Raw genomic sequence first — 72089 nt, 5'->3', positions numbered from 1 at the left:
CGAGAAAGCGAGGCTGACCGACTGACCGCCTGAGCAAGTCCAACTGGCCAACCGACCGAGCAAGTCCAACTGACCAAGTAAATGAGATTGACTGACAGCATGTGAGGGCGATTGACTGACCAAGCATGCAAGGCCATATGATCGAGGAAGCGAGATGGATTGACCAAATGAGCAAGCGAGGCTGAGTGACTGAACGATTGAGAAGTCAAACTGACCAACTGATCGAGCAAGGCCAACTGACCGAGCAGGCGAGGCTGACTATCTGAATGATCGAGAAAGACCGACTGACAGATGAAGCGAGGTGAATTGACTGACCGAGTGCACCAGGACAACTGACGAAGCAGCCAACGAGGACAGCTAACCAACTGACTGAGAGAGTTCGACTGACCAATGGACTGAGCGAGGCTGACTGACCAAGCGATCAAGAAAGGCAAACTAACAGATCAAGGCCAACTGACCAATGGACTCAGCGAGTGAGGCTGACCCAGTGGCCGACAGAGTGAGGCGAAAACGACTGACGGATCGAGCGAGTTAGGATGACTGACCCACTGAGCGATCATGGCCAACTGACTGACCGAGTGAACAAAGTAGACTAACTGACTGAGCAACCGATGCCGATTGAACAACTAACAAATTCTGACTGACCGACTGTCCCAGGCCGACCCACTGACAGACTGACTGAGTGAAGTCAACTGACCAAGCGAGCGAGTGAACGATAGAGCCTGTAAGACCGAGTAACCGACTGAGGCCGAATCACTGGCTGAGCGAGTGAGGCTGATAGCCGACTGAGCAAGCGAGTCCGCGTTACCGACCAAGCAAGGGAGGCTGACTGTCCAAGCGATTGAGTGATGCAGGCAGACCGAGTGAGAAAGGCAGATTGACCGAGTGAGTGAGGCTGGCTGACTGACCGAGGGTGAGGCCGACTGATGAACTGAGTGAGTAACTCAGAAGGACACAGCGAGTGAGGCCGATTCTCCACTACATTTATGTGAGAACAACTGAAAGGAAATGCAACGTTCATGATTATCCAGCACAATATCCAAATAATTACTAACATTAAACCCCAAGCAATAACATCAAGCCCAATAATTGTTAGGATTTACTCATGTGTCCTATAAACGATTCACACTGTAACACAAAACTGAAAGTTTATTCAACTGTGTGTGCTGAGCAATTTCACTAAGTTCAACATATCCTGCTAATTATCACTTCATTTTGCCGCTTGGAATTTTATATCTCGATTGGAACAAATTTTTTCACCTGCATATTAGCAATAAGGACATGAGAACATAAGAACATAAGAACATAAGAAATAGGAGCAGGAGTAGGCCATCTAGCCGCTCGAGCCTGCCACGCCATTCAAGAAGATCATGGCTGATCTGAAGTGGATCAGTTCCACTTACCCGCCTCATCCCTATAAACCCTAATTCCCTTACCGATCAGGAATCCATCTATCCGTGATTTAAATATATTCAGCGATGTCGCCTCCACCACTTCAGTGGGCAGAGAATTCCAGAGAATCACCACCCTCTGAGAGAAGAAGTTCCTCCTCAACTCTGTCCTAAACTGACCCCCCTTTATTTTGAGGCTATGCCCTCCAGTTCTAGTTTCCTTTCTAAGTGGAAAGAATCTCTTAATCTCTACCCTATCCAGCCCCTTCAGTATCTTATGGGTCTCTATAAGATCCCCCCTCAGCCTTCTAAATTCCAACGAATACAAACCCAATCTGCTCAGTCTCTCCTCACAGTCAACACCCTCATCTCTGGTATCAACCTGGTGAACCTTCTCCGCACTCCCTCCAAGGCCAATATATCCTTCCGCAAATAAGGGGACCAATACTGCACACAGTATTTCAGCTGCGGCCTCACCAATGCCCTGTACAGATGCATCAAGACATCTCTGCTTTAATATTCTATCCCCCTTGCGATATAGGCCAACATCCCATTTGCTTTCTTGATCGCCTGTTGCACCTGCAGACTGGGTTTTTGCGTCTCATGCACAAGGACACCAGGTCCCTCTGCACAGTAGCATGTTGTAATTTCTTTCCATTTAGATAATAATCCAATTTGCTAATATTTCTTCCAAAGTGAATAACCGCGCATTTGTTAATGTGATACTCCATCTGCCAGATCCTCGCCCACTCACTCAGCCTGTCCAAATCTCTCTGCAGACCTTCTGCGCCCTCCACACGATTCACTTTTCCACTTATCTTTGTGTCTTCTGCAAACTTTGTTACCCTACACTCAGTCCCTTCCTCCAGAGCGTCTATAGAAATGCTAAATAGTTGAGGCCCCAGTACCGATCCCTGTGGCACGCCACTAGTTACCATCTGCCAACCAGAAAAGCAACTCATTTATTCCGACTCTCTGCTTCCTGTCGGATCGCCAATCCCCAATGCACGCTAACACCCTACCCCCAACTCCGTGTGACCCAATCTTCTTCAGCACCCTTTTGTGAGGCACCTTATCAAACGCCTTTTGGAAATCCAAAAACACCGCATCCCCCGGTTCCCCTCCGTCAACCGCACTAGTCACATCTTCATAAAAATCCAACAAGTTCGTCAAGCACGACTTTCCCCTCATGAATCCATGCTGCGTCTGCTTAATCGAGCCATTCTTATCCAGATGGCCTGCTATTTCTTCTTTAATGATGGATTCCAGCATTTTCCCAACTACAGACGTTAAGCTAACCGGCCTGTAGTTACCCGCCTTTTGTCTATTTCCTTTTTTAAAGAGCGGCGTAACAATTTTTCCAATCTGCCGGCACGACCCAAGAATCCAACGAATTTTGATAAATAACCACTAACGCATCCGCTATTACGTCTGACATTTCTTTCAGTGCCCTGGGATGCATTCCATCCGGGCCCGGGCACTTGTCCACCTTCAGTCCCGTTAGTCTACCAAGCACTGCCTCCCTGGGAACATTAATTGTATCAAGTACCTCTCCTCCTACCAACCCTCTATCGTTAATATTCGGTAAACTATTTGTGTCTTCCACCGGGAAGACTGACACAAAAAACTTATTTAAAGTTTCAGCCATTTCCTCATTTCCCACTATTAAATCCCCGCTCTCGTCCTCCAAGGGTCCAACATTCACTCTTGCCACTCAATTCTTTTTTAGATATTTGTAAAAGCTTTTACTATCATTTTTTATATTTAGAGCTAGCCGAGCTTCATAACCTATCTTTCCTTGCTTTATCGCTTTCTTAGTCGTTCTTTGTTGTTTCTTAAAGTTTTCCCAATCTTCCGATTCTCCACTATTTTTGGCCACTCTGTACCCATCGGTCTTTAATTTAATACTCTCCTTAATTTCCTTCGTTATCCACGGCTAGTTATCCCTTTTCTTACAACCCTTTTTTATCACCGGAATATATTGTTCCTGAGTACTGAAAAGGATCTCCTTAAAAATCCTCCACTGTTCCTCAGCTGTCCTACCTACCAGTCTGCTCTCCCAGTCCACCTTAGCCAATTCAGCCCTCATCCTATCGTACTTCCCTCTGTTCAAACAGGTTGGATATAGTAACAGATACAGATTGTATTCGATTATCATTTTAAATTGAATGTGTTAACACTGCATTCGTTTTATTATGGCTGCAGTGAATTGTAAACAAGCTTGTAAACAATCCAGCTTGTTTATAATTCACTTCCGCCATAATAAAACTAATGCAGTGTTAACACATTCAATTTAAAATCATAATCTAATACAATCTGTATCTCTTACTATATCCAACCTAACAATTAATTGCTGATTGATGTTAGAGTTTGCTGTGACAGAGATGCATCAATAAACTGAATCTTACCTCCAATCCGGAAGAGCGTATCATCCTTCATCAACTTCAGTCTCCTGACCTCTGAAGGAATACACCACTGGATCTTTAATCATGGACTCTGGACTCACAGGAAAACTATAACCATCGTATTGCTGTTATTGCGGTCTTGCTCTGTACCACTTTCTATCATTTATCCATCCTTTGTTGCATGAATGCAAGAAATGGCAGGAGCTGTCATAAACTCTTGCCACGTTCCCTGAGTATGAAAAATTAACAAGCCCTCTTATGTTTTCTGCTCTCAAACTTACTGCAGTTTTCTTTTCCATGGAGAATTAAATCACTGCAAACTGACGGGTTGTGGAAAGCACTGGACCACATATTAAGGGAGAATTCAGAATTCAGAAATGGGCGTGTGTTGGGAGGGGAAATTAGTGCTGGTTAAATTAAACCCTCTCTGTGCCCCTCGCACTTGTCATACAGTGCACCCGTACAGTGCGAGCCGAAAGCCCGCTTGAGGGCCTATTGGTGGGGTACGTGAGGTGACCCGTACATTCAGGAAATCTTCGACAATACAAGACTCACGAAGCCAATGTTTCTGAACGAAAGGCATAACTTTATTTCACGAACAGCTGCCTGGAGGTCATCAGAGCGTCGAGTCAGCTCTCAGGTTGAGCAGCCGGAACACTCCGAATAGATCTTACATTTACAATTCAAAGCAGATCAGATATAGGTTTTCTTAACAATCATTCCCTCCTTTCCTTAGCTTAAAATCAATCATCTTTAAGGTACACATATCAATAATAATTCCTGTCATGCACCGCAGCCAATTGCAATTTACCATCCAGCATAATGATATCGCATTTTTCCATTAAATCCGGACGCTCACTCCCATTTTGACTAAAGTACCCTCTGCGTCACCAGGTTACCCTAGACCCTCACTGGATGGGTCCAAGTGAATGTTCCCACTGGATCATTGCCAAACTGGATAGACACGCCGGGGCATGCTTCCATCCTGGATTTGGACAATGAGTATACCAATTCATGAAACTGCAATATCTGTTTCTGCACAAGAAGATTTCTGATATGAATTTTGCTAACTTTAAAATCCTCGTGTGTTGGCTCTGAAATATTCGTGTTTACCATCACATCTTGCGATATATAAGACCCTCGTCAGACCCCACTTGGAGTACTGTGCCCAGTTCTGGTCGCCTCACTATAGGAAGGATGTGGAAAAGATTGAAAGGGTGCAGAGTAGATTCACAAGGATGTTGCCTGGATTGAGTGGCATGCCATATGAGGATGGGCTGAGGGAGCTCGGTCTTTTCTCCTTGGAGAGACGAAGGATGAGAGGAGACCTAATAGAGGTGTAGAAGATGTTGAGAGGCAAAGATTGGGTGGACTCTCAGAGGCTTTTTCCCAGGGTGGAAATGTCTGCAACGAGAGGACACAGGTTTAGGGTGCTGGGGGGTAGGTACAGGGGAGATGTTCGGGGTACGTTTTTCACACAGAGGGGGGTGGGCGAGTGGAATCGGCTGCCATCAGTGGTGGTGGAGGCGAACTCAATAGGAGCTTAGTAGGATGGAGGGTTATAGGTACGTCTAGAAGGTAGAGATGTGTTCGGCACAACTTGTGGGCCGAAGGGCCTGTTTGTGCTGTAGTTTTTCTATGTTTCTATGTTTCTAACTTGCCTTTGGCAAAAGTGAACAATGGTTCATGCAACATTTAAAATACATTCAAAACATCAGCACATACTTTTAAAATCATGATTACTTAATTATTTCTCTCGCTGTATTCACATGTATGTAAACTATTCATTTGTTCGCTTGTAATCTTGTTTTAAGCATCATTTAACTATTTGCTGGTTGTTCTGCCAGTGCCTTAATGTCTATTGTTGATAAATGTTATTAACTTATTAGGGGCTCCCAACAACTGGGCCATAACATGTTAAATAGTTGATCTATAACAAACTCCAGTAACATTACCATACAGTACCCTGCTGCTCCTCAGGGAAATCTCACACTGCTTCTACTCTCTTGACTGTGGAATTAATCTCCTGTTCACTGGTCCGAGATGAAGACACGCTGCCCCGTTCGAGATCTCCCAGCCACACGACACAGACTTCAGTCTCACTTTCTATATCCACCTCTCTAATGTTCCTGTCTCTTGTGTGTACCAATATATGTAGGCCCTGTTCCCATAACTGATCACCCCGTTTTGCCTTTACTTCATGACTACTGTTATAAACCTCGCTGATGTTCAATCTGAGCACAACCCAAATCACAGAAGGGAATCCCAGATTGTTGGTCCTCAGTTATTCATTGTTGCGATTTGGAACAAACATGAGCAAGGAGATCAAACACAGTGAGAAAAAGTTGTCAGACCTATTGTACGTTATTCAAGTAATGAAACAATTGTTAAATTGTAAAATAAACAACAAGAATGACAGCTGCATAGAGCTGTATTAACAGTACACAACATTTACGATTAACAATGAAAAACAACATTTACAATTAACAATGAAGAACAACATTAGTAATGAAGAGCGGTAATGTTTACCCAGAGAATATACATGGATTACCCTCCACCCCATCCTCCACAGTCTAAATCTATTTACCTTTTTGGAATTCCCACAATGCAAATTCCCCCAAAAACCATCTGATAGGTTTTAACAAATACAATATACTTTCTGATCAATGACTGTTGCGTTGTTTTGGGGCCAGTGGTCTAATTTAGAGTATAACCAATGGGGTGTGGCACAGACAAATGTGTTTCTACTTTATTTGTTGAACAGCAGCTTGATTCTCTGAGAGGTCCGTTTTGGAACAGACTGTGACTATGATCCAGATCCCTGAACTGCCAATCTTCACTCTGCTATCTAAGCTTATGTCTCACCCTGCTGGTTGCTGCTGGTTGCTGCTCGTTGCTGCTGGTTGCTGCTGAAGCTGGTTACTGCTGCTTGTTGCTGGAACTGGTTACTGCTGTTTGTTGCTGGAGCTGGTTGTTGTTGGAGCTGCTACCCGCTGTTTGCTGCTCGAGGTGTTTGCTGTGGGAGCTGTTTGCTGCTGGAGCTGGTTGTTGCTGTTTGCTGCTATGGCTGGTTGCTGCAACTTGCTGTTGGAGCTAGTTGCTTCACGTTGCTGCTGGAGTTGGTTACTTCTGTTTGCTGCTGGAGCTGGTTGCTGCTGGAGCTGTTTGCTGCTGGAACTGAATGCTGTTGAAACTGTTGATGTTGGAACTGCTTGCTGCTGTTTGCTTTTGAATTTTTTGCTGCTGGAGGTGCTTGCTGTTCCATCTGCTTGCTGCTGTTTGCTGCTGGATTGCTTGCTGCTGCTTGGGGTTGAATTTGTTTCCTGCTGTTTGCTACTGGAGCTGGTTGCTGCTGTTTTCTGCTGGAGCTGGTTGCTGTTGTTTGCCAGTGGAGCTAATTGCTGCTGTAAACTGCTGGGGTTGTCTGCGGTTGGAGCTGGTTGCTGCTGTTTTCTGCTGGATCTGCTTGCCTCTGTTTGCTGCTGGGGCCGGTTGCTGCCAGAGCTGTTTATGTTGGAGCTGGTTGCTGTTGAAACTGTTTGCTGCTGGGGCTGGTTGCTGTTGATGCGGTTTATGTGGAGCTGCTTGCTGCTGTTTGCTGCTGGATCTCCTTGATGCTGTTTGCTGCTGGAGCTAATTGCTACTGTTTGCTGCTCGAGCTTGTCGTTTCTGTTTTGCTGTTTGAGTTCGTTGCTGCTGTTTGCTTTTGGAGCTCAATAAGTAGTCTCACACCACCAGGTTAAAATTCAACAGGTTTAATTGATAGCTTTCGGAGCACTGCTCCTTCATCAGGTGAGTCGAGAGTTGGGTTCACAAAACGGGCATATATGGATACAGACTCAATTACAAGATAATGAACAAAGAACAGAGAACAATACAGCACAGGAACAGGCCATTCGGCCCTCCAAGCCCGCGCCGCTCCCCGGTCCAGGATTGAATCCTGAATCCAGGATCCCCGCCCAATTTTCCAGCCTATCTACATCCTAATATCCTATCCACCGAGCTGTCCCTCACAGCTACGATGCTTTGTTCATCACAAGCTATTAACTCACCCCCACCCCCCCATTCCAGACCATGTGATCTCCAGGGAGAGGCGAAAACCCAGAGTGAAAACCCCAGGGCCAATATGGGGAAAACAAAATCTGGGAAATTCCTCTCCGACCCCCTGTGGCGATCGAAACGAGTCCAGGAGATCACACTGGCCCTGATCAGAAAATGCTTCCCAACCCTATTTATTTCCACTTCTGCTTTACGAACACCATCTGAATTCCCTGCCCCCTACCCCCTAATGCGAGTCTTAACAGGTAATCAAGTCTTTGCAGTTGCAGATAATGCAAGTGGAGAGAGGTTGTTGCAGCTAAATAATACTTCTGAGACGAGTCGTGAGTCGAAGTGCAGTAGTTTATTTTCACAGACTTCTCATTGAATACGAGTTAAGATCAAATATTTATACATATATTTTCGCCCATGGTAACGTCCGCACTTTCTCACGATTATTGCTTCCTGAGCGATTCCATACTTTGCGTAGTCCGCGTAATCATAGCCATCTCAAGGCTGTCTGTTTTGTCGCCTCTATGTGACTCCTGTTGGTTGTTTAGATTATAAGTTTGCACAAACAAGTTAACTGACGTACAGTGGCCTATATAACACTTTATATCTGTGAGGATGAATAGTATATAATGAAAACATATGAATCTATGATTATACGATCACAGAAGGCATACTTGGCAGCTCCACCGTGTTAAACAAAGATACAGAATATAAAATAACATAAAGTGGAGCCTAGTTTAGCTTATGCCAGCTGGGTTAGCCACATTCCTGAACACAATTAGCTGGGAAAATCATGCGCTTGCACACAGCAGCTGTTTCTCTTATCTGGGTGGATGCACGAAAACATGTTCTGCAGACACAAAAACAAGCTGTACAATGCTTCTCACAAATCCCAAAGTATCACAAAGTTCATTAACCCATTCCCGTCTTCATTCCCCCTTTTGGTCGGGCCAGGTCCAAACATGACCCCATGACCAACTTAGAACCAAATGTTATCAACATATGGGCCTCGTTCTTTGTCAGGGGGTCTGCCCCCTCTGCCTGTACACTTGTGCCCGGCATAATCTGCGCCCTTACTGTTTTACAACAGGCGTTCAATAATGCCATACAAACACAGCAAGCAATTACAATTACAATTAATACAATCAATCCATGCATCAGGTATGAACCCCACGACCCGAACCATTCCCCCAGCCAGCCTGGAGGGTTTTAATTGTGATATTGATTCTCCACATCCTGCATTGTTTTCACCACATATTTAATATGATCTTCCAAGCGAGTTATATTCTCCGAAGCATCGGGAATATATGTACAGCATTCGGAGCCAACTATGTCACATGTTCCTGGGAGGCTAGCACATAATCGAGCAGCCCTAAGCAGGTGTATCTCGGGGTGACCCCGTAAGTCAGTGTAATGGTAAATATAGGGCACCACACATGCCAAATAACACGATCCCAATTCCAGGGAAGCCGCGAATAGGCATTGTTTCCACAGACAAAATAGGTACCATTATATTCAGTCATCCTGCTTACATAAGCGGAGGAGAGGCTCACTGGGACAGTGGCTGTGGGGTACTGGATTGTGACCTATTGTACCATGGCCCAGGCTTCATTAGTGACATTAATCTGCTGTAGACAGTAGCTATGGCCAACAGGTATGGTTCCATTTCTTATCAGGCAGACAGATCCCCATTGTTGAGGGTGGTGAATCTGATCTGTCATAGCTGGGTTGGTAATATTTCTTAAAGGTCGATAAAGTGCACCCTCCGCCCCCCTAGTCCGAAAACAACATCACTGTTGCTGATATTAAACGTACCCTGCATGGTGGTAGCCGATGGGGATTTAAATGTTTGTTTCCTTGTCCCTTCCTGGGTTCCATTCTGATTTAAAATCCATTCTATCATTTCCGGAGCTGATAAAGGGATAGGGAATAAAGGACTTCCTCCCTTTCCTCCGTGCGTGGGCATGCGTAAACAGACCCAGCACTTGCTCAGGTTCGATTGTGATGCATACAGATAAGACATATACACAAAGGTGTACATACAATAGACAGAGTCATCGTTACAAAGATGTCCACTGTGCTTCATCCCTAAATCCTCATAATTCCATCCATACTTTCTCTCAGTGGCTGACAGGGGCCGGGTCGTGAGAAGCAGCATGAGAAGCATCCTATCACTTATTAATCATCTGCGCAACCGTTATACAATGGTTCAAAGGCTATACCGCCCGCGCGCAACTTCCCGCGAACCCGGTCAGTTTGTTTGGAGGTCAGTCGTTGTCTGTTTATATCTGCAATTGAAGTATATCACATATTTTTCCAATTAGTCCCAGCATATTCTTTCAACTGAGTCTAATGTTTCCATATAACTTTCCCTCTTATACAGGCACAGGTGTCACCACTAATTATAACTTCATATGCCATTCCGTTTTGGTGCAAACCCTGGTTTGTCAGGTCGTGTTTTCACTAGGACGTCCCGCTGTTGGGATGTCAGGGAGCATTTCTCTCTCTGCGTCTCTTATTTCCTGACAGCCTTTTACCAATTTGCGCATCCCTTTTAGTTGGCTGCTTAGTTCCAAAATATATCTCTTGATTTTATATTTTAGTGGACCAACATCGGTCCCATCTGTTATGATGCTTTCTGGTAATTGCACCGCCCGTCCTGTCATTAGTTCATAAGGGGTTAATTCGGTTGTCCGGTTTGTGGTAGCCCTTAATCGCATTAGTATAGTGGGCAATACCTCTGCCCACATTTTTGCCGATGTCTGTATGGCTTTAGCTAGTGCATTATACATTTAATTACATATCCCCCTTCCATAGAAAGCTCAGTGTGAATCAAATAACACTTTGCACTGGCTGCAGCTGGACATCCATTAATTTGTGTATATTTCTATCAAAAGACATCGCTTTCCCCATTAAAATCACATGCTATACACCTCCGATCTTTATATGATGTACTCTTCCATTACATCTTATTTGATCATTTGTTAGCGTGCAAGCGCCGCATTACAGTACTTCACAAAATGCCACTACCCTACCTACAAAGAAGTGCATTCAAATGCACCAACATTTAGCTTGGAAATAAATAGCTTTTTCTCCTACAGAATTATGTTGTTATCAGTACACAATATATATTATATAAAATTGGTTAAGGCTTTTCAGGATTTGATTTTATTCTCGGCTCTATATGGCAGTGCTTATACTGTATAATATTCGAGCGGCAGGTGTATCATGCCGCTTTACACATCATAACTGTGATATCCAAACCCTTTTAATTTAAGTTGTTTCTATTTTTAAACTGAGTTCCAGATCAAACCCCTGCACTCTGGGAAAATAACAGACGCCAAATCAAAATCAAAGTAGGTACAATACATACAACAATAACAATAGTTGATTGATTAGAAACGTTTTGGTTTGATTTTTTAACTGGCTAGGTTTTAAGCTTTGCAGTGTTTTTATATTTGAAAAACCTTGAACAATAGATGGCACATGAAATTCCAACGGCAGTACATAATTTTAACCAGTTACAGAATACTAAACTATCAGACGTTCGTAAATCACTATATTCTGTGGGCCTTAATACTGCATTCTAACTGGGCAATTTGCCTTGGTGTTACTAGTGTAGTCAGGTTTTCCATTGGATGGGCTAGTCAGAACGATCATCAATGTTAGACGATGTAATTTGTGCATGTTAACGAAACAACATAATACAAGCCTTGAATTTCCAAATGTTATTTCGAACGAGTAAAAGGACTGTTGGCCAGTTGATGGCAACACAACTTTCAACAATCCATGTTGTTACAAAGTTTAGCAATGTTTGGCAACAAATGCAGATTAAAAATACTGAACGACAACATCCTTATCTGCATTGACAACTGAGGTTCTAATTAATTAATCTCCGGCTGGAACTTGGAGTAATCAGAACTACGATTCATTTCACTAACTTGATATACCTTAAACTGACTCATAGACAGTATATTTGCCTCATTCTTTTGTTCATACTTTTCTACTTCTCCACAAAATTACTTATTTTTTTCCCTAACTTCTCAACTAACTCTCTTATAATTTCGACTTCAAGACAAAGGAAAGAGCACATGGTCCCTTCCAAGGTTAAAATCCTTTCTGAACATGAAAACATTAAAGAAAGTAAAACATTTAAAAATGATACAGAACGTTGATTAAGACGGTCGATTTTATTCTTCTGTCCTCCAAACTGTAATTAAGCTCAAAACAGAAGTAAATTCAAGAAATCTTATCACTTTAATCTCTAACAGTTTTAACACTTCCCCAGCCCCCCGAGGCTAAACCAAGGTGCAAAGCATTGCATCCACTGCCTGTAACAAACACTCCAGGCTTCAACAGCTCCTGGTCTCAATTGCACTTTCGTAACATTTCAACTGGGGAAAAGTAATCTATTCAACTTGCACGCAGAGAAGCAATTTACTTTGATCTGCTATACCCTATTCCACCACATGAGGCTCTCGATCGCGCAATTACATCCTCTCTCTCTCTCTCTCTGTGCCGTACAGAGCCATGTACACAGCCTGCTTGTTTCTTTTAAACCTTTACTCTCCTCTTTGGCCTATCACACTTGAGACTAACCAATTTAACCTGATTTGAGTCCCTTCTGTCTTTGCAGCGGCACTGGGTCTATTCCACCAATGCTCCTCCTCCTGTTCACCCATATCAGTATTTTGGAACCACATTGGCAAACCAGATACCTCCTGGTTTTTTTTTTCCTTTGTTCGGCTTGCCGTTCTAGTCATTTTTCACGGTCTCGTCTTTCCTTTGCAGTCTCTCTTGTTCTTTTCTATCTCTTTTGTCATTCTCATACTTCTCACATTCCCACTTCAACATTTCCCAAGTCTTAGTGTTTCCCTCATTATCACATACACTGATCCCTCTTTATCGTGCACTATTCCACTCTTAACTGTTTTGTTGTGGTATTTCTGCACCCGTGAGTGGGAGCATTTCCTAATACCCTCTCAATCTCTGCTTTAAACTGGGTGAGGAGTGTCTGTCGGGCATCTATCTCCAATGTTAGGACGAATACCTGTGTCTACATGTCTCCCACTATAATCCTGTGCTGGAGGAGCGGCGGGTCCACCTGCTACCTGCCTCCACTTATCCGTTGGACAGGCTGCCCTGACCAGCTAGTGTACGTCTCAGGTGTAATTGGTGTCTGACTCAGGTTGTATCTAATTCTTCCCAGAATTTAGTGTTTGCGCTTCTAGGTTGTAATTTACCCAGGGAAACCATTATTTGCTGTCTCTCACCTGGGGTGAAGGGTTTATAATTTGCCTTTGGCTTTGCATCTGTTCCCCTTCGGGTTACTGGCGCTAAGCTGCGTTCTGGCGCTTCCCACTCCTCTGGAGGAGCGGTTGGTTCCTGTTTTGTGGACTCATTAGGAGGTAGGAACAGTTTCCTCTCTCCATTGCTTTTCTTCTAACACATGGTTTTGTTTCTCCAGTTCCCTTACTCTGGATTCTAACTCTCTAATATTTTCTTTATTTTCAGTCCACCTTTTAGTAGAGTCGACTACTTGCTCAACTAGTCCAGCTAACTGATGCATTAACAATACTTCTATCTTCTTTGTCTTGTTTCTCTTGAGCAGACAGGGGTCTTCTGTCCATTAATTCATTTTACATAGTTCATTTTATTCGTTACAGATAAGGGTATGTCAGTGATAGATATGGAGGCTCCCGTGTTCACCAGCAGTTCACATTGTGCAGACACGTAGAATCTTACCCAAACTCGCGGGGGCTGCCCCTTATTGCCCCTCTGTGCCTCCCCCCATTACAAAACTGGCAGGTAGGGGCCTTCATTCCACCCCGCGTCTGACCCATACAGACTCTGAAAAAGTGACACGGTATCCCACAATTGTAGCACGCACCCTTTGGGTTTAGCTCCTCCATTGTTTGCACTAACATTTTCCTGTTTCATTCGTGGGTATGGTTTCTCATCTGGTCCGTCTCTAATTCCAGATGCCCATTCTACTAAGTCATCATAGTTCTGGGTATTGAGAACTCCCATTTAAAGGATTTTTTGCTGAGCTGGCGACAGCCCATCTTTAAAATAGTGGAGGGGCTGGCCACGATGCGGTATAGTTTCAAGTGTACTTTATTTAAAGCTGTATAATTAAAACATTAAAGCAAACAACAACAAACATCCACACAACCACTTTGTTAAACACACACAGACACACAGGAAGATTGCAACATTTTAATTTTTGCTTTGTCATCAGCCCATTTCTTACCCGAGACTGAGACCTGTTCAGTTAATCCGGCCAATTGGTGAACTGAGAGAACTCCAATTTTCTTAGTTCTGTTTTTCTTTTCCTTTTCCTACCATTTTCGTTGTTGGTCTAGTGGATGTTCTAAATCCCACCCCCCTTTTATGATCTGTTTAATGAGTTTGTCCCTCTTAGTCATATATTCGTTTATCAGTGATCCCGAGGGTCCCCACTGTCCATGTCCCACCATAACATCGATAAGTTTGTACTCACCACCTGGAGTCTTCAATTCTCCCTTCTCGCTCTGCCCTCACATATCTCCCTTATCAGAGTCCAGTTATACCTGGGGTGATCAGATCCCTCCGTACCACCGCTTATATTATATTTGTTAAGCCGGCTTTTACATGAAGGCTTTTCCTTCCACTCCGGCGATCACTCAGACACTCTCTTTCTCACTCACGTCTGAACATCACACTGCAGGCAACCTTTTTCCAGACTCTAACACCCATTTAAATTCCTGACCATCGCGTGGGGGATTTCCCCTCTTAACAACCGGTCTCAGGCTGCGTGTTCGAGTCAATTGCCTCCTTGTCCATATGTGCTCAGTTCAGACGTCTTTCACTCTCTCATCACAGATGATCAACGACTGTAGTTTGACCCACTCTATTACGTTTGGTAATCTATTCCATTGTCCCGGTCGTGGCCATTCGACTGGACCCATAAATAGATCCCGGGTTTCGGCACCAATTTGTTGTAGGTAAATAACACCTCTGAGACTAGTCGTGAGTCAAAGTACAGTAGTTTATTTTCACAAGCTTGTGGGAGAAGTCCGATTCCTAACACGGTCTCCAGACTTCTAATTGAATACGAGTTAAGATCAAATATTTATACGTATATTTTCGCCCCTGGTCACGTCCGCAGTTTCTCATGATTATTGCTGCCACAGCGATTCCATCTATCGCGTAGTCTGCATAATTGTGGCCATCTCAAGGCTGTCTGTTTTGTTGCCTCTATGTGGACTCCTGTGGGTTGTTTAGATTATAGGTTTGCACAAACAAGTTAACTGACATACAGGGGCCTGCATAACACTTGATATTGGTGAGGATGAATAGTATATAATGAATATATATGAATCTATGATTATACGATCACAGAAGGCATACATGTGTTAAACAAATGTACATACTATAAAATAACATAAAATGGACTCTAGCTTAGTTTATACCAGCTGGGTTAGCTACATTCCTGAACACAATTAGCTGGGAAAATCATGCGCTTGTCGACAGCAGCAGCTTCTCTTATCTGGGTGGATACACGAAAACACGTTCTACAGACACAAAAACAAGCTGTACAATGCTTCTCACAAATCCCAAAGTATCACAAATTTCATTAACCCATTCCAGTCTTCAGAGATTTCAGCACAGGTGAAAGGCGTGTGAATTGTCTCAAGCCAGGACAGTTAGTATGATTTTGCAAGCCCTGGCGAATCGTGGGGGTTACAGATAGTGTGACAGGAACCCAAGATCCCGGTTGAGGCCGTCATCATGTGTGCAGAAGTTGGCTATCACTTTCCATTCGACGATTCTGCGTTGTCGTGTGTCTTGAAGGCTGCCTTGGAGAACGCTTTACCCGAAGATCGGAAGCTGAGTGCCCTTGATTGCTGAAATGTTCCCCGACAGGAAGGGAACAGTCATGCCTGGTGATTGTCCAGCGGTGTCCATTCATCCATTGTCATAGTGTCTGCATAGTCTCGCCGATGCCCCATGCCTCGGGACATCCTTTTCTGCAGCGTATCAGATAGATAGCGTTGGCAGAGTCACGCGAGTCTGTACTGTGTACCTGGTGGATGGTGTTCTCACGTGAGATGATGGTCTCCGTGTTGATGATCCGGCACGTCTTGCAGAGGTTGCTGTGTCAGGGATGTGTGGTGTCATGGTCGCTGTTCTCCTGAAGGCTGGGTAGTTTGCGGCAAACAATGGTCTGCTTGAGGTTGTGCGGTTGTTTGACGGCAAGTAGTGGGGGTGTGTAGATGGTCTTGGCGAGAAGTTCGTCTTCATAGATTATATGTTGAAGGCTCCGATGAAGATGACGTAGCTTCTCCGCTCTGGTGAACTACTGGATGACGAAGGGTACTCTGTCTGCCGTGTCCCATGTTTGCCTTCTGAGGAGGTTGGTGCGGTTTTCACTGTGGCACGTTGGAACTGTCGTTCGATGAGTCGAGCGCCATATCCTGTTCTCACGAGGGTGTATTTCAGAGTCTGTAGTCGTCTGTTGCGTTCATCTTCATCTGAGCAGATCCTATGTGTACGAAGGGCTTCTCCGTCGGGGATGGGTTCTTTACCGTCTTTAGACGGGAAGCTGGAGCCAGTTGCTGTTTGTTATTGGTGCTAGTTTCTGCAGGAGTTGATGCTGTTGGAGCTGCTTGCCACTGTTTCCAACTGGAACTGTTTGCTGCTGTTTGTTGTTGGAGGTGTTTGCTACTCGAGCTGGTTGTTGTTGTTTGCTGCTGGAGCTGGTTGCTGCCGGTTGCTTTTGGAGCTGGTTGTTTTTGTTTGATGTTGGGGTTGGTTGCTTTTGGAACTGGTTTCTGCTCGAGTTGGTTGCTGCTGTTTGTTTCTCGAGTTGATTGCTGATACAGCTCTTTGCTGCAGGAGATTGGTGCTAGTGGAGCTGTTTGCTGCAAGAGCTGTTTGCTGCTGGAGCTGTTTGCTGCTGGAGCTGGTTGCTGCAGTTTGCTGCTGGACTGCTTGCTACTGTTTGTTGCTGGATCTGGTTGCTGCTGTTCGCAACTGGACTGGTTGCTGTTTGCTTTTGGAACTGGTTGCTTCAGGAGCTGTTTACTGATGGAGCTGGTTGCTGCTGTTTTCTGATGGAGCTCGCTGCAACTGACTCTTGTGCTGCTGTTTTGGTTGCGGTATTTGACTTATGTTTGGAACTCGGAAGAGAAGAGTTGCATGTTGAAAAGAGTGTGACCTGGTAAAAAGAGGCCTGAGGCATTTGGGCTCGAATGTATGTGCCAGAGGACTTCTGCACGGGAAGAGAGAAATGCGGAGCACGTGGGGCATCGTCGGTAGGCTCATGCGCCTCAGAGCCTATGAGCTACACGCATTTCATCATGATTATAGAGGAATGTGTAGGACCCTCTGCCTTTGTTGCGGCCTCTAAAATTTCTGCCACAGAAGTTTACTTCCTGAAGACCTAATGGATGGTGCAAGTCGTTATTGAAAAGGGGCTCACGGTGGGCGGGAACAATTTGAAGATGGTCCCTTTAGAGACCACCGCCCACAGATTACTGTGATAAATGCGCTGCCCTTTGTTCCCAATGGGCTCCAAATCACCCACCTCCATCTTCTAGAGGGAGAAGCAAAGGATGGAGCTTGGGTTCGTTGCCCCAGCTTCTCCAGTTGAAAAATGGTGACTGCATTTACGAACTGCAAGTCAGGCTGGGAGGTGAAGCTGCTGGGAGGCTTTGAACAATCAACAAAGAACAATACATTATAGGATCAGGCCCTTCGGCCCTCCAAGTCTGCACCGATCTGTGTTCCTAACTCGACCATCCGTTTGTATCCCTCTATTCCCAGTCTGTTCATGTGGCTATGTAGATAAGTCTTAAATGATACTAACAAATCTGCCTCAACCACCCTGCTTGGCAGTGCATTCGAGGCCCCCACCACCCTCTGTGTAAAATACGTGCCCCACATATCTGTATTGAACCTTGCCCCCTTACATTGAACTTGTGACCCCTTGTGTTTGTCATTTCTGACCTGGGAAAAAGGTTCCAACTGTTCACCCTATCTATGCCCTTCATAATTTTATAAACTTCTATTAGGTCGCCCCTCAACCTCCTTTGCTCTTAACTTAGAAAAAATAGATGCACAGAGGATAGGAGCAGGCGGAGGCCATTTGGCCCTTCGAGCCTGCTCCGCCAATTCATTACTATCACGGGTGATTCTCCAACTCAATAGCCAAATCCTGCTTTTTCCCCTTAACCTTTGATCCCATTCGCCCCAAGTGCTTTATCTAGCCGCCTCTTGAATAAATTCAATGTTTTGTCATCAACTACTTCCTGTGGTAATGAATTTCACAGGTTCACCAGTCTTCGGGTGAAGAAATGTCTCCTCACCTCAGTCCTAAATGGTTTACCCTGAATCCTCAGACTGTGAACCCTGGTTCTGGACTCCCCCACCATCGGGGATATCCTCCCAGCATCTACCTGTCCAGTCCTGTTCGAAGTTTAGAAATCTCGATGAGATCCCCCGTCATACGTCTGAACTCGAGCGAAAACAATCCTAACCAAGTCAATCTCTCCTCATACATCAGTCCTGCCATCCCCAGAAGCAGGTTGGTAAACTTCTGTTGTACTACTTCGAGAGCAAAAACATCCTTCCTCAGAAAAGGAGACCAAAACTGCACACAATACTTCAGGTGTGGCCTCGCCAAGGCCCTGTATAATTGCAAGAACATATGCCTACTCCTGTACTCAAAACCTCTCGCAACTAAGGCCAATAAACAATGTGCCTTCTTTACTGCCTGCTGCACCTGCATGCTTACCTTCAGCGACTGGTGCACAAGGACACCCAGGTCCCGCTGCACACTTCCCTTTCCCAATTTGCAGCCATTCAGTTAGTAATCTGCCATGTTTTGTTTTTGCTTCCAAAGTGTAAAACCTCCCATTTATTCAAATTTGCTGCACTTGCCATTGATTTGCCCACTCACCCAATCTGTCCAGATCATTCTGAAGGATCTCTGCATCCTCGGCACAGTTCACCTTCCCACCCAACTTGGTATCATCTGCAAACTTTCAGATGTTACATTTTGTTCCCTCATCCAAATCATTAAAATATATTGCGAATAGATGGGGTCCCAGCACTGGTCCCTATGGCGGCCCACTAATTGTTGCCTGCCGATTTGAAAAGTACCAATTAATTCCTAGTCTTTGTTTCCTGTCTGTCTACCACTTTTCTATCCATCTCAATGTACTTCCCCCAATTCCATGCACTTTAATTTTACATTACAATCTCTAAAGCAGAAATTTGTCAAACACTTTCTGAAAGTCCAAATGTGCTACATGGACTGGCTCCCACTTGTCAACTCTACGATATACATCTTCAAAGAATTCCAACAGATTTGCCAAACATGATTTCCCCTTCATGAATCCATGCTGACTCTGTTTGAACCTGCCACTGCTTTCTGAATGATCTGCTATAAAGTCTTTGATAATGGATTCGAGAAATTCCCCCACTTGCGATGTAAAGCTTACTGGTTTGTAATTCCCTGTTTTCTCTCTCCCTCCCTTTTTGAATATTGGAGTGGCATTAGCTACCCTTTAATCTGCAGGGCCTGTTCCCCTGTCTATAGAATCCTTGTAGATGACCTCCAATGCATCCATTATTTCTACTTCCACTTCCTTTAGTACTCTGGGATGTAGATTATCAGGCCCTGGGATTTATCACCTTCAATCCCATCAATTTTCCCAGCACCATTTTTCTACTAACATTGATCAACTTCAGTTCTGAACTCTCATTAAATCTTGCATTCTTCAACATTTCTGGAACCTGATTTAAGCCCTTTTTGTGAAAACAAAACCAAAGTATGCATTCAGTTGCTCAGTTGCTCTTTGTCCCCTGTTATATATTCCCCAGTTTCTGTCTGTTGGGGACCTCTCTCTTCACGCAGCCATAGAAAAACTTAATGTCAGTCTTTATGCTCCCTGCAAGCTGACTTTCGGACCATATTTTCACTTCTTAATTGGAATCAGAACCAATCTCTCCAGGAGTAAAGAATACCAAGCTCGTCCCACAAGCTGAGCGAGGAACAATTTGTCCACCACCCCGCCACCGCCCCCCCCCCCCCCCCCCCACCCCCTGCCCCAGCGAATTCCTGATGCTCTCCTCACCATCTGACCTTTGTAACTTGCATCTCGGTACCATATTCCTCATTATCCCGGTGTTCTCTCCCTTACCTCTCGTTCTCGATTCACTAAACCTGGGAAAAGGTCTGAGTGCATTCACCCTATCCACGCCTCTCATAACCTTATAGACCTGAATAAGATCGACCCTCAGTCTGTTATGGTCCAAAGAAAAAAGTCGGAACCTGTCCAATCTCTCAGTATAACACACTCCTTTCAGTCTCTCCTTTTTCCTTTGCTCTCAGCTGCTTCCAAAACTTCGGGATTTGGTTTCCTTTTCACATGACATCCCCAATGCTGATATATATCGAAATAACAAATATTTCAGGTGGTTGTAGCACTGCCCAGAGGGTGATGTCAGCACCTTCGCCGGTGGTGGAGTCCTACAGGACAACCTACGCGGGATTAGGCGCTTCCCGAGCCGCTGCTGCTCCCATTACCCCGTCGCATTTACATTGATAATAAAAAACCTCTGAGTGAGGTGCTACACGCACCCCACCATGATTATACAGACATGTGTCACCCCTTCGGCCATTCCTGCGGCCCCTGAAATGTTTGTGCCAGCAATTTACTTCCTGAAGACTGAGCAAGTGGTCCAACTCGCCATTAAAAAGGGGCTCACGGTGGCTGGGAACATCATGGGGATGGACCCTTGAGGGGATTAATGTGGTACAATGCCCCACCCTTTGTTCCAAATGAGTTGCTACTCAACCACTTCCATCTTCTGGGGGAGATCCGTTCCGGGATGGTGTCAGTCCCGTTCTGTCTGGGGAGGCCAGCATTCGCAATATGTACTCCAACAGGCGGCAGTTATTTATACCCCTGGTAAAGGAGGAATGCCCAGCAGGAAACTTTCAAATTACCCCATGATGGAATCAGCTCCCAAATCTTTTGGTCACATGATGGCATGTGGTGCCATACCTGTCCGGAGCTGGGCGTCTCTGAAGGTGGTCTCAGTTAAAAGGGTTCAGAAAACCGCCCAGTGGTGGGTGCAGCATGGAGGGCACCTGACAGCACTCCTGCAGCCGGGGCCTGGTGAGAGCCCCAGGGCTCATTCCTCCTGGTGCAATTAGGTGACGGGTTTTTTTAATTTAATAACCCCGGTGGGGCTTCAACAGCACTGCAATCTTTGAATTCTTGCGGAGAGCCCCCACCTCCCCCGCCCCGCCCCCCGCATCCCCTCTCCGGCCGAGCAATGAGCAACCCTGTTTTGGACCTGACATTTCTCCGATTTTGCTGGGTGTCTCGGTGATCTGGGGAATAGCGGGGCTCTGAGCTGCTGCGACCCTCCAGCTCAGAGTCACTGAAGGTGCCCGCAGAGGAGCCCTCTGACCTTTATCCCGGCAGTAGGATCGATTCTGGTCTACTTGGCGGGTCCTTACCTCCTCTCACACTCACTGTGGCAGAGGACTCAGAACCACAAGGCGCCTGTCCGGAGGAGATTGGCGACTTGATTGTGGATAAAAAGGATGAGTTAGAGGCCATTACTAGTGAGGAACTGGACTCCATCATAACTTACACCAAGTCTCCCGTTATTCCCTCTGGCGAACGCCAGGAATGCTTACTGCACCATCACTGTTTCCGGGACATAGTCGGGTCTGGTGCTGCTGGGCTGATCCGTGTGCGCCCTCACCAAGGAGCGCAAGATTCGGAATAAAATGAGCAGCACTGTATACAAGGCTTCCTCGCCTCACTCCAGAGGGCTGCACCATTCGGCATATCATTCATCGGGTTGGGATCTGGTGCATCATTCTCATTCCCAGAGGTTTGCTCTGTCGAACGCCTTCCTATCTCTTGACCAGGAGAAGACATTCGACAGGATGGATCACGTGTATCTACTCTGGACTTTGTGGGCATTCAGGTTTGGGACACACTTTTTCACCCTAGTCCGCTTTACTGTACGCTACCGAACAGTGTCCCGTTAAGGTTAAAGTGCCCCGATGGAGCCCCTTCTCTTTGGGACAGGAGTATTGCAGAGCTGCCAATTGGTGTGGCCAACTGTATTCAGTTTGCATGGAGCCATTCCTGCACCTCTTGCGGAGGAGGTTGTTGGGTTAGACTCTGCACAGACTAGGTATCGGAGTGGTCCTGTTGGCTTACACTGATGACAGACTCCTCATGATCTTTGACCCGGCGAAGCAATTTCTGTGGTCAGAAAGGTTCCTATGTCCGCAATGGGGTGCATGTGGGAGGAGATGAGTGTGTGGGTAACAGAGCAGCCGGTATGCTGCTTTCTGGACGCAAGCGCATTTGAGACCTCCAAGCTAAGTAGCCGGCTTTTGGGCAAGAATAGTCCAGATCCCCTCTTCCCACTGGGAAAAACAGAGCGAGGTCCTTTTACTGCACAGCGTATCATAAGTTTGGACTCGTGAACTCGCCGAAAAAATGGATCTGAAATGCTCCATTTCGGGACTTAGAATTAATTTTGTAAGACCACACCCTCCGTGAAGCCTCTGCTAAGGTTGTTCTGTACATAGCAGGGTGTTCAAAGAAAGTTAAACTTCAACAACAGCCTAGATTTCAGCAGTGTCTATCAATCCTGACGAATGATGACCTCATCAAAAACCCAGAAACATGATAAAACAGGAACCACTGCCATATTTAGGGAAGGCTAAATGAGTGTGGTCAGACTCTCGATCATTTTCACCTTTCCACCCCTCTCTGACCCTCACCATCCCATGCAGCCTTATGGTATTTTGTCACATTGCAATTCTGGATTGAATGGGGTTAACTGAAGCTGTTTGTTCTGTGGCTGTGAATAATGTCAGTCTACATGGAGCCGGGCGGTGTCACTGGAGGTTTTCCCTCTCCTATTTATAAGGGATTCTTTCCAATGTGTTATTGCATAGAGTCAGCAGGAGCGTCAACTCCAGATCTAATAAGGATTAGCTTCTGCAGGGCAACGGGGAGGAGAGATCAGAACCTGAGAACAATGGACTGGAATGTTCCAACAATGGATCAGAATTTGAGAACAATGGACTGGAATGTTCCAACAATTGATCAGAATCTGAGAACAATGGACTGGAATGCTCCAACAATGGATCAGAATCTGGTAACAGTGGACTGGAATGCTCCAACAATGGATCAGAATCTGGGAACAATGCATCGGAATATTCCACCCCCACCACCGCTACCACTTTTGGATTTCAGTATAAGTGGCACTTTTGCCGAGGGTCTTTCCTTCCTGTCACATGATGGATTTGATATGCTATTATTATCAGCGCAGATTCATTATGTACTCTTGTTTATTCAAGGATTTTACTATCCCATCCTGGCTATGATTGGAGTCCCCGGTAAGTCTCCCGGTGCAGTAATTAGTTCTATACACCCTATTTAACTCTATTACTGATCTTTTGATTTCCTCTGCACTGCTACTTTGTAATTATTGCTGTTGTGACTCTATATCTATTAATGAACCATACACAGCATGGAAAACTTTTCCAGTGCGTTTAATAGTTGAGATTATTTGAATTTCTCCCGTTGTTGTATCTGGTATATCTCTGTATTAGAGATTGTATTTGTCAGCCATGTTTCATTGTATTACTGTATTTGTTATTTCAGTATTAGGGATATGGACATTGAGTTTCGTTCCACCCCTAATCTGTGTTCATTATTCACTAACACCATTCCTGTACGTGAGGTTAGTCCAGACTCACAGCAACCTCTATTAGTGCTTTGACTCTGAGCTGATTACTGACCGAATATCCATTCCATCATTAACCCTATCTGCATTCTTCTCTGGAGCACAAACCTCTGGCTTCAACCAGCTATTGTTGCGAAATCCCGACACAAATATTCCAATTCTTTGCTGATAAGCCTCTCAGATAAAAATCTGCTGAAAAAGAAATCATCCGAAGCTGTGATGCCCACTCCACAACACTCACCATATCCGATTTACCCATCATATTTGTGCTCGCTGACCTCTGTCACCAGCTGATCAGAAAAATCCTTAATTTTCTCACTTACCTGATCAAATCCCTCCATGATTTTCTTTCTGATTGTCCCACTCTATATCCGTTTTCCAAAATGTCTCTGCTTGTTCACATTTATACAGAGCCTGAAAACACCCACCCCACACAATTTCCCCATCTCCTGTCCTGCAGCATATCTCTCCCTGACAGCAATGTTCACTCTTACAGTCCTCTGATACCCGTGCTATGGAAATCTAGATACATACACGATACAAGCACAGAGCTGGTCAGTTGCAGTGTGTCCTGTACATGTCCTCATGCTGGGCAGATATCCAACTTGGGACTGGAATATGAGGCAGGCTCTGAAAGTGTCATCAAAAAGTTGTTTCAATCAATCTAACATTACCTGAATTTTGATATTCCCTTCCCTTTGATACAACGTCTCATCCAATGTTTCAATGACCCTTGTCACGACAATGTTTGCTTTAAGAACCTGTCCGATTCTTTAAAGTGAATATAATTCGCTCTGTACCTTTTGCCTGTGTTTTGTGCTCTGTACAATGATTGCTGACAGTGTGACAGAGTTCTGAAAACAGGGAATGCTGCAGATTCTGCTCCTCGTGTCTTCAATGTGGAGCTCCGTGTTGCACAGCGGGTTTCAGCAGCTCTGGCACATGTCTGCGAAACTTGGACTGTGTCTATCCACTCAAAGCATGTGTTAATTTCAGCCATCTCAACGTGTGTTTACCAACACCAGGAGCTCATTCAGTGTTATTTAAAACGTTCCAGGACCACACTTGCAGCTTAGGGGCTATTGACTGACCCCTGTGATTGGAATGTTAGGGGAGGTTTTGTGAATGGGTTTCTGGAGGCTGTGTTGTAAGCTGCTGCATACATTCAGGTGGGACAGGGGATTATGTGTCCCAAATCTGGGTGATGTATAGAGACTGTAGTTACAGTGTGTCTGGCTCTGTGACCTGACCACCAAATGGAGGAGAGGCTGCAGAGAGGGGATGCTCTATAATGAGTTAGATGGCCTCTATCATACCCACCCCAGGATTCCCAAAACTATGGAATTATCGCTAGCATTTCTTTAACTCGATCATGAGGTTTGGGCATCACTGGCTCGGCAAGCATTTGTCGTCCATCCCTACTTACTCTGCTGGAGTACCCTACAGAGCATGTAAGTGACAACCACATCTATTACGTTGGGATTCGAACCTCAGTCCCACGAACATTGCCCTTGGTAACTGGGTAACTAATCCAGTGACAAGCTCACTGCACTGCATGTCCATTATAATTTTCTGTATTTTATTTATATATTGTATCCGTAATTAGTAATCCAGATAAAGAGGATATTTCTCAGAAGTAACAGCTTTGAATCTTACCACAACAGCTGGTGTGACTTGCATTCCATCAGAAACATGATTTGCAATTAAAGTCTAATAGTAAGAATCAAAGGAACTAGATGCAGCTGTAGACCATTCAGTTCCTGGAGCCTCCTCCCCCATTCAAAACGACCTTGGCTGATCGCGTCTCCGTCTCAAATCCACTTCCCTGTCCAATAGCCATAACCGTTCAAACCTTGTTTAAAATATTCTGCCCGTTTTCCTAAAACGGTGCCCCCTCAGCCAAGGGGAACAGCTGCTTCCGATTTCCCTATCCATACATCTCAAATTTTAATAAACGTTAATTCTATCCTCCCCCCGCCTCTTATGCTCTAGATAAAACAATCCAAGCCTATCCAGTCTCTCCTGAAATCTCAAATGCTTCATCCCTGAGAGCATCTTCGTAATTCTCATCTGCAACCCCTCTATTGCAATCACATCCGTCATATAGTGAGGAGAACCGAACTGCACACCATACTCCAGCCGTGGCCTAACTAACGCTCTGTATTACTCCAATACAACCTTCTTGCGCTTATACTCTATACAACGACTGATAAAAGCAAATGTTCCATGTACTTATTTAATCAGCCTATTCACATGCTCTGCAGTCTTAAGGTGTCTGTGCATGAGCACCCCAATATCCGTCTGTTCATCTGAATATCCTGTCCTGTCATTCATTAAATAATCCGTTGTGCCCTTACTTCTTCCAAAGCGCATCATCTCACAGTTTTCAGGGTTAAAGACCATCTTCCACTGCTCTACCCATTTGACCAACCCATCTATATCTTCCTAATTTGTAACATAGGAACAGATGACTTGGAGCAGCAATGGGCAAATTCACCTCATCTCGCCTGCTCCACCATTCAATTAGATCATGGTTGATCTCTCCCTTCACTCAAATCCACCTCACCATGTGTTATCCATATCCCTTTATCATTTTAGACAAAAAATATATATATCTCCTTCTTGAAACGATTTAATGATTCATTCTCCACAGTACGATGGGGTTGCAAGTTGCACAATTCACCCCCTTCTGCGAGGAGCAGCTCCTCCTCATGTCAGTTTTAATTCTGCCTCCTCTCATACTAGACCTACATTCACTAGATTTCGCCACAAGGGGGGAACATTTGGTCTACAATTACTTTATGAATCCATTTAGCATTTAGCATTTTATGTATCGCGATGAGAGCCACTCACACCCATCGAAACACCAGTACATATAAGCCCAAGCGGTCAAACATCTCCTCATATGTTAAACGTGTTATCCTCGGAAGCAATCCTGTAAACTTGCTCTGAACTGCCTCCAATGTCACCACCTCCTCCCTCAACTAATGACACCGAAACTTGACACGATACTCCAGAGGTGGCCCCAGCAACACACTGACAATTGCAACAGCATTTGTCTACTTTAACACTCCAGTCGGTTGCAAAAAATGTCAGCATTCCATTTGTCTTTTTTATGACATGCTGTACCTGCACACATACTTTCTGGGATTCATGAAAAAAGACAGCTAGACGCATTTTGAATCTGCTTTCCATTGAGATAATAATTTGCCTTGTATCATTCTTGACAAAATGGACAACCTCACATCGATCCACAATAAACTCCATCAGCCAAAATATTAATCCACTCTCCGAGCTTACCTCTAACCATCTGTAAAATGTTTTTATTCTCTTCACTGCCTGCTTTCCGACCTATTTTAGTATCATATTGATTTTTTGCTATGTTACATACTGTCACTTCTTGCAGGTCAATGATATACATTGTAAACAATTGAGGTTTTGAGGACTGACGAATGTGGCACTCCACGAAGTACATTTCGCCTGCCAGAGAAGGACATATTTATCCCGATTCTCTGCTTTATATCAATCAGCCAATCCGCAGTCCAATCCACTACTCTAACCCCGAACTCACCTTCTGGATCAGTCTTTTGTGAGACAGCGTGTCAAACGCCTTCTGGGAGTCCAGATACACCACGTCCAAAGTTTCTTCACTAACCACCTTGCTCATTATGTCCTCAAAGAACTCAAACAAGTTTGTCAAGCATGACTTAACCTTCACAAAACCATGCGGACAATGGTGGATTGAGCATTGTCCTTCCAATGCTGAGTCAACTCCTCCTAAGTAATTGATTCCAGCAACTTCCCCACCACAGAAGAGGAGCTATCCAGCCCTTCGTTTCCTACATTTTGCCTCTCGCCCTTTTTGAATTGGGGCATCACATTAACTTGTTTCCAATCCACCGGTATCTTACTAGAATCAAAGGAAGTTTGAAACATCAAAACCGGTTTATCCACGATCTTGCTGCCACTTCCATTTATACCATAGACTGCAGGCCATCAGGACCTCGACAGTTAGCTGTGTTTAAACCCATTACTTTATTCAATACCTTGTCCCCAGTGATGGTTATTTTACCAAGTTGCTCTGCAATATTTCAGTTTTTGGGATTTTTAATGATTCTCCATCCTGAAGACAAAATATTGGTTTAATGCTTCTGCCATCTCTGTGTTCCCCATTATTACCTCACCAGTATCGTCATCTGAAGGGATAGTATTTTATTTCGCTATTCTTTTCCTCGTTGCATACTGAGAGAAGCTTTTGCTAACAGTGTTTATGTTTTCCGCACATCATCTTTCGTCGTTCATTATAGCTCTTTTGCTATTTTTTTTTGTAGCTCTTTGCTGAATCATAAGGTTCCCTCAATCCTCCATCTTGCCACTAGCTTTTGGAGTTTTGTATTCACGAGTTTTTGCATTTTTGTCCTCTATGACTTTCTTGTTTAGCCATGAATTGTCTTTCATCCTTTTATAATTCCTCTTCTTCTCATGAATATCCATTAATTGGGAGATATTCAATATCGCCCTGAACATCCCACATTGTTCGTCAACTCCCCATGCACCAACTCCCCATGCACTAACTCCCCATGCACCCACTGTTTTGTGCCCAGCCTGCTTGGGCCAACTCTTTCCTCAGGCCTGTATAATCACCAAAACTCTCCTATGGCTTACTACTCCTTACTACTCTCGCTCAATCTGAATCAGAAATCCTATCACGTGGTGATCACTCCTGGCAAGAGGATCTTTAACGACAAGACTATTTATCAACCCTTCTACAATACATAATAGTAAACTAAGATAACCTGCTCCTTCATATGTTCTATCGCATATTGCTCTCAGAAACAATCCCTCATACCATCTATGAAATCTCCCGCGAGACTACATTGGCCAATTTCATTAATCAGTTAATATGCGTTTAAAATCGCCCATGATTACCTTTGTGCTGTGTTCCCAAGACCTCATTATTTCTTGATTTAAACTATGCTCCACTTTGGAGGTATTGCTCGGGTGCCTGCAAGTCAGTCCTACTAGTTTTTTTCTTATTTGATTTTATTTCCACCCACATTGATTCAATGTGTTGGATTTTAGACATGATGTGGAGATGCGGGCGTTGGACTGGGGTGAACACAGTACGAGTTTTAACAACACCAGGTTAAAGTCCAACAGGTTTATTTGGTAGCAAACACCATTAGCTTTCGGAGCGCTGCTCCTTCGTCAGATGGAGTGGAAATGTGCTCTCAAACAGGACACAGAGACACGAAAATCAAGTTACAGAATACTGATTAGAATGCGAATCCCTACAGCCAGCCAGAGATTCGCATTCTAATCAGTATTCTGTAACTTGATTTTCATGTCTCTGTGCCCTGTTTGAGAGCACATTTCCACTCCATCTGACGAAAGAGCAGCGCTCCGAAAGCGAATGGTGTTTGCTACCAAATAAACCTGTTGGACTTTAACCTGGTGTTGTTAAAACTCTTATTGCATTTTAGTGCCAGTGTCATTTTCTAATACAGTCTTGATGCCATCTTTAAACATTGAAGCATGTATACCTCCTGCTCCATCGATGTATGCAACTGTGGGAGAAGTCGTGATTGTGTCTATATTGTTTCTGTCAACGTGTGTTTGTCTATGTTGTCGCTATCGATGTGCGTGAGAGATTGTGTGTGTGTCTATATTGTCTCTGTCAATATTAATGTGAGAGAGAATGTGTATTTCTGTATTGTTACTATCGATGTGTGTGAGAAAGATTGTGTGCTTCTATATTGTCCTATCAATGTGCGTGAGAAAAATTCTGCGTGTCTATTTTGTTTCTATCGACGTGTGCGTGTGTGAGCGAGAGTGATCGTGTGTGCCCATGTTTTCTGTGTCGGTGTACGGGAGTGTAAGTGACAGTTCTGTATCAGTGTTTCTGAGTGTGCATAGTTCTGGGGGAGTTCCAGAATTCTTGAGTGCTTATGTTATTGAGTGTGTTTGTGTTTGAATATGTTTGCTTCTATAAGCCAATCCAGCAGAGGCAGGAGAGTAACTGCACTGAGGGGCATTCTGGGAGAAATTCGCGTCGTCACCTCGAATGCATAGTGGGTAGAGAAAGAACTGCTGCCGAGGATTTCTTAGGCCCGAGATGTTGTATGAGCTTTTTCCCTATGTCCCTCCCTCCTCCTCCAACCACAAAAATGGCTCTGTTCAGAGGACAAAAAAGGTAAAAGATAGGAGTGGTCTTGCACTTCTGCAGTAGTAGAGGACACAAGCGAAAGAGTTCATTGGTAAGTAGAAAGATGGGGTAAGTGTTTAATCATTTTATCGCTTGCTGCCTCAGTGGTAATTTCTGTAGTTTGTTGTTTGTAAATGATATATTGGGTAGTAACGAGGAGCAGGAAAGAAGGGCACGAGAGAATAAAATATAATCTGAAGCAAAAGTATTTCAAATGTTGAATTTAAAGGGGTAAGACTTAACAGGAGAGCTCCAACCCATAGTCTGCTGGTCCCTCTCCGTATGTGAGGCCGGCAACATTTGCAGTTACTGGGGCCAGCACATGTGCAGGAAGCTGCACCTCCTGGAAGCCTCAGTGTCGAATGGCGGCTGGGGATAATCTGTAGCATCCGCGAAGCGGAGAGTATCATGCTTAGCAAGTATAGAGAGGTGGTTACACCGCAGGGTAAGAGTCAACAGGCACAAGTCAATGGGGGCCAGCAGGCACAGCAAGAGAACTAGGCAGCAGTGCAGGAATCTGCTGTGGCTATTCCCCTGTAAAACAGATATACCGTTTTGGATACTGTTGAGGGGAATGTCCTTTCATGGGAAAACAGCAACACGCAAATCCATTGCACCACAGTTCACTCTGCTGCAGAGGGGAGGAGTACAAAGTGTGGTAATGCAATCGTTATATGGAATCCAATGGTAAGGGGAGCAGTTAGGCGTTTCTGTGGCCGCAAACGAGACTCCAGGATGGAATTTCACCTGCTCGGTTCAATGATGTCTCGGTTTGGCTGCAGGAAAATTTGAAGGGAGAGAGCGAACAGCCAGTGGCCGTAGTGCACGTTGGTCCAAACGACATAGGTGAAAAAAGAAAGGATGACGTCCTAAATCAGGATATAGGGATCCAGGAAACAAACTTAATAGTAAGACGTCAAAGTTAGTGATCTCAGGATTACTACCAGTGACAAGTGCTAGTCAGAGTAGATACAACAGGTTACATGGGATGAAGACAGGGTTGAAAATATGATCTGAGGGGAGGGTTTCAGATTCCTAGGACATTGGGACTGGTTCTGGGGAAGGTTAGACCTCTTCAAACAGGACGGGTAACGCATGAGCAGGATCGGGACTGATATCGTTGGGCATGGTGGAGGGGTGGGGAGGAGGGGGGGGGAGGGGGTACTTGCCAGTGCGGCGGGGGAGGGTTTAAATAAATATGACAGGATGATGGGAAACTTTGCAAGGATTCAGAGCCACGTCAATTAATAACCAGAGGAAAGGTAATGAGGATAATAAGGAAAGTGATAGGCAGAGAAATAAAGAGCCAGAATGAGATAAACACTATAAAAACAGTTGGAACGGGAAGCAAGTGTCAAAACTGCTCATCTTTGTGCCTCCATGCTCGGAACGTTCAAGGAATGGATAAATTACTTGCACAAATAGATGTAAATGGGTACGATATAGTTGCCAATACGAAAACCTGGCTCCAAGTTGACCAAGGATGGGAACTAAACATTGAGGCCTATTCAGTGTTTAAGAAGGCCGGACAGAAAGGAAAAGGTGGTGGAGTTGCATTGTTGATCAAATATTATATTGATACGATATTGAGGAAAAACATTAGCATAGCGGATGTGGAATCTGTATGGGTCCAGTTCAGAAAAAAAAAAACAAAGTGCAAAGAACATTAGTGGGGACGGTATACAGACCACCAAACTCTCGTGGGAATGTTGAGAAAATCATTAGACAGGAAATGAGAGATGCATCTGTTAAAGGGACATCTGTGATTATGATCGACTTGAATGTGCATATAGATTGGGAGAGTTAAATTAGTCACGGTACAATTTAGGAGGAATTTCTGGACTGCATACGGGATGGTTAACTGGAACAATACTTTGAGGAACCAACAAGGGAGCAGGCCATCTTGGACTGGGCGTTGCGCAATGAGAAAGGACTAGCTGGTAATCTAGTTGTGAGAGAACCCTTGGGGACGACTGACCATAATATGGTAAAATTATTTGTCATGGTGGACAGTGATGAAGTTGATTCTGAGACCAGGAAACCAGAGTCCTGAGTCTCAATGAATGTAATTGATGGCATGAAGCATGAAATGACCATAATTGGCGGGAAACGTCACTGAAAGGAACGACAGTGGACAGCCATTGGCATGCCCCTAAAGAACGAATAAATTAACTCCAGCTGTTGTTTATTCCTCTTTGGTGCGTGAGTGGGAAGACATCTGTGGCCAAAGCCATGTCTGACAACGGAAATTAGAGATAGCATCGGATTCAAAGTAGAAGCATATAAATTGGCAAGAAACGCAAGATGCACGAGGACTGGGAGCAGTTAAAATTTCAGCAAAGATGGTCCAAGAGTTTTGATTAAGAGGAAAAAATAGAGTATGAATGTGTGCTAACTGGGAACATTAAAAGTGACTGCAACATTTTCTATAGATATGCAAGAAGAAAATGATTGACAAAAACGCATGCAGGCCTCTTATAATCAGAAAAGGGAGAATTCAAAATGGGGAATACATTAAAGACAGGAATTAAATTCGTACTTTGCTTTAGTCTTCACAAAGGAAGATGTAAAAAATGTGCTAGGAGATCTGAGAGAAAAAAAAAGTTTTAGTGAGGAGCTGAAGGAAATCATCAGTAGTAGAGAAACGTGTTTTGGGGAAATTGGTGGGATTAAAGGTGGATAAACATCCACGTCCTGATAATCTTCATCCAAGAGATCTTAAGGAAGTGGAAATAGTTGATTGATTCATGGTTATTTTCCACAATTCTTTAGGGGCTATGCTGTTACTACAGATTGGAGGGGAGATAATGTAAGCCCGCTATTCAAAAGAGGAAGTAGGGCGAAAACGGAATTATAGACCAGTGAGTTTAACATTGGTACTGGTGAATTAGCAGAGTCCATAAACAATGATTTCATAACTCAGTATTTGGAAGGCAGTCGTATAATCAGACAAAGTCAGAATGGAAATTGATGCTCGACGAATTGTTCGGAATTCTTTGCAGATGTAACTAGTGGAGTTGACCTTGAAGAACCATGGGATGAGTATTATTTAAACTTTCAGAAGGCTTTCGACAAGGTCTCACAACATAGACTACTATATAAAGGTAAAGCACATGGGATTGCAGGTAATGGCTTGAGATGGTTAGAGAGCTGGTTAGCAGGTAGGAAGGAAAAAGTTGGAAAAATTAGTCTTTTTCTGATCAGCAGCCAGTGACTAGTGGGGCTACACAGGGATTGGTGCCCGGACTCCAGTTGTTCACATTATATGTAATTGACTCGGAAGAAGGAACTGCATGTAGTACCTCCAAATTGGCGGATGATACAAATTTGTGTGCGAGGTTGAGCTGTGAGAAGGATGCAGAGATGGTTCAGCGTGATTTTGACATGCTGAGTGTGTGGCTCTATGTATGACAGATGCAAACTATAATGCAGATAAATGTGAGATCATACAATTTTGTACCAATAATAGGAGGACAGATTATTTCTTGAAACTTCTTATAAATTTAAAGAAGCTGATACCTTGCGAGACTTTGGTGCCCTCGTGCACCAGTCGCTGAGATTAAGCACGCAAGTACAGCAGGAAGTAAGGAAGGCAAATGGTGCATTGGTCTTAATAGCAACAGGTTTTGATTATAGGAATAAAGATGTTTTACAGGAATTATACAGGGTGTTGATGAGGCCGCGCCTGGAGTATTTTGTGCAGTTTTGGTATCATTTTCCGAGGAAGGATGCCCTTGCTATAGAGGGGGCATAGCTCATTCGTGGGATTGCAGGTCTGCCATATGAGGAGATGCTAAGTCTGTTATGATTATAATCATTGGAGTTTAAAAGAGTGAGAGGGGGTTTCATAGAAACTTATAAAACTCTCACAGGGTTAGACAAGGTAGATTCAGAAAGAATAATCACAATGGTGGGGGTTTCCAGAACGAGGAGTCATAGATTGAGGATAAGGGGTAAACATCTCAGAGCAGAGATGAGGAAAGATTTGTTCAACCAGAGGGTGGTCAAAGTCTGGAATTCACTACCAGAATGTAACTGAGGCAAAACGTTTTCTGGGAACTAATAAATTAAATCTAGCTCCAGAGGCTAAAGGATTCAAGGCATATGGGGTTGGTGGGGGGGGGGGGGGGGGGGGGTGGGAGGGGGGGGGGGGGGCTGGGAGCGCTCAAGATACTGAATTCGATGACCAACCATGATCAAAATAAATGTTTGTGTCGGCTCACTGCGCCAAATGTCTTCCTCCTGCTTCTGGTTTCTATGTTTCTAAATGTTATGTTTGTGTATGCAAGTGTCTGTCTTTTCGTGTATTAGTGTCTGAGGATATTTTTTATGCATGTGTGTATTTAAACGTTTGTGCTTTTTTATGGGTCTGTGTGTGTCCTTCTGTGCGTTAATATCAGTGTGTGTAACTGAATGTGTTTCAATCTGGGAGAGTGCGCTATTTATGTGCTTTTGCCAGTTCGTGTTTATTTGTGCGTGTGAGTGTGTGTTCCTGTGTCTCTGGGAGAGTTTATGTGTGTGTATATGTCTTGTACCTCCAGAAGAGTTTGCGCCTGTGTCTGTGTTTGTGCTCCTGTGCCTCCAGGAGAATTTCCTGTTCAGGTTCGTGTTCCTTTGTCTCCAGAACATTTTGTGGGTTTGTGTTCCTGTGTCTCGAGGACAATTTTCACGTATGGGTTTATGTTCATTTGTCCAATGGTGAGTTTGCGTGTATTTTTGTGTTCCTGTGTTTCTGGGAGAGAGAGTGTGTGTGTGTGTGTGTGTGTGTGTGTGTGTGTGTATGTGTATTGTGTGTATGTGGATGTGTATCAGTGTGTCTTTGTAAACATCACCTCACTGAAATTCGTGACTTCTTCCCCAACCTGCTGTATGATTTTATTCTTTGTTTCTCTTCCTTTCAGTGAAAGTAATCACAATTGTGACGCTGAAGAGCAGGAAATGTGGTCTGTCCAAATGTATCATTCAATACCTCGTGGCCATGTCAGTGGGGGATCTACTGGTCATTATTCTCGACCTGATATTGAGACACATTCCCATTGTTTTTGGGGAACAGTTTTTATTCCTGAGGTTCATATCTGTGTGCAATATCCATGCTGTCCTGCTTTTTGCAGCCACTGATTGTTCTGTGTGGTTCACTGTCACTTTCACCTTTGATCGATTTGTGGCCATTTGCTGTCCCAAATTGAAAAGTAATTATTGCAGTGAGAGAACGGCAGCTGTGGTTCTGGGAACAGTGACCGTGCTGAGCTGCTTAAATAACATTTTCTGGTATTTTATGTTAACCGGTAAATATTGGCTGGTGAACATACCCTGGTTTTGTGAAATGACAATCAATGCTGAGATATCTCTGGCCTGGGTGGCAATCGTGTTTGTCCACAACATTCTAAACCCATGTGTCCCGTTTGTCCTGATTCTTCTGCTCAATGTTTTCACCATGAGACATATTTTAGTGAGCAGCAGAGCCCGCAGGAGACTCCGAGCTCAAAGCAGTGGGGAGAATCCCAAAGACCCTGAGATGGAGAGTCGAAGGAAATCCATCATTTTATTGTTTGTTATCTCAGCCAATTTCATCCTGTTATGGTCAATGTTCATGGTTTATTCTACATCTAACCGACTTTCGTGGTTAGGGTATCATACTTTAAATTTGCCTAATTTATTTATGGAACTTGGCTTCATGATGCAGCTCCTGAGTTGCTGCACTAACACGGCAGTTTACGCTGTGACACAGACTCAGTTCAGACGGCAGATGAAAAATGTGCTGCAATTTCCCTTTACTACAATTCTTCAATTTATTAAACGCTGATAGGAAAACCCACCCAAACGGCCTCTCTCCCTTCCTTATGGACATTCAAACAGTAAAACACCCGCCACCATCATACTGATTGGACAGATGAAAAACCGCTGTCAACTCTGCTCTGCAACTGGTCGCTCCACCTATCCATCATTGTGGTCTTGTCTCTCACTGGACAGAAATGCGCCACACGCCATTTCTCCTCTTCTGTTGGTCAGCCAAATTGTCCGTCGTTACAATCCCTTACGGGCTTCAAAGTGTCTCTGTCCTCTCATTGGCTAGTTATCCTGTTCATCATCTTCATCCCTGACACACATTGGATGCTAATCCTCCAATCAGGAATAGCAAATCAGGGTGGGGCAGGTCCTAGGATGTGAGGTCACAGGGGTTGCACATACAGGTGCAGCAGAGCAGCACCAGCCACAAGGTGAGCGAGGCCAACTGACTGACCGACTGAGCAAGTCCAACTTACCAAAAGACTGAGAGCGGCTGACTGAGCTAGTGAAGCCCACTGACTGACTGAGTGAGCGAGGCCAACTGACGAACTGACTGACAGAGGTCAACTGACCAATGGACCGAGCAAGGCTGACTGACAAATGGACCAAGGGAATGAGGTTGACTGACCAGTTGACTGTGCGACAGAGTGACCGACTGAGTGAGGCCAATTGACCGACGGATTGAGCAACTGAGGCTGACTGAGCGACTGGGCGATTGAGGCGACTAACCAACTGAGCAAGCAAAGCAAACTGACCAACTGAGTAAGCGAAACTGACCAACCGACCGAGGGAGAAAAGCAGACCGACCAACTGAGCAACTAGCAAAGGCAGACGGACTGACTGCATGAGGCCAACTGACCAACAGACAGACTGAGCGAGGCTGATAGTTCAACCAACCGAGTGAATGTGGCTGACTCTAATAGTGACTGAGCAAGGCCGACTGACTGAACATTGAGTGAGCCCAAGTCTTCAAATGACTGACCGAGCGCGTCTGACTGAATGGCAGACCGAGCGACTGAGGTCAACAGGCCGACTGAGTGAGCGAGGTCTATTGACTGTGCGAGCGAGTGAGGCGGACTGACTAATCGAGTGAATGAGGCAGACTGACAGATTGGGAGACTGAGGTCAACTGACTAATAAAACGAGGCTGAGTGACAGAGCAAGTGATCTAGGCTAATAGAACAAACATCGAGCAATTGAGGTAGATTTTATGACTGACCGAGCGAGGCCTGCATACTGGGAAAGAGAGGTCAAAAATCCAACCGAGTGAATGAGCCCGAATCTCTGAATAACTGAGTGAGCGAGGCTGACAAAATGACAGACCAATTGACTGGGACAACAGACCGATTGAGCAAACGAGGCTGTCCGATCGAGCAAGGCAGACTAACCGAGAAAGGCCGACTGACCAAGCAAGTGAGGCTGACTGAGTGACTGATTGAGCTCGGCTGACTCACCAACCGAGTGAGGCCGACTGACAAATGGACCAAAAGAGTGAGGCTGATTGGCCGAGGGGTCGGGTAAGGCAGACTAACCGAGCAAGGCTGACTGACCAATGGACCGACTGAGTGCAGCAGACAGACCGGCGGATAGAGCGAGTGAGGCTGACTGACCAACCGAGCGAGCAAAGTAGCCTGACCGACTGACCGAGGCCGACAGGCTGACAGACCGATTGAGCGAGTCTGATAGTACAACCAACAGAGAGAATGCAGTTGACTCGATGACTGACCGAGCAAGGCCGAGTGACCGAGCAAGTAAGGCCGAACGAACAAGCGAGTGAGTGAGCCCGAGCCTCCAACTGTCCTTCCGAGTGAGGTCAACTGACCGAGCGCGTCTGACTGAATGACAGACTGAGCGATTGAGGAAAACAGACCTATTGAGTGACCAAGCCGACTGACCGTGCGAGCAAGCAAGGCTGACTGACTGATCGAGTGAGCGAGGCCGATTGATTGATCGAGCGAGCAAGGCTGACAAACCAACTAACTGACCGACTCACCGACCAACAGCGTGAAGCTAACTCACTGAATGACCAAGCAAGCCAGGCCAACTGACTGACTGACTGAGCGATACTGACGGACCAAGCAAGCAATGGGGTATCAGTGAGTGAGCAAAGCCAACTGACTTTGTAAGCGAGCCCGACTGACCGACGAAACGAGGTTGACTGGCCGTGTGAGTAAGGCCGAATGACCACCGGAGCGAGCGAGGCTCACTGACAGAACCAGTAAGTCAGAATGACTGCGCGAAGCTGATTGACCAAGTGAGTGAGGCCAACTACGCGAGGTCGACTCACCGACTCAGTGGATAAGTCAAACTGAATGACGAGGGACTCCAACTGACTGAGCGAGCATGCGAGGCTGACTGAATGACTGAGCGAGTAATGCAGACTGAATGAGGAGTCAGGCTGACTGACCAACTGACCGAATGAAGCCAACTGACCAAGAGAGTGAGTGAGGCTGAATGAATTACTAACCGAGTGAGGCTGAAAGCTGGACTGAGTGAGCGAGACTGACAGATGGGCCGAGTGAGCAAGGCCAACTGACGGACCGAGCAAGCGAGGCCCACTGTCCGACGGATAGAGTAAGGCAGAGAGGCCGACTGAGAAATGCAGACTGACTAAGCGAGCAAGACTGATTGGCTGAGCGAGCAAGGCTGACTGACCGAGCCAGCGAGGCTGACTGACTAATTGAGCGAGCAGTGCCGACTTACCAACTGTGTGAGTCAGTCAGAATTTCCGTGCGAGTGAGGTCGATTCCTCTCCGCAGTTGTCACAGAATCACAGAATATCAAAGTGCAGAAGTGGCCCTTCGGCCAATCGAATCTGCACCGATGCATGAAATGTTCTGACCTACCCACCTGATCCCACCTGCCAGCCTTGAATGTTATGGCGTTCTAATTTCTCATCCAGGTACTTTTGAAAGGATGTGAGGCATCCCGCCTCCACCGCCTCCCAGGCAGTGCATTCCAGACCGTCACCACACTCTGAGTAAAACGGTTTTTCCTCAAATCCCCCCTACACCTCCCAGAATTGAAAGTAAAATGCAATGTGTATTATTATCTTGCACGATATCAAAATAAATACGAACATTGACCCCAGGCAATAACATTATGCCCAATAAAGCAATTAGATGCTCTGACATACTCTTGCCTCTTATTAACCATACACACAGCAATAATAAACTGAAAGTTTATACAACCGTGTGTGCTTAGAAAGTTCTTCATATCCTGTTAGCTATCACTTCATTTTGCTTAGAATTTCGTATCTCGATAGGAATACAGATCTCTTAACCACGGTAGCACAGTGGTTAGTACTGCTGCTTCACAGCACCAGGGACCTGGATTCGATTCCCAGCTTGGGTGACTGTTTGTGTAGAGTTTGCACGTTTTTTTCCCATGTCTGCGTGCATTTCCTCCGGGTGCTCCAGTTTCCTCCCACATTCTGAAAAACGTGCTGGTTCGGTGCATTGATCCCAGTAGGCACCGGACTCTGGCGACGAGGGGAATTTCACAGCAAATTCATTACCGTATTAATGTAAGCCTTACTTGTGACTAATAAATCAAATTTCCTTTACTTTATTGGCTATCAAGCTGATTTTAAATTCACTACAACTAAAGAAAAAGATAACGCAGTGTTACCAGATCCAATGTAAAATGATAGATAATCTAATACAACCTGCATCTGTTACAATATCCAATGTTACAAATAAATGTGAATTGATTTTAGAATTTGCTGTCACAGAGATACATCAATTAACTGAATCTTATGTCCAGTCCGGAAGACAGCATCATCTTCAGCCACCTGCATTCTGAAGGACTATACCAATGGATTTTTGATTATGGACTCGGGGCTCAGAGGAAAGCTATAACCATTGTATGCTTTGTTCTTTTGGTCTTGCTCTGAACCACTTTCTTTCACTTATCCATCTTCTGACAAATTTGATAGAATTTTCTGAGGAGGTAACTAAGTGTGTTGATGAAGGTAGGGCAGTTGATGTCATATACATGGATTTTAGTAAGGCGTTTGATAAGGTCCCCCATGGTCGGCTTATGATGAAAGTGAGGAGGTGTGGGATAGAGGGAAAGTTGGCCGATTGGATATGTAACTGGCTGTCTGATCGAAGACAGAGGGTGGTGGTCGATGGAAAATTTTCGGATTGGAGGCAGGTTGCTAGCGGAGTGCCGCAGGGATCAGTGCTTGGTCCTCTGCTCTTTGTGATTTTTATTAATGACTTCGAGGGGGGGGCTGAAGGGTGGATCAGTAAATTTGCTGATGACACCAAGATTGGTGGAGTAGTGGATGAGGTGGAGGGCTGTTGTAGGCTGCAAAGAGACATAGATAGGATGCAAAGCTGGGCTGAAAAATGGCAAATGGAGTTTAACCCAGATAAATGTGAGGTGATTCATTTTGGTAGGTCTAATTTAAATGTGGATTACAGGGTCAAAGGTAGGGTTCTGAAGACTGTGGAGGAACAGAGAGATCTTGGGGTCGATATCTACAGATTTCTAAAGGTTGCCACTCAAGTGGATAGAGCTGTGAAGAAGGCCTATAGTGTGTTAGCTTTTATTAACAGGGGGGTGGAGTTTAAGAGCCGTGGGGATATGCTGCAACTGTACAGGACCTTGGTGAGACCACATTTGGAATATTGTGTGCAGTTCTGGTCACCTCACTATAAGAAGGATGTGGAAGCGCTGGAAAGAGTGCAGAGGAGATTTACCAGAATGCTGCCTGGTTTGGAGGGTAGGTCTTATGAGGAAAGGTTGAGAGAGCTAGGGCTGTTCTCTCTGGAGCGGAGGAGGCTGAGGGGAGACTTAATAGAGGTTTATAAAATGATGAAGGGGATAGATAGAGTGAACGTTCAAAGACTATTTCCTCGGGTGGATGGAGCTATTACAAGGGGGCATAACTATAAGGTTCGTGGTGGGAGATACAGGAAGGATATCAGAGGTAGGTTCTTTACGCAGAGTGGTTGGGGTGTGGAATGGACTGCCTGCAGTGATAGTGGAGTCAGACACTTTAGGAACATTTAAGCGGTTATTGGATAGGCACATGGAGCACACCAGGATGATAGGGAGTGGGATAGCTTGATCTTGGTTTCAGATGAAGCTCGGGACAACATCGTGGGCCGAAGGGCCTGGTCTGTGCTGTACTATTCTATGTTCTATGTTCTGTTGCACAAATGCAAGAAATGGCGGCAGTTGTCATAACTCTTGCCTTGTTTATGTGTGTGGAAAATAAACAAACCCTCTTATGTTTCCTGATCTCTTGTTTACTGCAGGGGTTTTCCAAAGAGATTGAGATCACAGCAAACTGATCAGTTGTGGGGAAAAACAAGAACACATATGAAGGGAGAATTCAGAAATCAAAAACCCGTTTATTTAACGGGCGGGTGTTGGGAGGGGAAATCCGTGTTCTTTAAATTAAACCCCCTCCATATCCCTCAGACCTGTCATACAATGCACCCATTTTCAATTGTAATGTGCAAACTGATTAGCATTTGAATTGGTTCTCACACCCAAAACATACTATTGCATACTTTTGGAGATTGCAGCTGTTAAATACAAGGCTATCCAAACCCCAAAACGAAACTTGAATCAGCTGCCACAACAAGTTTTCAATCTGTATAAAATGATGAATGATCTAAAATCGCAATAAATAAATTTCAGAACATTTGTAATGATGTTAAATATCAAAGGTCACAGCTTATTAAAAAAAGGAAAATATATAAGAAGGAAAAGAATGAACATCTTTAGACAGTTAACATAACTTTATAAATCTTTCCAGCCGCGTTTTTGATTCAGTAAACTCCTATCAGGAGGGGTCAACTAAACCCATCCTGATAGCCTGTTGGTGGGGTACCCGAGGTGGCCAGTACTCTCAGGATATCTCAGACAATATAAGACTCACAAAGCCAGTGTTTTTGAACCAAAGGCGCAAATTTATTGAACCAGCAGCTGCTTGCAGATCGTCAGAGGGTTGAGTCAACTCTCAGATGGAGCAGTCGGATCACTCCGAATCGCTCTGACCTTTACAAGCCAAAACAGATCATTTAACGTTATTCTTATCAATCATTCTGACCGTATGCTAGCTTAAAATAAATCATCTTTCGTATATACATATCAAGAATAATCCCTGACATGACCTCAGCCAATTCAATTTTGCCACCTAGCATAATGACGTCTCATTCGTCCATTAAATCTGGATGCTAACTCCCATCTTGGCTAAAGTCACTTCCCCATTGGTAGATTATCCTAGACGCTCATTGAAGGGGATGTAAGAGGAATTTTTGAGTTTTCCCCTCGGGTGCTCTGTACTTGTTACATAGGAACATAAGAACATAAGAAATAGGAGCAGGAGTAGGCCATCTAGCCCCTCGAGCCTGCCCCGCCATTCAATAAGATCATGGCTGATCTGAAGTGGATCAGTTCCACTTACCCGCCTGATCCCTACAACCCCTAATTCCCTTACCGATCAGGAATCCATCTATCCGTGATTTAAACATATTCAACGCGGTAGCCTCCACCACTTCAGTGGGCAGAGAATTCCAGAGATTCACCACCCTCTGAGAGAAGACGTTCCTCCTCAACTCTGTCCTAAACTGACGCCCCTTTATTTTGAGGCTGTGCCCTCTCGTTCTAGTTTCCTTTCTAAGTGGAAAGAATCTCTCCACCTCTACCCTATCCAGCCCCTTCATTATCTTATAGGTCTCTATAAGATCCCCCCTCAGCCTTAAAAATTCCAATGAGTACATACCCAATCTGCTCAGTCTCTCTTCATAATCAACACCCCTCATCTCTGGTATCAACCTGGTGAACCTTCTCTGCACTCCCTCCAAGGCCAATATATCCTTCCGCAAATAATTGGACCAATACTACACACAGTATTCCATCTGCGGTCTCACCAATGCCCTGTACAGATGCAGCAAGACATCTCTGCTTTTATATTCTATCCCCCTTGCGATAGAGGCCAACATCCCATTTGCCTTCTTGATCACCTGCTGCACCTGCAGACTGGGTTTTTGCGTCTCATGCACAAGGACCCCCAGGTCCCTCTGCACAGCAGCATGTTGTAATTTCTTTCCATTTAGATAATAATCCAGTTTGCTATTATTTCTTCCAAAGTGAATAACCTCGCATTTGTCAACGTTATACTCCATCTGCCAGATCCTCGCCCACTCACTCAGCCTGTCCAAATCGCTCTGCAGACCTTCTCCGCCCTCCACACGATTCATTTTTCCACTTATCTTTGTGTCGTCTGCAAACTTTGTTACCCTACACTCAGTCCCCTCCTCCACATCGTCTATATAAAGTTTTGAACCATATTCAACCAATGCATAGACTGTGAAAGACAGTATAATATTAAAGAGCAACATGAATTTATTTGCGAATGCATGCATGAGGCGGGAGACACAGTCAATGAGGGTTGACTGTCCTGTCTGAACTAATATTAAAAGGTAAAATTATTATGTTATTCTGGCCATTTCAATACCCCACCCTGTCTCGTCAATCAAAACTGGAGGGCCCAATCACAATATTCAACGTTAGTACCTCTGCCAAAAACGTTCCACCTGTCAACAGGAATAGGAGATTCCTTCCCCTTTATCTCGGAAACCTAACCCACGTCATCAGCAGTAACTAACATCTTAGGATTTTTAGTTGGTGAAAGGAGTTACTCTTTCGCTGGAACCGGGGCCTCCTTTATCAGCTTGAGAGACTTATCTAGCCTCGCTACCCATGAGCGAATTTACTACCTTAAATAGTAGGCCTATTAACCTTGGCTTTTGCATAGCCAAAACCAGATAACAGAAGCTGCCTTTCTGTGCTCCATTATATCAAAGGATTTCGGCCTGTCTATCACTGCATTTACCATCATGCTGCAATCAGAACGAAGCCTGCCAAGGCGCACAATACATATATATTGAAAATACCATTTAAGCTTATAATACTTGGTTAATTTGTGGTTGTACAGTTTATAATACCTTTGCAGTTTACAATACCTTTTGCATATTTTGTCCCAGGCACATTGTGAATATGTGTATCAGACACGTTCTACTTACCTTAACCCAGTCTACTTACGTTAGTAAAACTAAAATGAAGGGTCACACACTAAGAATTCTATACCACCACTCCCCCTCCCTCCCCCCCGCATCAGTCCCTGTTGTTGGCCCTTGGCTATAGCCCAAGATAAGGCCACTCAAATAAAAGTGTCCCAATCCTTGTTCCTGTGTCCTGAAGTATGACTGGTCCCTTCTTATCTTGCTTGCTCAACTTAACTGTCATCACTGGTACCATCCCTTCTGTGGACTTCGACAACCTTGCACAAGCACACTTAATTACATTGACAAGCACCATCAATTCCAAGAACACCATGAAAAATATTGCAGTCGCTTGTAGGATTGATGTGTCCAAGTAGCCCGGCCAGCGTGAGAGCCAAGCACCTAAGGTTAATGGTACAAGGTATTTGAGTATTTCCACCTCTTTCCTGAAATGATTAACCGGATTAGATATGTTTTCTGAACTATCTGGTACGTACGTGCAACATTCTGATCCAATCACTGCACAAGTCCTGCCCCTTGCCGCCAAGACATGATCTAATGCCAATCTGTGTTGAAGTAACACCGTTTGCATGGTTACCATCTCGTCATTAACCTTAGCAATGGCAGTTGCTGCATCACTGGCGACTTGTTCCAAAATGGAGTGGAGAACCAGAATTTCACAGATCGCTTGAGCTACTCCATATTGGGAAAACAATATGCCAAAGTACCGTTGTGTTGCTGGAAAACCTCGTCGATGTCTTGGCAGGGGAAGGAATTTAGGAATGTGATATATGCATGGGAATGCATATCCAAGGTAACACAACTCCTTCCATCCGACAGGGAGCCAAGGAAATGCCCTCTCTCCACAAATCCATTACTTTCCACTGAGAGTTGGATAAGTATTGCCTCCTCTGCAGCAATAAGAAATATTGCAAGACTGATCATTACGAGGTGGATTCAGGCATAGCCAGATGGTTCGATATATCATGTGGTCACATTCACTTATGCCTACGTTTTCCCCTTGGCCTTCCATGTTTCAAACACAATATATCCCTTTTGGTTTTGGTGTTGGCTGTTTTAAAACTAAACTAGGAGCTGGTTTCCCTATGACTTAATTTCGCTGCGCAAGGCTCACTGCTATGAAATTCTTCACTTACCCATGTACTGATGAATCCTGATATTGGATGTCCAGGATGCATGGAATTCCGGGCTGTTTGATCCACCTTTACTAATTCAGACCATGTTAAGGGCATTGGCTGCAATGGTATTCCCCCTCCTGCATGTATGGGGATGTGCGAACATACACAACACTTCGCCTGACTGGTCAATCTAGCATATGTTTGTCCCATATATTCGTAAGTATTAACAAGTACCACCCGAGGGGAATGCTGAAGGTGCTCAGTTGCTGGTCCCACCTGAGTCCAAATCTGTACGTTCAATACTAACAAGACATAATCACAAGCATTCATTACAACAATCTCTACAACTTCTGTCTTACAATCAAACACAATTGTTGATCAATTTCAGGTAATAATACAGCTTGTTTACAAAACTTGCACAATCACTGCGCCACAATTGCATGCGCTCACGACTTGACTTGCTTCCGCATTGGGGGATGTCCGGTCGAACTTAATTGGAACTGTGCCTTGATTGTAGCTGTGGCAGGTCAGAGACCTTCTGTGCACATAATCTGTAATAGAATTCAGATGGCCTCGCGAGCTTAAATTTAACAATCAGAATAAATTTGATCTAATCAGATTTTCGCCACTTATACTATTATATTAAACCATTCAGTCGCTGGGTCAGGTTTGGAATTTTGGGGTTTACCAACGGCGTTCACTGAGTCCAGTGTTTCCAGCGCGGGTCGCACTTCTCACCAATTAGGGCACATGTCTGCCCTGTAACCAACACATCAATAGGCCCTTCCAAGCGATCTCCTAGCCCCTTTTTGCCTGTCATGAGCTTCACCATTACCTTATCTCCTGGTGAAGGCAATTTAGGAGTACTCTGTCCCACCAATTTAGTCCAATCTCGGTGCTGCTGTTGCGCGATCAACTTCCTCATGAGTAAATGTAGAATGTCTATTAGATCATTCCATATTCAATTCATCCTCTCGACCATCCCTCAACTCTAAGGGTGCTATGGCATGTGAAACCTCTGTTTTATTCCCAACATACGGCAGAGCTCTATCAACGCACCCCCCCCCCCCCCACCCACCACCACCACCCCCCCCCCCCCACACCCACCCCCGGCCCCTACACATACCGTGAAATGAGTTCCATGATTAGAATCCAGCTGAAGAGGCATTCTCCACCTGGGTATTCTCTCACTTGCTAATATCACAGCTACTGTTGTAGCTCTGGTATCTTTACATGAAAATGCTTCAACCCATCGAGTAAACTAGTCTACAATTTCTAAACAGTACGCTTTCCCTGTACCCGTGGGAATGGCCCTGGCACATTCATTCGTAAATTCTCCCAGGGTCCTTTGGGTCTGAGTTGACTTCCCATTTTAATCTTGCAGGGACGTCCTGGTACCACTAGGGTGCACTTCAGACCCTCTGACAATGTTCCCATTTCTTCAAGAAATCAAGCATTCTGTCCCTGCTCATGTGTACTATTCCGTGATAAGTCTTCAGCAGCTAATGCTGTATTATTTCAGGAACTATTATTGTCCCTTCTCTCCTCCATAATCCATTATCACCTTTCCATTCTCTATCTTTTTTTCCATTCTCCTTTTCCTCTTCATCTGCTTGTTCCTGCACGTGTTTAACATCAATATCTGGACTGTCCTCAACTGCTATTGCTGCTAACCCTACAGGCTTTGTCCACTCCCAATCCGGTTTCACCTGGTCAGCAAAATGATTTCCTTGCTGGACTTTAGCAGGTCGAATAGGATGGAAGAAAATAATATTAAGGGTAAGACGCGTGGCAGTGTGGAAGATCAGAAGGATCTTGGGGTCCGGGTTCATAGGACACTCAAAGCCGCGTCGCAGGTAGAGGCTGTGGTTAAGAAGGCATATGGAATACTGGCCTTCATCAGCAGAGGAATTGAGTTTAGAAATCGGGAGATAATGCTGCAGCTGTACAGGACCCTGGTCAGACCCCACCTGGAGTATTGTGCCCAGATCTGGTTGCCTCATTACAGAAAGGATGTGGAACCATAGAAAGGGTGCAGAGGAGATTTACAAGGATGTTGCCTGGATTAGGTGACATGCCTTATGAGGATAGGTTGAGAAAGCTAGGTCTTTCCTCCTTGGAGAGACGAAGGATGAGAGGTGACCTGATAGAGGTGTATAAGATGTTGAGAGGTATTGATAGAGTGGATTCTCAGAGGCGTTTACCCAGGACTGAAATGGTTGCCACAAGAGGACACAGGTTTCCGGTGCTGGGGAGTAGGTACAGAGGAGATTTAGGCGTAGGTTTTTCACTCAGAGAGTGGTGGGTGCGTGAAATCGGCTGCCGGTAGTGGTGGTGGATTCAGATTCGATAAGGTCTTTTAAGAGACTTTTGGATAAGTTTATGGAAGTTAGTAAGATAGAGGGTTATAGGTAAGCTGAGTCGGTAGGGATATGTTCGGCACAACTTGTGGGCTGAAGGACTTGTTTGTGCTGGAGCTTTTCTATGTTCTCTGTTTTATGTTAGTTGTTCTCCAATCCTCTGGCACCTCATCCATGGCTAAATACGATGCAAAGATTTTGGCAAAGTCCTGAGCAATTTCTTCCCTCCCCTCTCTCAGTATACGTGGTTAGCCCCCATCTGCTCCTGGGGACTTGATTACCTTAATGTTTTTTCAAAATCTTAAACTCAAATGCCTTCTACATTTCTATCTCGCCATGTCCTGAAATGTCAACATCCTCCTTTTTGCACTCACCATCGACCACATCTTCCTGCTCCTCTCATAATGTTAGGGGGACTGCATTTTTCATTCGCTGGTCGTAACATAGCCACAAAATACGCTATTACTATCAATTACTGATACAACACTGACGATTATTCATCTGCTAACCCTGGGACAACTGACAGTACCATACATCAGATTAACATCAAGAAATATCCAAGGTTCGTTTGTCAGGATGAAAGAGCGAGCCTGGCAGACAGTTGACCATGACAAAACGTTTGTGCAGCAAGGAGTCCAACAACACGAGGTTAAAGTCCAACAGGTCTGTTTGGTAGCAAACGCCACTAGCTTTCGGAGCGCTGCTCACAAGCAGCAAACAGGGCATATAAAGACACAAACTCAATTTACAGAACAATGAATAATGTTTGGAATGCGAGTCTTTACAGCTAATCAAGTCTTAAAGGTACAGACAAAGTGAGTGGGGGGAGCATTAAGCACAGGTTAAAGAGATGTGTATTGTCTCCAGACAGGGCAGCCAGTCAGATTTTGCAAGTCCAGGCAAGTTGTGGGGGTTACGGATAGTGTGACATGAACCCAAGATCCCGGTTGAGGCCGTCCTCATGTGTGCGGAACCTGGTTATCAGTCTCTGCTCAGCGACTCTGCGCTGTCATGTGTCGTGAAGGCCGCCTTGGAGAACGCTTACCCGAATATGAGAGGCCGAATGCCGTGACCACTGAAGTGCTCCCCAATAGGAAGACAACAGTCTTGCCTGGTGATTGTCGAGCTATGTTCATTCATCCATTGTCGTAGCGTCTGCATGGTTTCTTCAATGTACCATGCCTCGGGACATCCTTTCCTGCAGTGTATCAGGTAAACAACATTGGCCGAGTTGCAAGAGTATGTACCATGTACCTGGTGGATGTTGTTCTCTCGTGAGATGATGGCATCTGTGTCGATGATCCGGCACATCTTGCAGTGGATGCTGTGGCAGGGTTGTGTGGTGTCGTGGTCACTGTTCTCCTGAAGGCTGGGTAATTTGCTGCGGACATTGGTCTGTTTGAAGTTGTGCGGTTGTTTGAAGGCAAGAAGTGGGGGTGTGGGAATGGCCTTGGCGTGATGTTCGTCCTCATCAATGACATGTTGAATGCTCCGGTGGAGATGTCGTAGCTTCTCCGCTCCGGGGAAGTACTGGACGATGAAGGGTACTCTGAACATCTCCTCCGCTGAGCAGAGACTGATAGCCAGGTTCCGCACACATGAGGACGGCCTCGACCGGGATCTTGGGTTCATGCCACACTATCTGTAACCCCCACAACTTTATATGCCCTGTTTGCTGCTTATGAGCAGATCTCCCACTCACCCGATGAAGGAGCAGCGCTCCGAAAGCTAGTGGCGTTTGCTACCAAATAAACCTGTTGTACTTTAACCTGGTGTTGTTAGACTCCTTACTGTGTTTACTCCAGTCCAATGCCGGCATCTCCACGTCAAAACGTTTTTGGACAGGGGAGATATTTCCAACTGATTTGACATTTGAATTATTTTTGTTTTATCAGTTGGTAAAACTTGTGCGAAGAAAGAGAGAGAAAGCATAGGAAAGGTTTCTTTCTTTAGAAAACTTCGAATGAACGTTATAATTAGAGGAATAAAGCATAAATAAACGGGAACTTATACCAAATGATTGTTACCTCATGTTTGTAAAATAATAGTTGGAGCCAATGTCTCTGCCTCCCGCCTCTGAAGTTCATTCCTGAGCATGCAAATATAGTGGTTATTTTCTACATTGGTCATCTAGAATAACGTCATATGAGGGGTGACTAAGTTGATTAGGATTTAGAAGAGGCGGGACTTCATGGAACCTCAGAAAGTTCTATCATGAATAAACAGGGTAGATTCATAAAGAATGTTCCCGAAAATGGGAGATTCATTAATTGGGGTCATGGTTTGAGGATAAGGGGTAAACCTTTTTGAACTGAGCTGAGGAGAAATGTTTTCAGCCATAGAGTGGAGAATCTGTGCAATTCCCTCCCACAGAAAGTAGTTGAGGTCAAAACGTTGTGTGATTTCGAGAATAAGTTAGGCATCGCTCTTGGGGCTCATTTGATAATGGGATATGGGGGGATGTTGGGATCAGGATTTTGAATTTCGTGATCAGCCATAATCAAAAGGAATGACGGAGCAGGTGCTAAGAGAGGAATTACCGACTCCTTCTATTTACTATGTTCACATGCTGTGGAGAATCGAGTTCATGCCCCGAAACAGTGCTACATGAATTCAAGTAATGAAGTAAATATAGAACAACAAAGCCATCATCAGCAATGCAATCAATGTAACCAATTGAAATTCCCAGAGCCAGAAAAGAGCAAATGAGTATTCCATGTGGCTCTCTGGGCCAACAGAAATTATAGATTCCACTCCATCTTCAAGGTCCAGTATTCTACCATTATCGTCAAGCAAATGATCAATGACTCGCTCAATGAGAAGATGTTCTGCTATGCTGCCAGGAGCAGCACCAGGCCTATGTGAAAATGTTGTGCAAGCCTGGTGGAGCGACAGCATACAACTGTACACGTGCACAACAGGAGGAGGAGCTGCAGCATCGGACAACCAATGGAGAAGAAAACAAATCCCAAATGATTGCTGAACCATATCAGGAATGGACATGAGCTTGAAGCAACAAATCTACCCCCGCCCCTACCAACAGATGCGTCCTGGCATGCTGAGCATTCCTTGTGTATTTCTTTACTTTTTAATTTCATTCAGCTTCATATTCAGTATAGAGTCATAGAGTTATAGAGGTTTACATCATGGAAACAGGCCCTTCCACCCCAACTGGTCTATGCTGCCCAGTTGTCACGATTAAGCTCGTCCCAATTGCCAGCATTTGGCCCATATGCCTTCGCATCAATCCTGCCCATGCACTTGTCTAAATGACTTTTAAAATATAAAATTGTACCTGCCTCTACTACTGCATTAGGCAGCTCGTTTCAGAAACTGACCATCCTCTGTGTGAAAGAATTGACCCTCTAGATTCTTTTCTATCTCTCCACTCTCACCTGAAACCTATGCCCTCTAGTTTTAGACTATCCTATCTTTGGGAGAAGATGTTGACTATCTTTCTTATCTATGCCGTCCATTATTTTATATATCTGTATTAGATCAGCCCTCAGCCTCCTGCTCCACGGAAAAAAATCCCAGTCTATCCAGCTTCCCCATTAATCTCAAAACCTCAAGCCCCGGTAGCATCGTAGAAAATCTTTTCTGCACTCTCTCTCGTTGAATATCATTATTTCCATAATAAGTTGACCACAACTGTACACTGTATTCGAAATGTGGGCTCACCAATACCTTGTACAATTTCAATAAGACGTCCCAACTCCTGTATTGAATGTTCTGACCGATGAAACAAAGCATGCCGAATGCTCTCTTCACCATCCTGTCCAGCAGTGTCTCCACTTTCAAAGAACTATGAACCTGCACTCCTCGATCTCTTTGTTCTATAACTCTCCCCTACGCCTAACTTTAACTGAGTAAGTCCTGCCCTGGGTTCAAGACACCAAAATTATCACTTCACATTTATCTGAATTAAAATCCAACTGCCATTCATCGGCCCATTGGTCCAATTGACCAAGATCCTGTTTCAATCCGAGATAACCGTCTTCACTGTCCACTCTGCCACCAATCTTGGTGTCATCTGCAAACTTACGAACCACGCCTCCTAAATTTTCATCCAATCAATAATATAAATGACAAATAACAGCGGACACAGCAATGATCCCTGACGCACAGCACTGGTCACAGGCCTCCAGTAGAAAAACAGCCCTGTTTAATCGCTCTCTGTCTTCTGTCATCAAACCAACTTTGCATCCAATTGGCTCCCTCACCCTAGATCGCGTGCGATTTAACCTCATGCAGCAAAATGCATTATGGTGCCTTGGCAAAAGCCTCACTAAAGTGTATATTGAGAACGTGGTCTGCACTGCCCTCATCTCCCTTCTTGCTAACCCTTTCAAAAAATTCAATCAGCTTGGCGAGACATGAATTTCCACTCAGAAATCCATGCTGATTGTTCCGAATCATTCATTTCCTCTCTAAATACCTGTCGATCCTGTCTCTCTGAATAATTTCTTGAAACTTAAGCAGTCCCGTCTTTCGGCTCACCAGCCTGTAGTTCCCAGGCTTTTCCCTGGAGACCTTCTCAAACAAAGGCACAACATCTTCCCGCCGCCAATTTTCATGCAGCTCACGTGGTGCTGTCGATGATACAAAGGCCTCTGCGGGCAGCTGCAATTTTCTCCCTATTCTCCCGTGTTGTTTTTCCACAGGAGTGGATATATTTGTTCATTATTAGACGGTGTTAATTTCTAATCAGACTTCTGAAAATCAAGCAGCACATGCAGCAATGTCAGGTGCGAGTTCGCGTATTCCATGTTGCTAACTTGCCTCACGAATGCCACCTCAGTTCCACAATCTATTAGACACAATTCAAGAACCGGAAGGAATACTCTCCACGTGTCCGGATGAGAGCAGTGGTATCTGCACGCAAACAGTTTGACACGGAATTGGCTGCGCATTTCGATTATTATATGATAGCCTTGTCACTCACACGCCAGTCTGTAGAATTAGTCGATAGCGAACTACTATAGGCTGCATGAGGAACCTGTGATGCAGTGGCCAGCGTCCTCACCTTTGAGCCGGAATCTACGGATAGAATTCGCACTTCAGGACCTGTTGTCCAAAGATAATACATTCGGAGCCGGCCCCACCGTTTTGAGTAACAACATTATATCTGTCCAGGATACACCAGGGGGAGGAAGTAAGAGTTGGAATGATTTTTGGGGCGGCACGGCAGCAAACTGGTTAGCACTGCTTCTTCACAGCTCCATGGTCCCGGGTTCGATTCCCAGCTCGGGTCACTGTCTGTGTGGAGTTTGCACATTCTCCTCGTGTCTGCGTGGGTTTCCTCCGGGTGCTCCGGTTTCCTCCCACAGTCCAAAGATGTGAGGGTTAGGTTGATTGGCCAGGTTAAAAATTGCCCCTTTGAGTCCTGGGATGTGTAGATTAGTGGGTAGGGCCTGGGTGGGATTGTAGTCGGTGCAGACTCGATGGGCCGAATGGCCTCCTTCTGCACTGTAGGGTTTCTATGATTTCTATGATTTCTATGGTCAGGTATATCATGGAAAGAAATTTGACTTCGAACAATCAGGATCCATCGCTCCAGGCCGCAAGAAGCATGTTAAAGTGGATCATACCACAGGAAGACAGAATCCGTGTGTGACTGGTTGTGTCAATTGGCTGGATGGAAGGTGTGGAATATATTAGTGACAACATAGAAACAAAGAAACTAGAAGCAGGAATAGGCCATTGAGTATCACAGAGTATCCATTGATTGTAAACCTCACATCTCATTCATGGTTCTGTATAAGGCATTGATACAATATGCAGGTGTCTTTGATGGCCTTGTCACTCACTCCGCAGTCTTTAGAATAAGCAGATAACGAACTACTATTGACTGCATGAGTGACCTGTGGTGCAGTGAGCAGCGTCCCCGCTTTGAACAAGAATGTACGGATATAATTCTCACTTCAAAATTCTTTCACCAGTGAAGCTTGGCATTAACTTTAAACACAGGGACCTTAATGTCCTTCATTCATCTGAATGGGTGAAAAACAGTCAGTATCTGGGCGTTGACATTTCGCAATGTTTCTAATGTTGAACCCGCATCTTTGACCTAAAGAGCGAGTTAAGAAGAGCCAGGAGGGGACATGAGAAGTCTTTGGCAGATAGGATCAAGGAAAACCCAAAAGCTTTCTCTAGGTATGTCAGGAGTAAAAGAATGACTAGGGTAAGATTAGGGCCAGTCAAGGACAGTAGTGGGAATTTGTGCGTGGAATCTGAAAAGATAGGAGAGGCACTAACTGAATATTTTTCGTCGGTATTCACACAGGAGAGGGACAGTGTTGTCGAGCAGAGTACTGAGATGCAGGCTGTTGGACTGGACGGGATTGAGGTTCATAAGGAGGAGGTGTTAGCAATTCTGGAAAGGGTAAAAATAGATAAGTCCCCTGGGCCAGATGCGATTTATCCTCGGATTCTCTGGGAGGCGAGAGAGAAGATTGCAGAGCCTTTAGCTTTGATCTTTGTGTCGTCATTGTCTACAGGAACAGTGCCAGAAGACTGGAGGATAGCAAATGTTGTCCCCTTGTTCAAGAAGGGGAGTAGATACAACCCTGGTAACTATAGACTCGTGAGCCTTACTTCAGTTGTGGGCAAAGTTTTGGAAAGGATTATAAGAGAGAGTATTTATAATAATCTAGAAAGGAATAATTTGATTAGGAATAGTCAGCACGGTTTTGTGAAGGGTAGGTCGTCCCTCACAAACCTTATTGAGTTCATTGAGAAGGTGACCAAAGAGGTGGATGAGGGTAAAGCGGTTGATGTGGTGTATATGGATTTCAGCAAGTGTTTGATAAGGTTCCCCATGGTAACCTATTGCAGAAAATACGGACACATGGGATTGAGGCTGATTTACTGGTTTGGATCAGGAATTGCCTTGCTGCAAGAAAACAGAGAGTGGTGGTTGATGGGAAATGTTCATCCTGGAGTTCAGTTCCTAGTGGTGTACCGCAAGGATCTGTTTTGTGGCCACTGCTGTTTATCATTTATATAAATGACCTGGATGAGGGCGTAGAAGGATGGATTATTAAATTTGCGGATGACACCAGAGTCGGTGGAGTTGAAAACAGTGCGGAGGGAAGTGGCTGGTGACAGAGGGACATAGATAAGCTGCAGAGCTTGGCTGAGAGGTGGCAAATGGAGTTTAATGCGGAAAAGTGTGAAGTCATTCACTTTGGAAGGAGGAACAGGAATACAGAGTACTGGGCTAACGGTAATATACTTGGCAGTGTGGATGAACAGAGAGATCTGGGTGTCCATGTGCATAGATCCCTGAAAGTTGGCACCCAGGTTGATAGGGTAGTTAAGAAGGCTTACGGTGTGTTAGCTTTTCCCACATTTCCCACAGAGGATACGCGCGCGCGCCACAGAGGATGCGCGCGCGCCACAGAGGATGCGCGCGCGCCACAGAGGATGCGCGCGCGCGCGCCACAGAGGATGCGCGCGCGCGCCACAGAGGATGCGCGCGCGCGCGCCACAGAGGATGCGCGCGCGCCACAGAGGATGCGCGCGCGCGCCACAGAGGATGCGCGCGCGCCACAGAGGATGCGCGCGCCACAGAGGATCGGGGGGAGGGGCAGAGAGGATCGGGGGGAGGGGCAGAGAGGATCGGGGGGAGGGGCAGAGAGGATCGGGGAGAAGGGCAGAGAGGATCGGGGGGGAGGGGCAGAGAGGATCGGGGGGAGGGGCAGAGAGGATCGGGGGAAGGGGCAGAGAGGATCGGGGGGAGGGGCAGAGAGGATCGGGGGGAGGGCAGAGATGATCGGGGGGAGGGGCAGAGAGGATGGGGGAGGGGTAGAGAGGATCGGGGGGGAGGGGCAGAGAGGATCGGGGGGAGGGGCAGAGAGGATCGGGGGAGGGGCAGAGGGGATCGGGGGGAGGGGCAGAAAGGATCGGGGGGAGGGGGAGAGAGGATCGGGGGGAGGGGCAGAGAGGATCGGGGGGAGGGGCAGAGAGGATCGGGGGGAGGGGCAGAGAGGATCGGGGGGAGGGGCAGAGAGGATCGGGGGGAGGGGCAGAGAGGATCGGGGGGGAGGGGCAGAGAGGATCGGGGGGGAGGGGCAGAGAGGATCGGGGGGAGGGGCAGAGGGAATCGGGGGAGGGGCAGAGGCGGGGGCGGGGAAGCTGGAGGCGGGGGGCGGGAAGCTGGAGGCGGGGGGGGGAAGCTGGAGGCGGTGGGGTGGGAAGCTGGAGGCGGGGGGGGGAGAGGGGAATTTGGGGGTGAGAGACTGAGGGCGGGGGGTTTAAATGGATTGGGAGTGGATTCAGGAGAGGGGTTCGGGGGGGATTGAGCTGAGAGGGGTATCTATAGGGCATTGGCAGTAAGGGGAGGGGGGGACTCAGCAGCGGGTTTTGGGTCTGTTGGTGGCGCGGGGAAAGGCGTTGGGGGAACAGATGGAGAGGGGTAGCAGGGGGGGCAAACTCGGGGTGGGGGAAAACTCGGGTGGGGGCAAACTCGGGGGGGGCAAAGTCAGGGGGAGCTGGGCAATTCGGGGGGGAATGTCGGGGGGGGGGCAATGTTGGGGGGGGCAAATCAGGTGGAGGGTTAGGGTTCGGACAAAGTCGGGCGGGCAGTCAGAGGGGGCAAAGTCGGGGGGGGAATGTCGGGGGGGGGGCAATGTCGGGGGGGGGCAATGTCGGGGGGGGGCAATGTCGGGGGGGGAATGTCGGGGGGGGAAAGGTGGGGGGGGGGATGTCGGGGGGGGGGGAATGTCGGGGAGAGAGATTGAGAGGGAGAGAGATTGAGAGGCAGAGAGATTGAGAGGGAGAGAGATTGAGAGGGAGAGAGATTGAGAGGGAGAGAGATTGAGAGGGAGAGAGATTGAGAGGGAGAGAGATTGAGAGGGAGAGAGATTGAGAGGGACTGAGATTGAGAGGGAGAGAGATTGAGAGGGAGAGAGATTGAGAGGGAGAGAGATTGAGAGGGAGAGAGATTGAGAGAGAGAGAGATTGAGAGGAAGAGAGATTGAGAGGGAGAGAGATTGAGAGAGAGAAATGTTGAGAGAGAGAAAGATGGAGAGGGAGATTGAGAGGAGGCTGCAAACAGAGAGAAAAGCAGGGCTGAGGCGGGAAAGGTGCAGACAGAAAGTGAAGAGGTTCATACTCACCATCGCACATGTTTTCACTCGGTGATCTCTCCACCTCCTTCCATCCCCTCTCCCATGGTGGGGAGAGAGATCCAGGAACAGGGGCTTTGTGCTGGGAAAGGGGGGGGGGGTTAAAATATCAGAGCTGGAACTCCATGCAAGCACACACTGACTCACTCACTCACAAAGACACAGCTTACCTGATACTTACCAACCCACGTGGAGAGAGAGACTGGACAAAGGAGCCTCAGCCTTTTTATAACCTCACTGAGTCACTCAAACTGTCCACACCTCCCCAATCACCCCCCCATCTAACCACAGCGCCTCCACCTCACCTGAACCCACCTACTCCAGGTATGGGCCAGTCCAACACCAACCTGTCTCTGAGTGTGTGTGGGGGGGGTGTTTGTGTGTGTGGGGGTTAGTGAGCACCAGGCAAATGGTTCATCCCAAGGCTCTCCCTTCCCCCCCCCCCCCCATCCCAGCTTCACATCACCAGCACTGGTAGCTGAGAGAAGATGGATTTAAATGAACCAGCAGCCCTGCACTGCCAGGGAGAGAGAGAGAGAGAGAGGCCAGGTCTGAATGTGGATTGTACAACTTGTTCATCCAGGACTCCATCCGCTACAGGTTTGCACCCTTTGCCGATTCTTGCAAAGTTCACTTTTCCTTAAGTTGCCTGAACTGAAACAAGATCTTGCAAAGTTCTTTGTTGCTGCGTTTACAACTCCCACTTCTGATTTACAATGCTGTGTGTCCGGGTGTGTGTGTGTGTGCCCTGTGCTTCATGGTTAATGATTCACCACTGAACAGAGCTGCAAAATAAAGCGTTTAGCCTTTTTTTAACAGAAGCACTGGCTGGGGGAGGGGAGGGAGAGAATGAGAGTGAAGTTTCTGTCTGATAAATGCTGTAAATGTGTCTTTAACCAGCAGCTCTGCAGAGAGACAGATGCAGGATTTTAAACTATCTGGGAGCTGCAGGCAGGGACTCACACACACACACACACACACACACAGATAGACATCAGCTCCTGTTTCACACCAACAACCAGGCTGGAGTCGATGCAGCTAATTTCCATCCAGAAATGTACTTGATCCATGAAGTTCAGTGAGGGTTACATTCCCATGACTTCCCATTCAGTCCAATCCAGTTCAGTTTGTTGGAATGCAGTGTGGGAGCCTCTGAGGGAGTTTGGCTCTGGGGGGGGGGGGGGTTCACTTTTCTCTTATTCAACCTCTCCTGTCTTCCACCGTCTCACAGACCTTCCTTTCGTCCCTGTCCCACCCGCCCCTTTCTCCAAACCTGTTACAATTTTAACTTTCCCCAGTTCACAGGAAAGGTCACAGACCTGAAATGTTAACTCTGTTTCTCTCTCTCTCTCTGCACAGATGCTGCCGAACCTGCTGAGTTTAATTCCAGCATTTCCCTGTTTTCTAAGATTTCACAGAATAGTGTTCGTGCAGGAGGAGGCCATTTTGGCCCATCGTGTCTGCACCAGCTCTCCAATGTGCTGTTAAATCAGAGATTGATGTAAAACTGAGATCTGTTCCTGACTGAGAGCGAAACGGCAGGTTTACATTTCCAGACTGAAAATAACTGGCCAATATTTTGTGCAGATTGTTCCCAGTTCCTTGCTTGTGGTCTATCCCGAACTGCCCTTGAACTGAGCAGCTTGCTTGCTGGGCCATTCCAGAGTCAACCACATCGTGTGGACCTGGATTCACATGAAAGACTTAAAGGTCCTACCAGACCTGCTGAGATTTTCCAGCATCCTCTGGTCTTATTCTGGAGTCGGATAAATTCCTTCTCTCAAGGGCATCGGTGAACCAAATGGGTTTTAACGGCAATGGTTTCATGGTCATCACCAGGCCTTTAATGACAGATTTTTATTGAATTGAGATTTCACTATTTGCTGTGGTGTGATTGGAAGCTGGCTGCCCAGTGCATTACCCTCGGACTCTGGGCTCCCAGTCCAGTGACAATACCACCACACCATCAGATTGAGAGCATTTGTGTGATAGTCCCCAGTCTACCACTTTCAGGCCGGTCTCAATATGTTTAAAATAAACCGTTTTAAAATAAATCAATTCAAGTCTACATTAAATACCAGTTGGAGGAATTCACAGTTGCCTGGGGCAGTTTTCTAACACATTACCATCTTTCTATAGATAAGGAATCAAGTATTGTACACAATACTCCAGATGTGGTCTCTCCAATGCCTTGCACACTGGAAACATACTGGAATTTAGAAGAATGAGAGATCAAATTGACAAGATGATAAAAGGTGTGGATAAAGTAGACGTGTAGCGGATGCTTCGTCTTGTGGGACATTCTAGGACGAGTGGTCATAGTCTTAGGAGAAGGGGCAGCAAATTTAAAACAGAGCTGAGGAGAAACTACTTCTCCCAAAGGGTTGTGAATCTGTGGAATTCGCTGCCCCAAAGAGCGGAGGATGCTGGGACAGTGAGTAAATTTCAGGAGGGGTTAGACAGATTTTTAATTGGTGATGGGTTGAAGGGTTATGGGGAGAAGGCAGGAAAATGGGGATGAGGAGCATATCAGCCATGATCGAATGGCGGAGCGGACTCGATGGGCCGAATGGCCGAATTCTGCTCCTATATCTGAGGAATTTCTGACCCTTCCTATTTAATAATTCATTCCCTCATAATAAATGGTAACATTTTATGACATTTCTAATTAATTGCTGTACCTGTATATTAGCCCCTTTTGATTCATGCCCAAGGACGGCCCAATCCCTCTGTCCCTCAGAATGTTGTGATCTCGCACCATTTAGTTATTAAGTGTATTTTATATTCATCAGGCCAAAATGTGCATTTTCACATCCGCCCATTAAACACAATTTGGCGAAGCTTTGCCAATTCACTGAACTATTTACGTCCCTCCATCGTCCCCTTACATCCTCATCACCATTTATTTTCCAATCTATTGTTGTGTCATCAGCAAACTTAACATCCATATCTGCTCTGTGACATATCACTGTGTAATCTAACAATTACTCCAGTTCCCCTGGATTCCTGCTCTGTGACATATCACTGTGTAATCGAACAATTAATCCAGTTCCCCTGGATTCCTGCTCTGTAACATATCACTGTGTAATCGAACAATTAATCCAGTTCCCCTGGATTTCTGCTCTGTAACACATCACTGTGAAATCCAACAATTAATCCAGTTCCCCTGGATTCCTGCTCTGTAACATATCACTGTGTAATCTAACAACTAATCCAGTTCCCCTGGATTCCTGCTCTGTGACATATCACTGTGTAATCTAACAATTAATCCAGTTCCCCTGGATTTCTGCTCTGTAACACATCACTGTGAAATCCAACAATTAATCCAGTTCCCCTGGATTCCTGCTCTGTAACATATCACTGTGTAATCTAAGAACTAATCCAGTTCCCCTGGATTCCTGCTCTGTGACATATCACTGTGTAATCTAACAACTAATTCAGTTCCCCTGGATTCCTGCTCTGTAACATATCACTGTGTAATCTAACAATTAATCCAGTTCCCCTGGATTCCTGCTCTGTAACATATCACTGTGTAATCTAACAACTAATCCAGTTCCCCTGGATTCCTGCTCTGTAACATATCACTGTGTAATCTAACAATTAATCTAGTTCCCCTGGATTCCTGCTCTGTAACATATCACTGTGTAATCTAACAATTAATCCAGTTCCCCTGGATTCCTGCTCTGTAACATATCACTGTGTAATTTAACAATTAATCCAGTTCCCCTGGATTCCTGCCCTGTAACATATCACTGTGTAATCCAACAATTAATCCAGTTCCCCTGGATTCCTGCTCTGTAACATATCACTGTGTAATCTAACAATTAATCCAGTTCCCCTGGATTCCTGCTCTGTAACATATCACTGTGTAATCTAACAATTAATCCAGTTCCCCTGGATTCCTGCTCTGTAACATGTCACTGTGTAATCTAACAATTAATCCAGTTCCCCTGGATTCCTGCTCTGTAACATATCACTGTGTAATCTAACAATGAATCCAGTTCCCCTGGATTACTGCTCTGTAACATATCACTGTGTAATCTAACAATTAATCCAGTTCCCCTGGATTTCTGCTCTGTAACACATCACTGTGAAATCCAACAATTAATCCAGTTCCCCTGGATTCCAGGGACCCAGGTTCGAGTCCCGGCTTGGGTCACTGTCTGTATAGTGTTTGCACATTCTCCCCGTGTCTGCGTGGGTTTCCTCCGGGTGCTCCGGTTTCATCCCGCAGTCCAAAGATTAGGGTTAGGTGAATTGGCCATGCTAAATTGCCCCTTAGTGTCAGGGGAACTAGCGAGGGTAAATGCATGGCATCATGGGGATAGGGTCTGGGTGGGATTGAGGCCGGTGCAGACTCCATGGGCCAAATGGCCTCTTTCTGCACATTAGGATTCTATGTACTAATCCTCACCACAAAAGTGATGCACAATCTCCAAAATAATTTGTATGGTGCTGTTTATTCTGAAGTGATTGTGGATTTGAAATTGACTGCAGTAACAGCTCTTTTAAAATGGTTTGGAAAGTAATAGTAACCCCTCGCACAAAACAATTCAGTTTTAATTCTTAGCTATCGACATCGTCGTACGGAACAGGAAGAGGATGAAGAGCTACTGTCAGAAAACAGCAAGGCAACCAATGTCTGCACAAGGTTTGAAGAATCCACATCATGTGTGTAAAGCCATTTTATTCATTATTTCACACATGAGTTAATGTAGCTCAGTTTTCACTACCTTTTCCAATATTGCTTTCACATTTTCAGTCACCATTCATCGATGTGCAGTGTTCAATTTTGTCAAAATTAGACCTTTGGGAACATTTGAGCTTGTTGTAATTAAATCTCCAAAAACAGCACCTCCCGTTCTCCTGGTTTAATTGGCTGTATTTATTGGCATAAGGGGTCTTTTTAATGGAACAATCTACTAATGCTGACAGACACCACGGACTCACTCCAGCCTAACTTGTAATCTGACATCATATTTTCTGACTGGATATTGTGGATATTGAGTATTTTGAGGTCAGATTCAGCATGAATAAAATGCAGGGTAAAGCTGAAAGATCTCCCTCATGCCAGTATGACATGTGTTTCATATATCAGCCTTTCACCTTGTTCTTTGTTTTGTTCAGCTTTGCCCTCTCAACCAATGCTCCCAAGGAACTGAGTAGAAACTGCTGCAACTTATTTTTGATGGTGTCCTAGCAGCCATTTTAACATGTTAGTGTGCGCCACATGAAAAGGAACATCTGTTTTCATGAGGAATAATTGGATTATCATACAGATTGCGTACATGTAACATGCTGTCCTTTTGGTGTTGAGAATCATGGATAATCTGTTCCTTACCCTATGAAATGGTGAGCTGAATGATCTGTTCTCCCAAATGGCATTTCCCCAATCAAAGAACAAAGAAAAGTACAGCACAAGACAGGCCCTCCAGCCCTCCCAGCCTCTGCCAATCATGATGCCCTCACTAAAATAAAGAAAAACCCTTCTGTCCTTATATGGGTCTGTATCCCTCTATTCCCTCCCTATTCATTTACCCGTTGAGATGCCTCTTAAATGTTGCCAATGTGCCTGCTTCCCCCACCTCCCCTGGTAGTGCATTCCAGGCACCCACCACTCTGTGAGAAACTTCCCCCACACATCTCCCTTAAATTTTATACCTCTCACCTTGAACCTGCGCCCCCTTGTAATTAACACTTCCACCCTTGGAAAAAAGCTTCTGACTATCCACCCTGCCGATGCCTCTCATCATTGTGTCCACCTCTATCAGGTCTGTCCTCAGCCTCTGTCTTTCCAATGAAAACAATCCTAGTTTATTCAACCTCTCCTCATAGCCAACACCCTTGAGACCAGGCAACATCCTGGTGAACCTTCTTTGCACTCTCTCCAAAGCTTCCACGTCCTTCTGGTAGTGTGATGACCAGAACTGCACGCAATGCTCCAAATACTCATAACATATTCAAAATCCCAGTAATGTCCATGCAATGATTTCTTACAAATCAGTCAAAGCCCAGTAAACTGATTCCTCACCATCATTCCTTCTCTCTGCCCTCCCAATCTTGCTCATACTTGCCTTAGTGAAGTTTAGGTGCTCTGTTTAACAGTTTATGTTTCTGTATAAACTTTGGCCTTCTTTTACAGGTCAATTTAGTTGCTCTCGAATGGTAGTAGTCGTGGTGAAAATCACCACCTTTGTTTTGGAGCCTGCGTCTGAACGCTGACATTCTTTATGCAAACATTGAGACCCTAATACCAAATGGATTGTGCTGCTTGCTTTTTGTTGTCTCAAGCTGTCATGGTGCTTTCAGTTCAATGGTTCCTGAAACAGTAATACTTTTCCTTTTGGTCATGGCACTGATTTCATTTCCCCTTGAGCTGTATTCTTTGCAGACTCTTGCAACGGTCGAAGGCTCTAAATATTTGGGGTCTCTTCCACAGATGTAAAAGGAGGGAAACTCCGCCACTATCAGATCCGTGGACTGAATTGGCTGATTTCTTTATCTGAGAATGGCATTAATGGTATCCTGGCAGATGAAACGGTATGAATACACATTGATTGTAGACATAACAATTGTTTGGTGTAGGCATGTGAGATGTTTAGTTTAAAGGATTTAAGAAGATAAATGTCTCTGTAGTGTACTGGTTATCACGTTCGCCTAACGTGAAAGGTTCCCGGTTCAAAACGGGGTGAAGCATTCATTATATGTATTCAAGAGGCGGCTCGGTAAAGCACTTGGGGTGAATGGGATCAAAGGTTATTGGGGGGGAGGGGGGAAACAGGATGAGGCTATTGAGTTGGATGATCCGCCATGATCGTAATGAATGGTGGAGCAGGCTCGAAGGGCCAAATGGCCTCCTCCTGCTCCTATCTTCTATGTTTGTAAATAGGGAACAAGTATCTTCTCCCGGATGTTCGAGGGTGTACCATTCAAAGATTAGCGGAAACCTGGAACGTTTGTTTTCTCCTCCTTCCTGCCAAAACCTAGCCTTTTATTTTATAAAAAACTTGAGACATGGTTATTCTGGACATGTCAAAACTGAGACGAAGGTTTTTGTTAGATTAGTGTGAAGGGAAATGGAACCAAGGCAGATAAATTGAGTTACGATGTAGATAAGCTATGATCGAATTAAATTGCAGAACAAACTTGATGGGCTGAATGGTTTCTTCCAGTACATTTCAGAAATGCTTCAACTGATGAAAAAACAGCCTTTGATTCTAAGAGAATTAATTGTTTTACTTTGTTTAACAGGGTCTCGGGAAGACTTTGCAAACTATTGCTCTTCTTGGGGACATGAAACATGATAGAAACATTCCTGGACCTCACATGGTTCTAGTCCCCAAGTCTACACTGCACAACTGGATGCTTGAGTTCAACAGATGGATACCGACTCTTCGAGCTATTTGTTTAATACGTGACAAGGATCAAAGGGTAAGAACTGTGTTTTATGTTCCCTAAAATACTGTTGGAAAATACAGCTGATGCATGGAGTTTAATTTGAAAATGCATTGCACGCTGTGGAAGTAATCCGTGCAGTGCTTGTTGGATCTCCTGCCACATGTTGGCCGACCCCAGTGGGAAAGTACAACTACCCTTGCTGCCCCAGCATCGGAACAAGAAAAAACAGCCAGGATTCTTAAAGCTGGTTGCTATCTCCACATCTGTCATTAACCAAATAGGATTTCAGTAATCCGCAAGCACTTGCTGTCAAAACCTGTGTGTGAAAAAGCTGCATGGGTGAGGTACCAAAGGACAGACAGCATCTGTTGGGCAAGTCGCGAGAGAGTCAGTTCATTCACGGGGGAGCAAGATTCTTTTTACCACTAAACACTGACCCATAAACATAACGGCACATTTTGGAATATCTCCCAAAGGTAGGGGAGTCAAACTAGAGGGCATAGGTTTAAGCTGAGAGGGAAGAGATAGGAAAGGGTCCAGAGGGGCAACTTTTTCACTGAGGGTGGTGAGTGTCTGGAACAAGCTGCCAGAGGTAGTAATAGAGGCGGGTACAATTTTGTTTTTTAAAAAGCATTTGGACAGTTAGATGGGTATGGAGGGATATGGGCCGAATGCGGGCAATTGGGACTCGCTAAGTGGGTTTAAAAAGAGCAGCATGGACAAGTTGGGCTGAAGGGGCTTTTTCCATGCTCTGAACCTCTATGACCTGGTTTAAATTGCTGAATAAATAACCACTAGCATTGCCGTTGTGTGAACAAGCACTTTGTGTAATAAAAATACAATAAATGAAGGACTCATCAAACCTGGGATACAATTTTAATAAATTTAGACTAAACAAATTGAGATTTTGTATTTGGCCATTGTTCAATCTTTAATATTAATCCTGCCTTTCACTGTATTGAATTTACTTTCGTCGACTCTCTCAAAAACATGTTTTCAACATGCATGTGGAGAATGGATCTGTCGCCAGTGTTAACGGCAGCCCTCAAGGTTCCTTGAGACTGGCTTTGGAGATCAGCTTTTCTTTGCTCTGCATAACTAAAATCCGAGATTTGCCACGCAGACAACGTTTGAGTGTAAATTTGCAAATATGTTAATTATATAGTAATTTATTGCTCTCTCCTTGCTTTGCAACACTCTGGGCGGGATTTTCCAGCCCCATCAGTGGCAGGGAATATCGTGTGCTGGACTGGAACATCTTGAGGTGGTGGCACAGTGGTGAGCACTGCTGCCTCACAGCAAGAGTTTTAACAACATCAGGTTAAAGTCCAACAGGTTTATTTGGTAGCAAATGCCTTTCGCTTTCGGAGCGCTGCTCCTTCGTCAAAAGTCTCACAGTCCAAAGAAGCGCAGGTTAGGTTGATTGGATCATGCTAAATTAACCCTAATGTCAGGGGGGGGGGGGCGGTTAACAGGATAAATATGTGGAGTTACGGGAATAGGGCCTGGGTGGGATTGTGGTCAGTGCAGACTCGATGGGCCGAATGGCCTCCTTCTGCACTGTAGGGATTCTATTCTATTCTATTCTAACTAATAGAGTCCCAAAGATCCTGTAGTTAAAATTCTGCATCTATAAGCCGCAAGATTCCGATGGACTGAGTCCGCTCCAGTAATAGGAGATTTCATCTTCTGGACTACAGAGAGGGAGAGCTGGAGAAAGATCGAGAAGGCCATGAAATAGAAAGAAAGGGAGAGAGGGGTGAGAGACAGGCAGAGCGAGCTCCAGACAGAGGGATTCTATGGTTTGGAGAATAGGGCCTGGGTGGGATTGTGGTCGGTGCAGACTCAATGGGCCGAATGGCCTCTTCCTGCACTGTAGGGATTCTATGGTTTGGAGAGTTGCCAAGAGCCAATTGCCCTTTGGCCGCTCTCCACCTTTGCCTGTTCTGCCCTTGACGCTGCTCACTGCTGGCGGGGCTGGAAAATCCCAACGTCAGTGTTTTATTCAGCTAAATTTGTCTGATTAATGCCTGTGATCAGATCTGTTTCTGCTGCGTCCCAATTGTCTTCGAGAAAAATAAATTTCTGGTGTTTGGAAAACTGAAATGTAACCCACTTCTTACTTCATCAGGCAGCTTTCATCAGAGATGTCCTCCTTCCTGGAGAGTGGGGTGTCTGTGTGACGTCGTATGAAATGCTCATCAGGGAGAAATCTGTTTTCAAAATATTTAATTGGCGATATCTGGTTATAGATGAAGCCGACAGGATCAAAAATGGGAAACCCTTAGGTAAGTGTGTTTTCCCTTCATTTTCTCTGCTCTCTTCCCCATCCCGTCCATTACCACCAGAGTTAATGGCTACCATTGTAGTGAATGCTACATTTTCTGCCTCATCTTCAGGTGAATTGGGGAGAAACGCAGGCTTGATTTGTAGCATGGGGGCATGAGCAGGGGGCGACATGGTAGCTCGGTGGTTCGCACTGCTGCCTCACAGCGCCAGCGACCCAGGTTCGATTCCCAGCTTGGGTCATCGTCTGTTTGGAGTTTACACGTTCTCCCCGTGTTTGCGTGGGTTTCCTCCGGGTGTTCCGGTTTCCTACCACAGTCCAAAAAAATTGCTGGTTTGGTGCTTTGGCCGTGCTAAATTCTCAGTGTACCGAAGTGTGGCGACTAGGGGATTTTCAGAGTAACTTCATTGCCGTGTTAATGTAAGCCTACTTGTGCCACTAATAAATAAACTTTAAATCTTTGTAAACCATGTGTCACATTCTCGGTTACATATCATGGAGTGAGGTTATTTTTGAGCAAGGTGCAGTTATGTGTGGGACCAGACAGAAAATGAGGCACAGAAGTTTGCTGCACACTGTTCCCCTGGAGAGGGGAATGCAAAGACGGGGTAAGACGGAGTGGCAAAGAACAGTAAAAAAGTATTCAGTGTGGATGGAAGTGACTGTTCTCTGGTGAATGAGATAACGAAGGACAGGAAGATTGGAACAAAAGGTTGGAGGGAAATCCAGGAGTAGAGATTTTGAAATGAAGGAAAATGATACATTTTGAGTACTCATGGTTAATATAATTGTTATTTGCTGCTTTCACTGTTCCTTCACACTTCCATCAAAGCTTTAAGAGCTAAATTAAAAGGGCTATTTATTGTCACAGATGGAATGTGAATCTTGAGGAAAAGAGCGCTTTAATCTCACAATCCAATGCAGACAATCATTTTTTAAGTTAAAGTTTATCAGTGTCACAAGTCGGCTGACATTAACACTGTAATGAAGCTACTGTGAAAATCCCCTGGTCGCCAAACTCTGGCGCCTGTTCGGGTTACACTGAGGGAGAATTTAGCACAGCAAATGCACCCTAACCAGCATGTCTTTCGGACTGTGGGAGGAAACCGGAGCACCCGGAGGAAACCCACACAGACATGGGGAGAACATGCGGACTCCACACAGTTACCCAAGCCGGAAATCAAACACTGGTCCCTGTTGCTGTGAGGCAGCAGTGCGAACCGCTGTGCCATATTCAATCAAATTACTCCAGGGGTTCAGAAACTTCTGGGAAAGTTATTCCACCATTAATTATTGAGGCTCGATAGTTAATCTCTGGGTTTTAACACCAGTGGAAGAGTGGAGTGGAAATATTTGAATTGAAAATCAAAGATCAGATCTGTTTATTCAGACTGTAGTGTGCTCTTGTGTTAAAAGCTTTTTAACCAGCTGCTCCTTCCACAACCATTGCTTTTTAACCAGCTGTCCCTTCCACAAACATTGCTTTTTAACCAGCTGTCCCTTCCACAACCAAAGCTTTTTAACCAGCTGCTCCTTCCACAACCATTGCTTTTTAACCAGCTGCTCCTTCCACAACCATTGCTTTTTAACCAGCTGCTCCTTCCACAACCATTGCTTTTTAACCAGCTGTCCCTTCCACAACCATTGCTTTTTAACCAGCTGCTCCTTCCACAACCATTGCTTTTTAACCAGCTGTCCCTTCCACAACCATTGCTTTTTAACCAAATGCTCCTTCCACAACCATTGCTTTTTAACCAGCTGCTCCTTCCACACCCATTGCTTTTTAACCAACTGCTCCTTCCACAACCATTGCTTTTTAACCAGCTGCTCCTTCCACAACCATTGCTTTTTAACCAGCTGTCCCTTCCACAACCATTGCTTTTTAACCAGCTGTCCCTTCCACAACCATTGCTTTTGAACCAGCTGCTCCTTCCACAACCATTGCTTTTTAACCAGCTGTCCTTCCACAACCATTGCTTTTTAACCAGCTGCTCCTTCCACAACTATTGCTTTTTAACCAGCTGACCCTTCCACAACCATTGCTTTTTAACCAGCTGCTCCTTCCACAACCATTGCTTTTTAACCAGCTGCTCCTTCCACAACCATTGCTTTTTAACCAGCTGCTCCTTCCACACCCATTGCTTTTTAACCAGCTGCTCCTTCCACAACCATTGCTTTTTAACCAGCTGTCCCTTCCACAACCATTGCTTTTTAACCAGCTGTCCCTTCCACAACCATTGCTTTTTAACCAGCTGCTCCTTCCACAACCATTGCTTTTTAACCAGCTGTCCTTCCACAACCATTGCTTTTTTACCAGCTGCTCCTTCCACAACCATTGCTTTTTAACCAGCTGCTCCTGCCACAACCATTGCTTTTTAACCAGCTGCTCCTTCCACAACCATTGCTTTTTAACCAGCTGCTCCTTCCACAACCATTGCTTTTTAACCAGCTGCTCCTTCCACAACCATTGCTTTTTAACCAGCTGCTCCTTCCACAACCATTGCTTTTTAACCAGCTGTCCCTTCCACAACCATTGCTTTTTAACCAGCTGCGCCTTCCACAACCATTGCTTTTTAACCAACTGCCCCTTCCACAACCATTGCTTTTTAACCAGCTGCTCCTTCCACAACCATTGCTTTTTAACCAGCTGCTCCTTCCACAACCATTGCTTTTTAACCAGCTGCTCCTTCCAAAACCATTGCTTTTTAACCAGCTGCTCCTTCCACAACCATTGCTTTTTAACCAGCTGTCCCTTCCACAACCATTGCTTTTTAACCAGCTGCGCCTTCCACAACCATTGCTTTTTAACCAACTGCCCCTTCCACAACCATTGCTTTTTCACCAGCTGCTCCTTCCACAACCATTGATTCGATTTGAAAGAAATACCATTCAATTGTGGACGGCTCTGGAAGTTTCCATATTCCCGTCTTGCAAGTTATAGATAACCGTTTGTAATCTTGATGTACTATTACTACACTTGCTTTTTGCTTCCTAATGCAAAGCATTTGGTGCCACTATATCTGAATTCATTGGAGAAATGACAGACACGAATACACACCTAAAAGTTCAGCGAACTTTTAACTGCAGTCTGAATCTACAGTTGTGCCAGTAGTATGATTCAAACTTGTACCCAGTTTGTACAGTCATGTTTTTAAATCTGCTAAATTTACAGCTCTCTGAAATAGTGAGAGAATTTAAACAACAAATGGATTATTGCTCACGGATTCACCACTTCAGAACAACCTGCACGAACTCTGGGCTCTGCTCAACTTCCTCCTCCTGGATGTCTTCAATTCGTCTGCAGTAAGTAATGAGAAAAGCAGCTTGACAGTGACTGTACCGTTTGTCTAAGGTTCAATTACAGTGTTTCAACCTATTTCTTTTTGGAAGGCATGAGAGAATGCTGCAAAGTTGTGTCTTTTTCATTTTTGAAGCTAGTGTCAGGGGAAGCTGTCCAACTTGCTGGAGGGTGTTGTGTGACACCATTGTTCCTTGCATTGGGAGCAGCCAGGTCGCTAAATGGCCGCAGTCTGTGTATTAATTTGTCCACCTGCCCACATTTTCTGAGCACTATATTCACCATATGTGTGTCGATGCAGAGTCCAATTGGTGATGTCTGCTCCTCTAACCGTTCAAACTGCTATTGACCATTCCTGATGCTCAGTGTCACATCTGCCTTACACTGCGAAGCGTATTTAACATGCTTGATGTTTCCTTGAGCAAAACTGTCACCTTGTGTCACAATTCTAAACTTACATTAAAAGCATGCTGGGGTGAGAGCTTACTTTATCCATATCTATCTCAATCCACAAATTAGCTGTCAGAAGTATTTTGGTATTTATTTATTTTTGTTAAAGTAAGAAAAGTTATGTTTCTAACTGAATGCCTAACTGCCCATTCTTCCTGTGTGGGTGTCCTGTAGCTTGTTGCAGAGATGGGAGTAGGTGGTCCAAGGGAAAAAATGATTTTTTTCCATGTTGAATTGCTCATCTGCCGACCAGCTGAAACTGATTTGCAATTGTTACAGACAAGAAGGGCCAAAAGGCCTGTTTCTGAGCTGTAATTTTCTATGGTTCTATGAACCGACACGTTAACCTTAAGCGAATCTTGAACAAGGACTCCCTAGTCCCTTTGTGCTTCTGATTGCCTAAGCATTTCCCCAATTAGAAAATAGTCTATGCCTCCATTTCTCCTTCCAATGTTTATAATCTCACACTTTTCCACGTTATATTCCATCTGCCACTTCTTTGCCCACTCTCCCAGCCTATCCAAGTCCTTGTGCAGTCCCCCTTCTTCCTCAATACTATCTCTCCCTCTGCATATCTTTCCATCATCTGCAAACTTGGCAACAGTGGCTTCATTTCGTTCTTCCAAATCGTTAATGTGTATTGTGAAAAGTTGTGGTCCCAGCACCGACCCCTGAGGCACACCACTAGTCACCGGCTGCCATCCTGAAAAAGACCCGTTTATCCCCACTCTCTGCCTTCTGCCAGTCAACCAATCCTCTATCCATGTCAGCTTCTTACCCTTAAAACCACGGGCACTTCACTTATTTAAAAGTCTCCGATGTGGCACCTTGTCAAAGGCCTTTTGGAAATCCAAATAAATCAGGTCCACTGGTTCTCTTTTATCTAATTTCCTTGTTACCTCCTCAAAGAACAACATCGTGGGCCGAAGGGCCTGTTCTGTGCTGTAATGTTCTATGTTCTATAAAGAACTCTAACAGATTTGTCAGACATGAGCTCCCCTTGACAAAGCTGTGCTGACTCAGTCCTACTTTATCATGCACTTCCAAGGAATCTGTGATCTCATCTTTAATAATGGACTCTAAAATCTTGCCAATGAACGAAGTCAGTCTAACCGGCCTATAATTTCCCATCTGCTGCCTCCCTCCCTTCTTAAACAGCGGTGTTACATCAGCTAATTTCCAGATCTCTGGTACCCTCCCTGCCTCCAGTGATTCTTTTGCTTTTATGCTGTCCTTTACTTCCCTCGTCAGCCATGGAAGCTTCGTCCTCTCTTTAGCAGGTTTCCTCCTCCTTGGGATGAATTTCTGTTGTGCCTCCCGAATAACCCCCCACCTCCCCCCCCTCCCCGAAAACTCCTGTAATTGCCGTTGCACTGTCTCCCCTGCTCGGCTCCCTTTCCAATCAACTCTGGCCAGCTCCTCCCTCATGTCCTTGTAGTTATCTTTATTTAATTGTCAAATTCTTGCATCTGATTCCAGTTTCTCCCTCTCAAACTACAGGGTAAATTCTATCATATTGTGGTCACTGCTCTCTCAGGGTCACTTCACCTTAAGTTCCCTAATCAAATCTGCCTCATTACATATCATCAACTCCAGAATTCCCGTTTCCCCAGTAGGCTCTGTCACAAGCTGCTCCAAAAAAGCATCTCTTATACATTCCACAAAATCCTTTTCTTGGGACCCACTACCTCCCGGATTTTCCCAGGCCACCTGCATATTGAAGTCCCCCATAATTATTGTAATATTGTCTTTTTATGTGCATTTTCTACATCCAGATTTATTTTCTGCCCCTCATCCTGACTACTGCTCGGAGGCCTGTACATAACTCCCATCAGGGTCTTTTTACCATTGTTTCTCCTGAACTCTACCCACAGAGTTTCTCTGCCTTCTGATCCTGTATCGCTTCTTGCTATTGATTTAACGCCATTCCTTACGAACAATGCAACCCCGCCCCCTTTGCCCATCTGCCTGTCCTTCCAATAAGACACCTATCCTTGGATATTTAGATCCCAGCCCTGATCCCCTTGCAGCCACGTCTCTGTGATGCCCACAACATCGGACCGGCCAATTTCAATGTGCGCAACAAGCTGACTGTCTGTCCCAGTGACCCTCTCACACTCTCCTCAAGGTGCTGACTGTCTGTCCCGGTGTCCCAGTGTCCCTCTCACACTCTCCTCAAGGTGCTGACTGTCAGTCCCGGTGTCCCTCTCTCACACTCTCCTCCAGGTGCTGTCTGTCCCGATGTCCCAGTGTCCCTCTCACACTCTCCTCAAAGTGCTGACTGTCAGTCCCGGTGTCCCAGTGTCCCCCTCTCCCACTCTCCTCAAGGTGCTGACTGTCTGTCCCGGTGTCCCAGTGTCCCCCTCTCATACTCTCCACAA

The 72089-nt window shown here is 45.2% G+C and overlaps 1 pseudogene; it reads left to right on the top strand.

The window, feature by feature from the left end:
* Positions 1-43845: 43845 nt before the first annotated feature.
* Positions 43846-69263, top strand: LOC144487962 (SWI/SNF-related matrix-associated actin-dependent regulator of chromatin subfamily A member 5-like; annotated as a pseudogene).
* The last annotated feature ends 2826 nt before the right edge of the window (positions 69264-72089 follow it).

Source organism: Mustelus asterias, unplaced genomic scaffold, assembly GCF_964213995.1.
Source record: "Mustelus asterias unplaced genomic scaffold, sMusAst1.hap1.1 HAP1_SCAFFOLD_1166, whole genome shotgun sequence".
In the NCBI taxonomy this organism is placed as follows: domain Eukaryota; kingdom Metazoa; phylum Chordata; class Chondrichthyes; order Carcharhiniformes; family Triakidae; genus Mustelus; species Mustelus asterias.
This window is presented reverse-complemented; position numbering and strand designations above follow the sequence as displayed.